The sequence below is a fragment of the Oncorhynchus masou genome, chromosome 3, assembly GCF_036934945.1.
Source record: "Oncorhynchus masou masou isolate Uvic2021 chromosome 3, UVic_Omas_1.1, whole genome shotgun sequence".
NCBI lineage: Eukaryota > Metazoa > Chordata > Actinopteri > Salmoniformes > Salmonidae > Oncorhynchus > Oncorhynchus masou.
In genome coordinates, this window is record NC_088214.1 from 5,683,000 (window position 1) to 5,748,103 (window position 65,104).

Sequence of the window (65,104 nt, forward strand, 5' to 3'; positions counted from 1 at the left end):
GGCTAGATTGAGCGTCGAGCCAAATGCTATGAAGCCGGCTCTACGCATCCGTTCTCCAGTGCGTCTCCTTGGGCCGGTTTTCATGGCACCAGCCTTGCGCTCTGTGTCTCCGGTTCGCCTACATAGCCCAGTGCGGGCTATTTCTCCTCACAGCACTGGCAGGGCAACCGAGAGTATTCAACCAGGTAAGGTTGGGCAGGCTCGGTGCTCAAGAGCTCCAGTGCGCCTGCACGGTCCGGTCTATCCAGAACCACCTCCACACCCCAGCCCTCCAGTAGCAGCTCCCCGCACTAGGCTTCCTGTGCGTGTCCTCGGCCAAATACCACCAGTGCCAGCACCACGCATCAGGCCTACAGTGCGCCTCGCCTGTTCAGCGCAGCCAGCGCTTTCTCCCTCTCCTGCGCTGTCGGAGTCTCCCGTCTGTTCAGCGGTTCTAGAGCCTTCCTCCTCTACAGCGCTGCCGGAGCCTCCTGTCTGTATACAGCAGCCTGAGCTGCTAGTCTGCATGGAGTTGCCAGTCTGCATGGAGCTGCCAATCTGCAAGAAGCCGCCAGAGCTGTCAATCTGCATGGAGCAGCCAGAGCCGATCAGTCAGCATGAAGCAGCCAGATCTTCCAGATCCAGTCAGCCAGACTCTTCCAGATCTGCCAGTCAGTCCAGACCTTCCAGATTCCAGTCAGCCAGACTCTTCTTCCAGATCTGCCAGTCAGACTCTTCCAGACTCTTCCAGATCTGCCAGTCAGCCAGACTCTTCCAGATCTGCTAGTCAGATCCAGGATCCACCCAGTCAGCCAGGATCTGCCAGATCTGCCTGTCAGCCAGGATCCGCCAGTCAGCCAGGATCTGCCAGATCTGCCTGTCAGCCAGGATCAGTCGGCCAGGATCCGCCAGTCGGCCAGGATCCGCCAGTCGGCCAGGATCCGCCAGTCGGCCAGGATCCGCCAGTCGGCCTGGATCTGCCGGATTCTACTTCCTGGCTGGGCTTTTTCTCAGTACTGGGCTTTTTCTCAGTGCTGGGCTGCCTCTCAGTGCTGAGCTGCCCCTCTGTCCCGAGCTGTCCCTCTGTCCCGAGCTGTCCCTCTGTCCCGAGCTGTCCCTCTGTCCCGAGCTGTCCCTCTGTCCCGAGCTGTCCCTCAGTCCCGAGCTGTCCCTCAGTCCCGAGCTGTCCCTCAGTCCCGAGCTGTCCCTCAGTCCCGAGCTGTCCCTCAGTCCCGAGCTGTCCCTCAGTCCCGAGCTGCCCCTCAGTCCCGAGCTGCCCCTCAGTCCCGAGCTGCCCCTCAGTCCCGAGCTGCCCCTCAGTAACGAGCTGCCCCTCAGTAACGAGCTGCTCTTCTATTATGTAGGGTTCTGGGTGAGGACTATTCGGCCATGGTCGGCGGTTAGGGTGGATTATCCATGGACGCGAAGGGGAGGAACATTGACATTTATGAAGTGGGGTCCACGTCCGGAGCCGGAACCGCCACCATGGACAGACGCCCACCCGGACCCTCCCTATGGTTTTGAGGTGCGTTCGGGAGTCCGCACCTTAGGGGGGTTCTGTCACGCCTTGGTCTTAGTATTGTGTGTTTTAGTTTATTAGTTAGTCAGACCAGGGTGTGACATGGGGTTATTATGTATTGTAGTTTCATATTGGGGTTTGTAGTAGTTGGGATTGTAGTTGATTAGGGGTGTGTGTGTGTGTGTGTGTTAATTAGGTTGGCTGCCTGAGGCGGTTCTCAAACGGAGTCAGGTGCTTCTCGTTGTCGCTGATTGGGAACCGTATTTAGGTAGCCTGATTTCGCTTTGCATTTCGTGGGTGATTGTTCCTGTCTCTGTGTAGGTAGCCCCAGTCAGGCTGTATTAGGTTTCGTTCTGTTTGTTGTTTTCTTGTATTTATTTAGTTATTCGTGTATAGTTCGTTCGTTTTGTCTTTATAATAAACATGAGTAACTTACACGCTGCATTTCGGTCCGACTCTCCTTCAACAACAAAAGAACGCCGTTACACTCTACTGCACCTGCTGTCTCTAACTCTGAATGATCAGCTATGAAAAGCCAACTGACATTTACTCCTGAGGTGCTGACTTGTTGCACCCTCTACAACCATTGTGATTATTATTATCTGACCCTGCTGGTCATCTATGAACGTTTGAACATCTTGGCCATGTTCTGTTATAATCTCCTGCGGGGTGAACAGGCAGTGGCTCGGGTACTGACCTCGCAGTCTGGACGGTAGCGGGGTGAACAGGCAGTGGCTCAGGTACTGACCTCGCAGTCTGGGGTGAACAGGCAGTGGCTCAGGTACTGACCTCGCAGTCTGGACGGTCTGGCGGGGTGAACAGGCAGTGGCTCGGGTACTGACCTCGCCGTCTGGACGGTAGCGGGGTGAACAGGCAGTGGCTCGGGTACTGCCTCGCCGTCTGGACGGTAGCGGGGTGAACAGGCAGTGGCTCGGGTACTGACCTCGCCGTCTGGACGGTAGCGGGGTGAACAGGCAGTGGCTCGGGTACTGACCTCGCCGTCTGGACGGTAGCGGGGCGGGGGCTGAACAGGCAGTGGCTCGGGTACTGACCTCGCCGTCTGGACGGTAGCGGGGTGAACAGGCAGTGGCTCGGGTACTGACCTCGCCGTCTGGACGTAGCGGGGTGAACAGGCAGTGGCTCGGGTACGACCTCGCCGTCTGGACGGTAGCGGGGTGAACAGGCAGTGGCTCGGGTACTGACCTCGCCGTCTGGACGGTAGCGGGGTGAACAGGCAGTGGCTCGGGTACTGACCTCGCCGTCTGGACGGTAGCGGGGTGAACAGGCAGTGGCTCGGGTACTGACCTCGCCGTCTGGACGTAGCGGGGTGAACAGGCAGTGGCTCGGGTACTGACCTCGCCGTCTGGACGGTAGCGGGGTGAACAGGCAGTGGCTCGGGTACTGACCTCGCCGTCTGGACGGTAGCGGGGTGAACAGGCAGTGGCTCGGGTACTGACCTCGCCGTCTGGACGGTAGCGGGGTGAACAGGCAGTGGTTCGGGTACTGACCTCGCCGTCTGGACGGTAGCGGGGTGAACAGGCAGTGGCTCGGGTGGTTGTTGTCCTTGAGTTAATACGCCTCACAAAAATACTATCCATGTTACTCATAAATCTAATCCTTATTGTAGCCATCGGCTCAACTTACCTAGGCAAACATTTTGACTATAGCAGCCTGCACAGCTAGAAGGATGCGCGTTCATGTATAACTGTCTCCTTTGGTTTCGATACAAGCATCATGAAACCTATAACACCACGAATGCATTTGAATTTGTGATTAAAAAAAAAAAATACTTATTTGCTTACCACTTTTTCCATGTGGTTTCTTCCTTACGGACGGACTGGTATGCCATAGAAACATGTGACCCCTCGTGGCTTACTACCCACAACCCCCAGGAACGTTGCTGCTCTCCAAGATCCTCTCACTCATAGATCTTGTTTCAAGATCATCCTCATAATATTGTAGGTTTTGAATACTTGGGGAAAACTCAGACTCAAGAGTAATTGGCTCGTCATTTAGGCTTACCCAATGTGTTAAGTGAACTCCTATTTTTAAAATAGGTGTTCTCTCCTACTTCCTCATAAATTAATTTATTCCTACATGAAACTAACAGGAAAAAACACGTTTTACACATTAGGACTTTATGCCACCTGTGAAGTTTTTTCTGAAAGTCTTGTGCTGATGCCTGGGAATATTCTGTTTAGCCAAGTTATCTGTAGTCTTTTCCTTAGAATTAGCATCATGTTTCACCTTGTTGTTGCAGAATTTGGCTTAGCTGTTGTCATGTCAAGTGTTATGCTCTGTTCTGTGTTGAACTGTGATGTTATGCATTTCATAAACACCTGTTATGACTTCACCCTAACACAAGGCCATTGTGTTCTGGAACTGTTGCTTGTATAAAAAGAACTGTTGCATATTGTTTACACAACAACCTCATTAAATTGGACATGAACATAATCACGTTCCACACGGTATTCACTAGTTACCACAGTCACAAAGTCATAATTATGGTTAACCCTCGCATATTTCTAAAATATTTTTTTTTTCTCTCCAGATTTTAAACCTAACCTTAACTCACACTGCTAGCCTTATGCCTAACCCGAACCTTGAATGAAGATCAAAAAGCATATCTTTGTTTCCATAAATTTTCAATTTACTTTGTGGCTGTGGTAACTAGTGAAAACCCCCCTTCCATAGAGCCAGATATTGAGTGCGGTGCGCCCTCTTGTGGGGAAACGTTATAATTTCATGGCCTGGGGGCCACGTTTAGATCCTTAGACCAAAGACCTAACAGTATAAAGACAGAAAGGAGATGCTTCTGTCACACGTGTAACTATAAAAATTAGGAGTTCAACAAGGGTTCTTCTGAGATCCTCAAAGTTCTTTGAAGAACCTTAGGGTTCTTGTCACTGAAAATTGCCCCCAAAAGGTTCTTCCAAGAACCTCATAGGAGGTGGGGTTAATTAAACGAGGAACCTCCTTAGTTGTCAAACATAAAAATAGCAAAGTAAAGTACAGATAACCCAAAAAAACTACTTAAGTAGTACTTTAAAGTATTTTTTACTTTAGTACTTTACACCACTGGTATTATAATGAAACCATCTGTCTTTTCATATTTGGGCAAATCTTTCTAAAAACAGAAAATGGACACAATTCAATGGATATCAATCAACAAAGAGGTAAGAATATGTAGGCTATAAGAACATGTTGAAGGCTTGCTGTATTGGGTGCAGATGACTGAACTGCTCTCTTTTGTCTGTGTCTGCAAATATACTGACCAGGAGGCCGTTGTACTATAATGAAATGTAATGAAAAGTTATACTACCTGCGGACCGAAGTGTAGATGCGACCGCTCGCTCCAACCCGGAAGTAGTGACCAGGAGGCATACAAAGGTATGTCAATTAGTAGTGTATGTTATGCAGAGCACATTTGAGAAACCCTTTTAAAGGGTTCTTCAAATAATTTACAGGGGTTCCCCCACAGTTTCAGTTTGAAGAAACCCGAAAGGATACTCCATTCTTTGTAGAGTGTAGGTGATGTCCTGGCTACATTGGCAAGCTAAACTCATGCGCAGAAATATATAATCAAGTCTAATGGTCATCTCAAGCCGGACTGCGCATGTGTAGGCCGTCAAATGAATGGCACTCCTTCGATATAAAGCAATTTTTTTACGAAAATAAAAAAGTTTCAGTTTGTCACTTTCATGAGTTTGCAGTAATAACATGTTCACCTAATTAAGACATTGTCTCGAATCTAGGTTGTGCCTTTAGATTTCGAGAAAATTAACAACTACGGGAAAAAATTCACCTCTCTCTCTGACTTCTCAAACCCTGGCCTGGCCTGCTTGGTCTGTTTCACAAGTGTTCCCGAAAGTTTTGCGATGTTGCGCCTCTGGGCTTAGAAACTCAATGCATATGTAACGAATGTGAAACAGCTAGCTAGTTAGCGGTGGTGTGCGCTAAATAGTGTTTCAATCGGTGACTTCACTTGCTCTGAGACCTTGAAGTAGTAGTTCCCCTTGCTCTGCAAAGGCCACGGTTTTTGTGGAGCGATGGGTAACAATGCTTCGTGGGTGACTGTTGTTGATGTGTGCAGAGGGTCCCTGGTTCGTGCCCGGGTATGGGCGAGGGGACGGTCCAAAACTATACCTTTACACATAGACCCATAGAAGAGGCCATTTTCAAGAAATATAAATGTTCTGACTCTGGGTCAAGGCTGTATTTTTGATTGCAGAATCCTGAGGGAACATACTTACTGAAAATATACTGGCAAAAATAGCCCGTTTTTCTGACACTTTTGCATTTGACCCCAGACTTAGACCACAGACTTAAAAAAAAAAAATGTTTCATTGACTTCTCTTTGACCTGCAATATTGGAGCTCCGAGTTTAACAATTTCACAGTACCCTGCAATGACATCTGCGACCCTGTGCATGTGACTAATAAATGAATCTATCAATTCAATTCAAGGGCTTTATTGGAATGGCAAACATATGTTTTCATTGCCAAAGCAAGTGAAATTAGATAATAAACAAAAGTGAAATAAACAATCAAAAATTAAGAGTAAACCTTACACTCACAAAAATGTCAAAGGAATGGAGACATTTGAAGTGTGATATTATGGCTATATCCAGTGTTATAATGATGTGCAAATAGTTGTACAAAAGGGTAAATAAACATAAATATGGGTTGTATTTACAATGGCGTTTGTTCTTCACAGGTTGCCTTTTCTTGTGGCAACAGGTCACAAATCTTGCCACTGTGATGGCACACTGTGGAATTTCACCCAGTAGATATGGGAGTTTATCAAAACGGGATGTTTTCTTTGTGGGCTTGTGTAATATGGGTGAAATATGTATCTCTAATATGGGCATAAATCTTGCAGGAGGTTAGGAAGTGCAGCTCAGTTTCCAGCTCATTTTGTGGGGAGTGTGTCTGCCTACGGTGGATTTCTCAATAGCAAGGCTATGCTCACTGAGCCTGTACATAATCAAAGCTTTCCTTAAGTTTAGGTCAGTCACAGTGGTCAGGTATTCTGTTTACGGCCAAATCGCATTCTAGTTTGTTCTGTTTTTTTGTTGGTTCTATCCAATGTGTCAAGTAATTACGTTTTTGTTTTCTCATGATTTGGTTGGGTCTAATTGTGTTGCTGTCCTGGGGCTCTGTGGGGTCTGTTTGTGTTTGTGAACAGAGCCCCAAGACCAGCTTGCTTAGGGGACTCTTAATCTCTCTGTAGGTGATAGTTTTGTTATTGGAGGTTTGGGAATCACTTCCTTTTAGGTGGTTGTAGAATTTAACAGATCTTTTCTGGACTTTGATCATTAGCGGTTATTGGCCTAATTCTGCTCTGCATGCATTATTTGGTGATTTACGTTGTACACTGAGAATGTTTTTGCAGAATTATGTATGCAGAGTCTCAATTTGAAATGAACAAAGAATGAGAAGACTTTTCCTATGTTTTGTTTGTTTGTCAATTACGGTGTGCAGGGTGATTACGTGGTCTGTCATATGGTAATTTGGTTTAAAAAAAGACCATTTGACATTTTCTCAGTACATTGTTTTCACTGAGGAAATGTACGAGTCTGTTGTTAATGATAATTTAGGGGATTTTACTAAGGTTGCTGTTGACCAATATCCCATAGTAGGTATTGGGTCAAATGTATCTTTTGTATTGCGGTGATCAGTCCTTGGTTCCAAATATTGTGGAAGATGCCAGAGCTGAGGATGATGTTAACGAGTTTAAGTTTAGCCAATTGGAATTTGTGGTCCGTATATTTGATCATTTAATTTAGGATACCATCAACACCACATGCCCTTTTTTGGGGTTGGAGGGTTTGTATTTTGTCCTGTAGTTCATTGAATGTAATTCAAATAAAATCACATTTTATCTATGATATGCTAACTTACAAGCCCTTAACCAACAATGCAGTTCAAGAAATAAGAGTTAACTAAATATTAAGTAAATAAAAAAAAAAAAAGTAACACAATAACAATAATGAAGCTATATACAGGGGGTACCGGTACAGAGTCAATGTGGAGGCTATATACAGGGTGTACCGGTACAGAGTCAATGTGGAGGCTATATATAGGTGGTACCGATACTGAGTCAATGTGGAGGCTATATACAGGGGGTACCGATACTGAGTCAATGTGGAGGCTATATACAGGGGGTACCGGTACAGAGTCAACGTGGAGGCTATATACAGGGTGTACCGGTACAGAGTCAATGTGGAGGCTATATATAGGTGGTACCGATACTGAGTCAATGTGGAGGCTATATACAGGGGGTACCGGTACAGAGTCAATGTGGAGGCTATATACAGGGGGTACCGGTACAGAGTCAATGTGGAGGCTATATACAGGGGGTACCGGTACAGAGTCAATGTGGAGGCTATATACAGGGGGTACCGATACTGAGTCAATGTGGAGGCTATATACAGGGGTACCAATACAGAGTCAATGTGGAGGCTATATACAGGGGGTACCGATACTGAGTCAATGTGGAGGCTATATACAGGGGGTACCGGTACAGAGTCAATGTGGAGGCTATATACAGGGGGTACCGATACTGAGTCAATGTGGAGGCTATATACAGGGGGTACCAATACAGAGTCAATGTGGAGGCTATATACAGGGGGTACCGATACTGAGTCAATGTGGAGGCTATATACAGGGGGTACCGATACAGAGTCAATGTGGAGGCTATATACAGGGGGTACCGATACAGAGTCAATGTGGAGGCTATATACAGGGGTACCGGTACAGAGTCAATGTGGAGGCTATATACAGGGGGTACTGGTACAGAGTCAATACTATATACAGAGTCAATGTGGAGGCTATATACAGAGTCAATGTGGAGGCTATATACCGATACTGAGTCAATGTGGAGGCTATATACAGGGGGTACCGGTACAGAGTCAATGTGGAGGCTATATACAGGGGGTACCGGTCAATGTGGAGGCTATATACAGTCAATGGAGGCTATATACAGGGGGTACCGATACTGAGTCAATGTGGAGGCTATATACAGGGGGTACCGATACTGAGTCAATGTGGAGGCTATATACAGGGGGTACCGGTACAGAGTCAATGTGGAGGCTATATACAGGGGGTACTGGTACAGAGTCAATGTGGAGGCAGAGTCAGTCAATGTGGAGGCTATATATAGGGGGTACCGGTACAGAGTCAATGTGGAGGCTATATACAGGGGGTACCGATACTGAGTCAATGTGGAGGCTAGAGTCAGAGTCAATGTGGAGGCTATATACAGGGGGTACCGGTACAGAGTCAATGTGGAGGCTATATACAGGGGGTACCGGTACAGAGTCGGTATCGGTTAGTCGAGGTAATTTGTACATGTAGGTAGGGGTAAAATGACTAAGATAATGGTAGGGGTAAAGTGACTATGCATAGATAATTAACAGTGAGTAGTTGCAGTGTCAATGTAAATAGTCCCTGTGGCCATTTGATTCATTCTTGAGCAGTCTTATGGCTTGGGGTTAGGAGCTGTTAAGGAGCCTTTTTTGACCTAGACTTGGGCTCCGGTACCGCTTGCCGTGCAGTAATCAGAGACCATTTTTTGGGCCTTCCTCTGACACCACCTCGTATATAGGTCTTGGATGGCAGGAAGCTTGGCCCCAGTGATGTACTGGGCTGTACGCACTACCCACTGTAGCGCCTTACGGTCAGATGCCGAGCAGGATTAGCGGAGTGGAGGTGATAGCTGATTCTAATATTTGTAATTGATCATGTATATGTTTTTGGTGTTTGTTCTTTGTTATAGAGCCTAAAAGATTGTAGAAGTAGATTATCTCTGCTTTGGATATTTTACTCATTTTGTTGCTTGCCTAGTGTGTTCCAATTTTCCCAGAAGTGGTTAGATTATATGGATTATTCAATTACATTGAACTGATTTCTGATCTGCTCTTCCTTCTTTTTTTGTGTCTACACAAGCTGCAAAAAACACTCAAACTGGACAGTTTTATCTCAATCTCTTCATTCAAAGACTCAATCATGGACACTCTTACTGATAGTTGTGGCTGCTTTGCATGATGTATTGTTGTCTCTACCTTCTTTCCCTTTGTGCTGTTGTCTATTGCCAATCATGTTTGTACCGTGTTGTGCTGCTACCATGTTGTGTTGCTACCATATTGTGTTGTCATGTGTTGCTGCCATGATATGTTGTTGTGCTAGGTCTCTCTTTTATCCCAGCTCCCATCCCCACATGAAGTCTTTTGGTAGGCCGCCATTGTAAATACGAATTTGATTTGTTCTTAACTGACTTGCCTAGTTAAATAAATGTTAAATACAAATAAATACATAGGTATTGTTTAAGTGCCACACTCAAGATGGCGGCTTTTTCATTCCAATGTTGGCTACGCAAGGACGTGAGGAGCCTCGCAAGTGTCAAAGTTGTGTTGACAGTAGTAGCAGCAGGAACTGTCAGGGCGAGGTAGCTAACATCACGAGCCGAATGGAGTAATTATCTCGTTATATTTCAAGAAAATCAAACCCCCACCACATTCCTTATAACACCGTTAACCTCCAACGAAGCCATGGCAGAGGACTCGAGTGCTCAAACTTGGTCCATCAACAAGGACGACTATGTACTCAACGAGGTGATTGGTGAGTATGTCGTTAGGTTAGCTAGCGTGCTAACCTCTTAGCTAGCTTTTACGCAAGACAGCTATTTAGCTAACCTTAACTTAAAGCTGGTTAACTGACGTTAAACCTAGCTACAGCTAACCAACCTTATTTTTGTCAGCTAACTAGGCTATTATATATAACTAACTTAAGCATCTGTTTCTCTTTTCGTTCATAGGTTGCTAGCTAGCTAATTAGCTACCTTGTTAGCTTATTTTTTTCCCCCACCAGATGCTAACTTGAATCACTAGCCTAGTAGCTAACGTCGTTAGCTACAGTAGCTAGCTAAGTCGAGCAGCATAGTTGAAGTATGGAGGTGGGTGGTGCCTTCGCTGAAAGAAGACATGATGGGGCTTAGTGAGTCACTCATACCTTTGTGGTAGCAAGGAGTTGGTATTATTCAGGCTTTTCTTTTTGTGATATGGACCGCGTTATGTTTGTTATTCTTCCTGTACAATGCATAACACATGTAGCTAGCTAACGTTATATGCATAATAGAGTTTAGTAGTTGACGTTTGAGACCTCACACTTAATACATTTTGTCCTTTTTTAAGACTCACTATCTCAATAGCTAATCACTTTTGATACAAATGGCAAAAAGACACATGTCAAACAACCTTCCAGCAATATTTGTTTGTAGTAAATACAGAAGAATAGTTCATTTTTGTTGTAGTTTTCTGGTATCTTGCCAAGTACCTCAACTCCTCCAGGAATGATCTGCAGACTAGTGGTTTTTGAATGAACCTCCAACTATTTCAGATCATCGTCTCAATACTTTAGAGAGTCCATTCTTAAACTCTTAATGTGTACGCATGTCTTTCTTTGTTTGCTGAAATTCATACTTTTTAATAAAAAAATGTATCTTATTTTGTCTTCCTCTTGGTTCGTCCCTGCAAGTAGTGCCACTGGCTTCCCTTTTGGATGTGTGCTACATTGTAATTCTTCCCCCTTTGTTTCATCTTCAGGGAGTGGTGCCACTGGCTTCCCTTTTGGATGTGTGCTACATTGTAATTCTTCCCCCTTTGTTTCCTCTTCAGGGAGTGGTGCCACGGCCGTGGTGCAGGCGGCCTACTGTGAGCCCAGGAAGGAGAGGGTGGCCATTAAACGCATTAACCTGGAGAAGTGTCAGACCAGCATGGACGAGCTCCTGGTAACCCAACCACAGAGAGCACAATTTATTTCAGGAGTTGACAATATAGCAATCAATACTGTCTAATCAATACTAGCTAATCAGTTGACATAGCCTATTATGGTCTCTGGTAAAGCTTAGCTGTAATGTGGGCCTGTGAAAGATGGGAGTACAGCAGCAGGAACACACATGCACATCCACGTACACACACATCCACGTACACAAACGCACGTACGCAAATGCACGTACACACACAGGCTGTCAGTGTAAATCAGATGAGCTCAGGCCTAGCAGCTGGACAGACACCAACACAGCATTTTTCAGCCCTTTTTGCATAACAGCCAGTAGCCCCCGGATCTACTCTGCCCTGTCTTGGCAACTCAATCAAGTTTGTCTTGGGGATTATGCCAATATTGACATAGCATAACTGGAACGGAAAAAGGCACAGTGATTTGACTTCAGCCATCATGGCACATTGACTTGAATATGTTTGTCCAAGTATTTCTATGGTAGTGACAACCTAGGTCACTCCTCACTCAGTCTTCCCTATTGGGGGGCCTGCTCTGTCATGTGAGCAGTCAGGTTCAGAACAAGCAGAACAGCTGTGGAGCCCCCGGCTAGATTTAGCCTTCCTCTAGAGACTGATATTCAATCAACAAATCAACCCCTTAAACTCTTGTGTAAATTGGACTAGGATTGGTTAAGCACAAGCAATATGGAGAAATTTCCACTTGGCCTGTCCAGAATGGAAATATGTTACTGCGTTGTTGGAGTCAAGACTCAAACTCTTTACTGTACAATGTGCTGAGCCATTGAAGCTCATTCATTCTGTTTCTTTCTCTCTCTCTCTCTCTCTCCTTGCAGAAAGAGATACAGGCCATGTCCCAATGCCACCACCCCAACATTGTGTCCTACTATACGTCTTTTGTAGTGAAGGACGAGCTGTGGCTGGTGATGCGACTCCTCAGTGGTGGTGGGTATTGCTTTAGGGACGGTACCAGGCAAGGAAGTAGTGGAGCATAAATACCACTTATGTAGCTCTTTACTTGGTGGCGGTTGATTAGAGGAAACGCTGCAGTCTGCTTAGCAATACTATAACAGAGGCGGTTGTTGGTTGTCCTCCATCCCTACTGTAATCACCTGATTCAACAAATCATCGAGCAGGGCTAGAGCAAAACCCTGCTCTCCAGGAGCTGGTTGGCCACCCCTGCGCCTGCCCACATCGAAACAGACACTTCAGCCCTACCAGACTCTATAAGCCCCAGCTGTTAGTCCTCCAGCAGTTAATACAGTGCTGAAGCAAAACCCTGCACGTCTAGTAGCTCTCTAGGAGGATGGTTAGCTTGGTTCATCTCCATCCCAGCTTCCTGACTACCAGGCACTATAGGTCCCTGTCTGGAGGAAGCAGGGCCCTGAGCAGCAGCTTCTCTCCAGGTGTGGCCTTGGCTCTCAGCCTGCTGCGGTACTCTCCATCCTCCTGGCATGCATTAACAATGTCAAGAGATCAAGGGATAGGGCTCTAAGCTGTCACAGACATTTCATTACAAGCCAAGGTAAAACATAGCAGTAATAAAGTTCAGAGCCCTAGTTCAAACACCGCTCTATCGCTGCACCGAACTAAAACATGTCACTAACTAATAGTAGCCTGGTCTTCAGCTATCCAAGAGATACTTCAGCTAACTAATAGTAGCCTGGTCTTCAGCTATGCAAGATCTACTTCAGCTAACTAATAGTAGCCTGGTCTTCAGCTATTCAAGAGATACTTCAGCTCATTAATAGTAGCCTTGTGGGCGGCAGGGTAGCCTAGTGGTTAGAGCGTTGGCCTAGTAACCGGAAGGTTGCGAGTTCAAAACCCCTGAGCTGACAAGGTACAAATCTGTCGTTCTGCCCCTGAACAGGCAGTTAACCCACTGTTCCCAGGCCGTCATTGAAAATAAGAATTTGTTCTTAACTGACTTGCCTGGTTAAATAAAGGTAAAATAAAAAAAAAAAAAAATTCAGCTATTCAAGATCTACTTCAGCTAATTAATAGTAGCCTGGTCTTCAGCTATTCAAGATCTAATTCAGCTAATTAATAGTAGCCTGGTCTTCAGCTATTCAAGATCTACTTCAGCTAACTAATAGTTGCCTGGTCCTTTTGTCACTCTGTCAGGCTCAGTACTGGACATCATTAAACACATCATATCTCGTGGGGAACATAAGTCTGGGGTTCTGGATGAGTCGTCCATAGCCACCATCCTCAAAGAGGTTCTAGAAGGACTGGAGTACCTGCATAAGAACGGGCAGATCCACAGGTCAGGACACATTCTGTATGTTTTTTTACCTTCAACTTAAATTCCATTTACATTTTTTTTTTTTTACATTTAAGTCATTTAGCAGACGCTCTTATCCAGAGCGACTTACAAATTGGTGACTTCACCTTCTGACATCCAGTGGAACAGCCACTTTACAATAGTGCATCTAAATCATTTAAGGGGGGGTGAGAAGGATTACTTTATCCTATCCTAGGTATTCCTTGAAGAGGTGGGGTTTCAGGTGTCTCCGGAAGGTGGTGATTCAACTTGTACTTGAAATATTTAGCATTGATTTTTGACCTTTTGACATGTTTTCTTCCACTGACCACAGTCAAATTATAGGTGTGCATGTTGGAGTTGTCAGATTCAAAAATTGGCACACTTTCTTATTTTATCTCTCTCATTCATTCATTGTCATTAATTTATGAACCAAACTACTAACTTTTTTTTTTTTTTGAAGATCTACTCTGGCGAAGCCACATTGTTCGGCTTCGTGGGCTTTCACATTGTCCCATATTGATCAATATTTTATAGAGGGCTTTATGCATTGTTAAAGAGGTTTGTTTTATGTCACAGCCTCACTCCCCAGGAAGCACTACAGTGTTGTACGTCTAAACAACAAGCCACAAACACACAGAATATTGACTCCACTAATATGCGCTGCTCAGCATGTTTGGCTCAGATTTCCAACCGTTAAGTCCTGATAAGTAAAAGGGGTGCTTGGGTTGTTGAAACAGTATGAAACTACAGGGCACTTAATGTGAGCTATTAAAAAGAGCCAACTGTTCACAGCTAAAACAAGCCACATACACACTGGATAATGAGTCCTCTTTGGTCGTGTGACCAACATGCCTGTGTTTGTAGCACTAGCCCTCTACAAGAAAAAACCTTTTACTTACACTAAGCTACTACTTGTCATTCCCTGGCGTTTGAGTTTGGTTTCATTTCCAGGTTACTCCAGATAAATACTGGTTTGTCTGGTTTCTTCCATTCACAGGGATCTAAAGGCCGGAAATATTCTTCTCGGTGACGATGGCTCAGTGCAAATCGCAGGTATAGTCACATGTCCTAAAACCTTAACTGCATTTTTCTTATAGATTTATGCTGTTAAAGTATTAAATGTTTTTTTTTTTGTGTGTGTGTTTTTTTTACCACTGCAAATTCTATAAAATTTGTGCCGGGGTTTCCCCGAACTCGTTCCTCTGGACCCCAAGGGGTGCATGTTTTAGTTTAGTTTCCCCCTAGCACTATACCCCTGATTCAACTAATAATCATCACGCTTCAATTAGCTGTGTAGTGTTAGGGCATAAAACAAAACATGGACCCCTTGAGGTCCCGAGGACTGAGGTCCCAGTCTTCACACCCCCCGTCTGTCTGTCTCTCCTAGACTTTGGTGTGAGTGCCTTCTTAGCGGCTGGAGGAGACATGACCAGGACCAAGGTCAGGAAGACGTTTGTTGGGACACCATGTTGGATGGCCCCAGAGGTCATGGAGCAGGTGGGGGGGGCTATCCTCTTTCTCTCACTTTGTCTCTCTCGGTGTCTCTAAGATATATCTTACCATTATCCTTCATGTCTCCTCAGGTCAGAGGTTATGACTACAAAGCAGATATCTGGAGTTTTGGGATCACAGCCATTGAGCTGGCTACAGGAGCTGCACCATATCACAAATATCCACCCATGAAGGTGATTTTCTACTTGGAGAGATGGAAGGAGTTTGATCTTTATCCTCTGACTTCCTGTCAACCAGTTGCTAAGCAGACTATCCTGGCTAAATAAATAGGCGTTGTAGGTGCTGAGGCTGATAGTAACCTGATGTTGTGTTATCGGTCCTGATACTGATAGTAACCTGATGTTGTGTTGTTGGTGCTGAGGCTGATAGTAACCTGATGTTGTGTTGTTGGTGCTGAGGCTGGTAGTAACCTGATGTTGTGTTGTTGGTCCTGAGGCTGGTAGTAACCTGATGTTGTGTTGTCGGTCCTGAGGCTGGTAGTAACCTGATGTTGTGTTGTCGGTGCTGAGGCTGATGGTAACCTGATGTTGTGTTGTTGGTCCTGAGGCTGGTAGTAACCTGATGTTGTGTTGTCGGTCCTGAGGCTGGTAGTAACCTGATGTTGTCGGTGCTGAGGCTGGTAGTAACCTGATGTTGTGTTGTTGGTCCTGAGGCTGATAGTAACCTGATGTTGTGTTGTTGGTCCTGAGGCTGGTAGTAACCTGATGTTGTGTTGTTGGTCCTGAGGCTGATAGTAACCTGATGTTGTGTTGTTGGTCCTGAGGCTGGTAGTAACCTGATGTTGTGTTGTTGGTCCTGAGGCTGATAGTAACCTGATGTTGTGTTGTTGGTCCTGAGGCTGGTAGTAACCTGATGTTGTGTTGTTGGTCCTGAGGCTGATAGTAACCTGATGTTGTGTTGTTGGTCCTGAGGCTGATAGTAACCTGATGTTGTGTTGTCGGTCCTGAGGCTGGTAGTAACCTGATGTTGTGTTGTTGGTCCTGAGGCTGGTAGTAACCTGATGTTGTCGGTGCTGAGGCTGGTAGTAACCTGATGTTGTGTTGTTGGTCCTGAGGCTGGTAGTAACCTGATGTTGTGTTGTTGGTCCTGAGGCTGATAGTAACCTGATGTTGTGTTGTTGGTCCTGAGGCTGATAGTAACCTGATGTTGTGTTGTTGGTCCTGAGGCTGGTAGTAACCTGATGTTGTCGGTCCTGAGGCTGGTAGTAACCTGATGTTGTGTTGTCGGTCCTGAGGCTGATAGTAACCTGATGTTGTGTTGTCGGTCCTGAGGCTGATAGTAACCTGATGTTGTCGGTCCTGAGGCTGGTAGTAACCTGATGTTGTGTTGTTGGTCCTGAGGCTGATAGTAACCTGATGTTGTCGGTCCTGAGGCTGGTAGTAACCTGATGTTGTGTTGTCGGTCCTGAGGCTGGTAGTAACCTGATGTTGTGTTGTCGGTCCTGAGGCTGGTAGTAACCTGATGTTGTCGGTCCTGAGGCTGGTAGTAACCTGATGTTGTCGGTCCTGAGGCTGGTAGTAACCTGATGTTGTGTTGTCGGTGCTGAGGCTGATGGTAACCTGATGTTGTGTTGTCGGTCCTGAGGCTGGTAGTAACCTGATGTTGTCGGTCCTGAGGCTGGTAGTAACCTGATGTTGTGTTGTCGGTCCTGAGGCTGGTAGTAACCTGATGTTGTGTTGTCGGTGCTGAGGCTGGTAGTAACCTGATGTTGTGTTGTCGGTCCTGAGGCTGGTAGTAACCTGATGTTGTGTTGTCGGTCCTGAGGCTGGTAGTAACCTGATGTTGTGTTGTCGGTGCTGAGGCTGATGGTAACCTGATGTTGTGTTGTCGGTGCTAAGGCTGATGGTAACCTGATGTTGTGTTGTCGGTGCTGAGGCTGGTTGTCATCAAGCTGTTGGTGTGTATGGATGTCTGGGTACTGTTGCTAATAGTAACCTGATGTTGTGTGTCTGTATATCTGTAGGTGCTGATGCTGACCCTGCAGAATGACCCTCCCTGCTTGGAGACGGGCATCCAGGACAAGGAGATGGTGAAGAAGTATGGCAAGTCCTTCAGGAAGATGATCTCACTCTGTCTACAGAAGGAGCCTGAGAAAAGGTGACAATACAATGTATCCCATTTAACAGACGCTTTTATCCAAAGTGACTTACAGAACATGGGGTTCGTACCTGTATACTACGTCATGAAAATCCTGGAAAATTCATGGATTTTTTTAAATGGTGTTCTCCATGCCTGGCAAAATGGAGGCAACATGATCAAATCCTAGAAAAAGTTTAGGAAAACTATTTATTTATTTAATCATTTCTGTTAATGTAATTTATTTATACACCCCAACCAAAATCCACGTATTAGCTAGGATTGGAATGACACTTCTTCACCTGCATGTATGCTAAAGGAGTGGTCTGTTTCTCAAGGAGAGACAGTCAGACATTACAGCGTGATGTAGGCCTAGCCTTTAAACTATGGTAGAGAAGACTGACTAGCCAATTCAAAACATATCTTGTACCCTCCAGGCAACTATTTAGCTATTATTAACATATGAATGTTTTCATCATGTCCCCCAAAAAAACTTTCTACCGACACTTGCGCCAGGTAGTCTAGTGGTTAGGGCGTAGAGGCGCCAGGTAGTCTAGTGGTTAGGGCGTAGAGGCGCCAGGTAGTCTAGTGGTTAGGGCGTAGAGGCGCCAGGTAGTCTAGTGGTTAGGGCGTGGAGGCGCCAGGTAGTCTAGTGGTTAGGGCGTGGAGGCGCCAGGTAGTCTAGTGGTTAGGGCGTAGAGGAGCCAGGTAGTCTAGTGGTTAGGGCGTAGAGGCGCCAGGTAGTCTAGTGGTTAGGGCGTGGAGGCGCCAGGTAGTCTAGTGGTTAGGGCGTGGTGGCGCCAGGTAGTCTAGTGGTTAGGGCGTGGTGGCGCCAGGTAGTCTAGTGGTTAGGGCGTGGTGGCGCCAGGTAGTCTAGTGGTTAGGGCGTAGAGGCGCCAGGTAGTCTAGTGGTTAGGGCGTAGAGGCGCCAGGAACCGAAAGGTTTTTAGATCGAATACCGAGCTGACAATCTGTCGTTCTGCCCCTGATCAGGGCAGTTAACCCACTGTTCCTAGGCTGTCAGTGTCAATAAGAATTTGTTCTTAACTGCCTAGTTTAAATAAAGGTTAAATAAAAATTGCGAATAAGGCTATACAAAGTTGATTAACTTTTTAAAAACAATTGATATGATTCATTTAAAGTATTTTTGACAGAACTAACGATTCACTTCGACATTGAACCAAATCCCAACTAATACATTCACGGTGAATTGAATTTTGTGAATAAAAAAGATTTTTAGGATATTACAAAGATATTACATGAAGCCTTTGGGATTACAAACTTGTTTTGCTTCAGTTTTTGATAGAATGTAGATGCGGTATGCCAGTTGATTTGATAGAATGTAGATGCGGTACTGCCAGTTGATTTGATAGAATGTAGATACGGTACTGCCAGTTGATTTGATGTGGTAGAATGATAGAATGTGAACTGCCAGTTTTGATAGATTAGAGTACTGCCAGTTGATTTGATAGAATGTAGATGCGGTACTGCCAGTTGATTTGATAGAATGTTTAGATAGAATGGAGATGCGGTACTGCCAGTTGATTTGATAGAATTTGATAGAATGGAGATGCGGTACTGCCAGTTGATTTGATAGAATGTAGATGCGGTACTGCCAGTTGATTTGATAGAATGTAGATGCGGTACTGCCAGTTGATTTGATAGAATGTAGATGCGGTACTGCCAGTTGATTTGATAGAATGTAGATGCGGTACTGCCAGTTGATTTGATAGAATGTAGATGCGGTACTGCCAGTTGATTTTGGCATCTAATGTATGGGACATTGCAACCCAATAGATGTTGGTCAGCCTGCAAAGTAAACACTTCCAAGGTAGCAAAGATAAAGGTAGATTTCCTGAAGAAAATTTGTGGTCTTGCTTCAGCTGTCTTAAAAATATTTGTAGCCCGTCATAGCCACTTGATCTTTGATATATTGAATGAGCCAATTATTTCAAAAGGTATAAAACGTATTTGGTTGTAATGTTGAAACGTTTTACATCAAGAGTGGTCAACCATCCTCCTGGAGAGCTAATGGGGGCAGGCTTGTATTCCATTCCCCAGAAATGATCTGCTCAACTGCACCTTGATAAACTGTCTGATGTGTTTGAGCCAGGTTTGACCAAAAGCCTGCACATCCAGTAACTCTCCAGACTGAGGGTTGACCATGTGTTTTATACAGTTGTCTAACAGGTATTCTACCTTTTTTATTTTTTTATTTATTTTTTTACCTTTAACAAGGCAAGTCAGTTAAGAACATATTCTTATTTGGGATGGCAGGGTAGCCTAGTGGTTAGAGTGTAGAGGCGGTAGGGTAGCCTAGTGGTTAGAGTGTAGAGGCGGTAGGGTAGCCTAGTGGTTAGAGTGTAGAGGCGGTAGGGTAGCCTCGTGGTTAGAGTGTAGAGGCGGCAGGGTAGCCTCGTGGTTAGAGCGTTGGACTAGTAACTGGAAGGTTGAAAGTTCAAACCCCCGAGTTGACAAGGTACAAATCTGTCGTTCTGGCCCTGAACAGACAGTTAACCCACTGTTCCTAGGGCGTCATTGAAAATAAGAATTTGTTCTTAACTGTCTTGCCAAGTTAAATAAAGGTTAAATAAATAAAAAACATTTCAATGACGGCTCGGGGACATTGTGGGTGGTTATTAAGTCTCTTGCTCAACAACATGTGATGGATGGTACATGGTATCAGAGAGAAGCCTCCCAGTGTCGATACCACATTACACACATTATTTATATGTTCCTTAGAGATGCCGCCAATTGTTGGTAATGGAAATTTAGTTCAAAATAATGGAAAAGTCATGACCTTGCACAGTCAGTTTATACAAAAAAATTGTATGTAACCCCAGTGGGAATTAAACCCACAAAACCCGACGTTGCTGGCTCAAGTCTAACCAACTGAGCCCACAAAGGACCACTGACTTGGGAAGGGTATAGTACAGAGGGTATTCCTGGAGAGCTTTCCCAGTTCAGACTTTTGCTCCAAAGCTAATCTAACCAATGTGATTCTACTAATCAGATGTGTTAACAGGTTTGGTGGCTCCTGCTATTAGTAAACTAATTCCACCGTGACACCATTTCTCCCAAGTTGCCATTTGTCCTTTTGTGTAGTGCACCAGAAAGACGATACTCCTATTAGTCATGCAGTCTTATTCTGGGTCTCAGCCATTCTCAATCCCATTTTCTAGTTGAGTGGGTTCTCTTACCTAATCTGATTTCCTTCCTGTCCTGCAGTAGTAAAGCACGTTGTGTGCTGTTAAAAGTCCTGCAGTATTAAAGCACATTGTGTGCTGTTTATGTCCTGCAGTATTAAAGCACATTGTGTGCTGTCTTTCAGACCAACCGCTGCTGAGCTGCTGAAACACAAATTCTTCACGAAAGCAAAGGTAAAGGCCAAAGTATATATCTGTAGGGGACAGGAACATTTACAAGACGCATGCTGTTAACAGAGAGGGAGGGGGGGGGGGGGTAATACAAACCATGTTGTTGTCCATGTGCTTTTTAACCTCTGTCTGCCTCTGTCTGGCAGAATAATGAATACTTGGAAGAGAAGCTGCTTCAGAAGGGTCCATCGATAGGAGACAGATCCAAACGGGTACGACAATAACTCCTTGATGCGTACAGTGGACTCCACATGACGCTCAGATCTGCTGTACTCTATTGCTGTTCTATATTAACGTCGTGTCATTTTTGCATCCCCCTGGACAGCCCCCCCCCTCCCCCCCCGTTATGTCACTAGTGGAGGTAGTGGTATGCATAGAGGAATTTGTACATACAGTACCAGTCACACCTACCCATTCCAGGGTTTTTATTTTATTTTTTACTATTTTCTACCTTGTAGAATAATAGTGTTGACGTCAAAACTATGAAATAACACATATGGAATTATGTAGTTGTCATCAAGGCAAAAAGTAGCTACTTTGAAGAATCTAAAATATATTTTTATATATTTGTTTAATACTTTTTTTTTTGGTTACAATATGATTCCATACGTGTTAATTCATAGTTTTGATGTCTTCACTATTTTTCTACAATGTAGAAAATAGTTTTTTTTTTATTAAGATAATGCCTTGAATGAGTAGGTGTGTCTAAAACTTTGACGGGCACTGAAGCTTCAGTGTGAAACATCAAGCTCTGTTGCCATATACACTACATAGACACTATCAAACACTATATAGACACTAGACACTATCAAACACTACATAGACACTATCAAACACTACATAGACACTATCAAACACTACATAGACACTATCAAACACTACATAGACACTATCAAACACTACATAGACACTATCAAACACTACATAGACACTACAGGGGGAAATATATTAGTTATTCAAGTTTCCAGGGATTAATATTAGTGTGAGCTAAAAGATACATGTTTACGTTTTAGATGGATTTTAAAAAATGTTTTTATTTAACCTTTTATTTAACTAGGCAAGTCAGTTCACAATGACAGCCTAGGAACAGTGGGTTGTTCAGGAGCAGAACAACAGATTATGACCTTGTCAGCTCGGGGATTCGATCCAGGAACCTTTCGGTTACTGGCCCAACGCTCTAACCACTAGACTACCTGCCGCCCCATGTATAATGTATCTATATAGTGTTTGTTTCACTGTATGATCCTAACCAGAAAGACAGTTTGTCAGCTGAGTACTTAGCCATTTATAATATCCTTGTAGCCTATAATGTATCTAAAAAGCATTAGTCTCTGTGTGCAGGAGCTTAACCCGACAACCAGTCTGTGTCCAATCTGCTCAGTGCTTGTGCTGCGGCTGGGCAGGCCTGTGTAGTTTCAGAATAAGGAAGTGTGTGCTGTAACGTAGAGCCCATCTTAATGTTTCAGCAGCACTAGCTAACCCACGGGACCTGAAACATGGGCAGTCATGCAAACGGTGAGCATTACATCACAAACTAAGACTAGGGTTTGCGTTAGTAGTCTCGGCTTTTATATTTTATTTCACCTTTATTTAACCAGGTAGGCTAGTTGAGAACAAGTTTCTTATTTACAACCGCGACCTGGCCAAGATAAAGCAAAGCAGTGCGACACAAACAACAACATCAACAAGAGTTACACATTGGAATAAACAAACATACAGTCAATAATATAGTAGACTTTTTTTTTCTCTCCTATGTGCAGTGTGTGCAAATGAGGCTTACTGTATAGGAGGAGGGAAATGGTCCACAATGGGTTTGTTTGGTTTGCCTGTTTTTATGTGGTGAGGTCGAGGGAATGGTCACCTGTTTTGTTTTTTTCCTCAAAATGCCATGCTGAAGACTTAGTGTGTTACTGTGCGTGTGTGGTGACATTAATTCAGGTGCGTCGCGTGCCTGGGTCCAGTGGTCGTCTCCATAAGACCGAGGACGGGGAGTGGGAGTGGAGTGATGACGAGTTGGACATGGAGAGTGAAGAGGGCCAGGCTGCTGTGGCAGCTCTACGGGTGAGACTACCTTACCCCTCGCTAGCCTGACCTGGCTTTAAATACTAGCTCAAATACTTACAGGGATGTTTACCCCCGGACACGGATTGTTCAGCCTAGTCCTCGGCTACAAAGTTTCTTCAATGGAGATTCTTTCCCTGAAGTGTTTTTTTTTTTTAAATCTAGGACTAGGGTTAATCTGTGTCCGGGGAACCGGCCCTTAGGGTTTTCTCTAGCCTGCCCAGAGTGGATTGTGCTTTTGATACTGTTCTATTGGTGTCATTGTTCCTTGGCAAGCTCAATCAAGCCCAGGCAAAGTATTTCAAAATGATTTGAAGTCGTATTTGAACCCAGGTCTCCTAGCTGTAGCCTTACTATAGCCCTGTAGTGGTTCAATACCACCTTGGGCTCAATCAACTAAATCAATCAATCAGATGTTCAATCAAACCTGTTACTGTATGTGTGTGTGGGGGAGGGGGGGATATAATGAACTGTGTGTGTGTGTGTGTGGGGGGGGGGGGGGAGGGGGGATATAAGAACTGTGTGTTCTTCTGATGTCTGTTAATCATTGTTGTATTCCATTCTAGTCTCCCAGAGTGAAAGATGGCTGCATCGAGGTAAGCCCTGGTGTTGGTATGAAATCAGAACACCTCAAACTTGTTACCTATTCATTGCTGAAACAATAGGGGCTTTTAGTTGTGCATGAAATTTGCATGAAATTTGAATTAGAAGAATTATTGCCTTGATCGAAGTCTCTCTTTTATCTGCCCCCCCCCAAAAAACAAAAACAACAACAACATGTGTATGTTAAATGTAGTTGATGACGTAACACTTTACTGAAGGCTTACAGGTATAATGCACTATGGCGCGTTCATAATGCATTATAAGACTTGTCATAAGTATCTACAGCCACATTCGCACTGCACTGAGCTGACAGTCTCCTTACTCCTTGGGTTAAGTAAATGCAGTGTGAAAAGGCCTTTTCCATTTTAAATGATTTAGCTGACGCTCTTATCCAGAGCATTCATCTTAAGGTAACTAGGTAAGACAACCACATTCGCATTTAAATGTTTATTGACTCTCTTCCTGATACAGTAGGAGTTTATCTTTCTCTGGTTCTCCTCAGATTTTCCCTCCAGAGGATGGTTCGCCCAGTCTGCTCCGTCCAGGAGGGGCAGGGCAGGACAAGCCAGACGAGGCCACCCTGATCCAGGGGGACGTTCCAGCCCAGGACCCCGCTGCTGCCGCCTCCACCACCAAAGTCCCCATCAGCCTGGTGTTGAGGTTGAGGTATGTATCATTTGGTGCAGGGGTCTTCAACCCCTGGTCTATGGACCGATGCTGGTCCATGGCGATGTTTACTGACCAGTTCCTCCGATGCTTCACTGATATGACAGTGATTCAGTCCGGTCCCCAAGTGCTAGTTTTAATTTGTGGTCCTCCAGGGTGTCTGTCCCTGGAACACATTGGAGGGAGGGCCTTAGCTTGTCTGTCCCTGGAACACATTGTTTTTAGAAAAACGGACCTAGTGGATGTTTCCCATGCTTTTTCTATTATATCACGCAGTTATGTCACATACCTTAACGTTCTAATAACCAGTTCTAACTTTCCTCTCCCAGAAACTTGAAGAAAGAACTGAATGACATCCGGTTTGAGTTTATGCCTGGAAGAGGTAGGTGTTTTGTTTTTTTGTGTGTTTTTTTTAACATCACCAGGTTGTATTCTGCTCTTATGTTGAACCAGAGTCAAGAGGGGGACATTGTCTTTTTTTTATTGTACGCTTGTGTCAACAATCCTCTCTCTTGCTTCTGTCTCTCTCGATTCTATTCTAGGTGCTTTATTGGCATGGGAAACATATGTTTACATTGCCAAAGCAAATAAAATAGATAATAAAACCAAAGTTAAATAAACAAAAAATGAACTGTAAACATTACACACTCTCTCTCTCTCTCTCTCTCAGACTCAGCTGATGGAGTTTCTCAGGAGTTAGTTTCAGCAGGACTGGTGGATGGGAAAGACTTAGTGGTCGGTGAGTGAGAAACCTAGGATAAGTCATACAAAGGCCACCATTGTTCAGAGTTTCTGGCTGAAATGATGGCGTTTTCTCAATGACTCCTCAGTAACTCCTGCTTTCATTTCTGGGTTCTTTCCAGTTGCTGCCAATTTGCAGAAGATTGTTGATGATCCTCTCAACAATAAAAATGTCACTTTCAAACTTGTAAGTTTGCTAAACCCTCCATTGTCCTATTGAAATAACTCTATGCCCTGTGCAACAGCCTATAAGGACAGATGCACTGAGAATAAAATGTTTGTTTTTTTCTGTTCTCCTTTTCTCTCAGGCATCTGGCATAGATGAGTCCGAGATCCCTGATGATGTCAAGCTGATGGGTTTCGCTCAGCTCAGCATCAGTTAACTCAAAGGTCTTTCATCAAAGAACAACAAAACAGTATTGTGGAGCAGCGTAGTTCTAATTTCTAAGACGCCACTACTGCCAAGGAGAAGAGCTGCATTTGTCAACCTGTAGGGTTCTTTTCTTTACTGAACTCTGCTGTGTTAGTTAAAATGGACGGGCTATGAGAACGGGACCAGCGCAACAGTAAAACAACAACAAGTTAGAACAGGAAATCACATTATGAAAGAGTTTATAGCAGGACCGATCCACAACGTGTATCTGGGAGGGAGGACGACGTCGCAATCAACGATGTCATCATCGACTTATCATTTTTTTTATTTTTGTTTAATTAATAAACAAACAACAAACCATTTTCTTAGTTAGTGTTGTACAATCCAAAAGCATTATATAATACAATGTAACTGCTGCCAGTTCTGGAAGTGGTAACAACAACATAAATGCCTTTTTATCGACCGTGCCACTGAACCAACTGAGTGTTGTGTGTGTGTGTGTAGAGGCCTCCACTATTGGATGACATACTGTATACTGCCTCTCAAATGGACACCTATTACCTACATCGTGCACTATTTATGGGCTTCGGTCAAAAGTAGTGCACTATGTAGGGAGCCGGGGGGGGGGCATTTGGGACGTGTGCATGGTATATTAGGCAGTGTAAAGGAGCAGGGGGGGGTCTTAGTAAGGATCTATTACAGTGTGGATCTATGTCGTAGAGGGATTGAATGGCTTGAGTTCACTTGTGAATATGATTGATATTAAACTGTAGGGGCCCTTAGTCACACACAGTTTAACCCCCTTATTACACCATGACTAGCCAGTTTTCTCATGGCATTTCTCTTCGTGTATATCATAACATAAGTTGACGTAAGCTGTCTCATATGCTTTCTTGAGTGTATCTGTTGGTTATAACCTCTCATAGGGGTATCATAAGTTGACATTAGCTGTCATAACCTCTCATTGCTGTATCATTAGTTCAGGTTACCCCAGACAGACAGGACAGACAGACCTTGTTGCTCTAACGTGGAAGGGGGTCTGTTCAGGAGGGAGAAATGTTACAGGGCATAGTGAAACGTTCAGATGTAAAAAAAAAAAATGATAGTGTAGAACAGATATGATTGCCTGTCATACAGATTCAGGAGTCGGTGTCTGCTCTATTCATTACATTTATATGTGTAAACCTTCTGGACCATGAATTCAGTGTTTTAATACGTGAAGGTAAAACAATACCTTACTGAGACCTTGATTATTATGGTCTTGGGAGTGACTATGCAACTTTGTCTCTGTAATGTCCAGTACCAGCGGTTCACTAGCCACTGGACCGCTGTTCTCTCGCTAGCTAGCTGCCATCACTATGGCAACTGGACCGCTGTTCTCTCGCTAGCTAGCTGCCATCACTATGGCAACTGGACCGCTGTTCCCTCGCTAGCTAGCTGCCATCACTGGGCCGCTGTTCTCTCGCTAGCTAGCTGCCATCACTATGGCAACTGGACCGCTGTTCCCTCGCTAGCTAGCTGCCATCACTATGGCAACTGGACCGCTGTTCCCTCGCTAGCTAGCTGCCATCACTATGGCAACTGGACCGCTGTTCCCTCGCTAGCTAGCTGCCATCACTATGGCCACTGGACCGCTGTTCTCTCGCTAGCTAGCTGCCATCACTATGGCAACTGGACCGCTGTTCCCTCGCTAGCTAGCTGTCATTATTATGTCTCTTCTATCAATAGCTAGCTATTTGTCATTATGTCTCTTATCAATAGCTAACTATTTGTCATCATTATGTCTCTTATCTCACTAGCTAGCTGTCATCATTAAGGCCACTGGACCTCTGTACTCTCACTAGCTAGCCGTCATCATTATGTCTCTATAGACATTAATGTCCGTTCCGTCATCGTAAATGGACAAAATAATTTGTGTCGTCCAATCCATCCACTCACCTGAAAGTCACAGACTGTAGCCACTCCCACTTTACATTGTATGTTGGTTGGTTGGCAGTGTTGGACAAGCTACTATGAAAATATAGTTTACCAATTACTTCACGCTGGAAGAAGTTGAGCTATACTAAAGTTACCCTTAAGGAAAACACAGCTTAACAAAAGTTACTTAGGAGAAAGTAGTTTACTACAAACTTTATGAAAAATATCTAAATCTGAAATGGCAAACTACAAATTAAACAAAAAGTTTAAGAATTAGGTAGGTCTGATTCTGAAACAGAAAGCATATTCATGCTTACTTAACACATTTAACTTGTTGCAAAAAAAAAACGTAGTGTGTAGTTCCAGTAGTTAGCTACAACGCTACTGAAAACACTACCGAGATTTGAATTTAATTAAACTACCGGCAAGCTACTGCAAAATGTAATTAAATGACTAGATGAACTAAAATTTGAAATGTAGTTCACAACTCCTTAACACGGTTTGGTTGGTGTGTGATGTGCGTTTGCTGGTTCAGGTACTGTTTGTAATGTGGTCTATTTAGCAGATGATGTATTTCAAAAAGGTACGTACATTTTTATAATGGGAACTGATGATGCATGCCACACCATGCACTGTCAGTCACACACCCTCCCAAAGGTATGTTTGTGAGTAGGAGCAAAGCAAAACATTGACTGTTTCTGGAGTACATTTCTAAGACGGAAGAAAGGCTCTTATTGTACATATGATTACGTCAGAAAAATAACTGGTATACTTGATCAGCTCACCCAGTCTATAAGTTAAAATAAACTACAGCGAGTTTTTTGTTTTCCTTTTGTATTGAGTTTTCCCACTGTTGGCCTTCTGTTAGATATTCATCACTAATTCCAAGTTATGTTGCTAATCATGCCACATTTGATTTGCTAAATTGGCACCTTTAAAAAAAATATATATTATTATTAACATAGCTGCGTATTTTATTTCAAAAGGCTTGTGATCTGGCTGACATTCTATGATTTTGTTGTCATGGTGATATTTTAATATGCAATTTGTATTTTTCGAATCACTGAAACCGTTCCAATTTAGAGTTGGTTTCCTGTAGTAAGTCTCACAAACTGGAAGGATGTTCCTCAACAAATGTAAATGTAGGTCTAGCTAACAAACACAACAAAATGACAACTGACACCTTTCCCACGAGTGTGTGATATGCTGCTTTCAGACTGAGCAATAATGTTGAAGAAAGTTAGCCTGGGTGCCAGTTTCTTTGTGCCATCATCCCAAATCCCTGTCACTCATTGTCATGGAAAACAATGCAATTGGCAAGAGAATAAACAGATTTGCGACACCCAGGCTAGAAGAAAGTGTGAGCTGATAGCGAAATGTCTCTTTCCCCTCTGTATTGTGATACCAATTGGAAAGCCACTGTTGTCAGGTAGATATCTGTCACAAGGCAAACTCTTTTGAATGATGAGTATTTATTATAACACTCTCTTGGAAATTAATGAACTTTATGATTTTTTTTTTGTATTTTTTTTAAGTTGGTTTTACTTGAAACCAATGCATATATTTTCAATGTTGTGTATCGTCACAAAACGTGCACGTGATCAAAATCAAGTGTGTTGATTATTTGACGAATGTTATTTGTGTGACCTTTTAGAAATTAAATTCCAAAACTTGATGTCATGAATTAAAAGCCCTTTGCAGAATCAATGTTGTAAATGTGTGTTTAAAAGAATTGCCATCACACACAAACATGAAAAAAAAAAAATATTGTCAACTATTAATTCTCAACTGGTGAATAGGCAAATAAAATCACATTATTTGAATCAAGTCCCAAGAGTTTTTTATTTTATTTTTTAAATATAAATGCATTGCCAAGAACCTGCATAAAACAATGTGACTCTGGGTCAAGGCACAACGGTAGCCTGCGTCCCTCTGTTGCTAACCTAACTTTTCCTACCCTGCACTTTCCTTTGCGCTATAAACACGTGACCGCCCGCTTGACCCCATATATCAACCTCTTTGCGCAAAGGATCCAATTAATTGCCAACATTTCAAACTGTGGCTGAGTTTGTACCAGAATCTCAATCCGTTACACTTTTTTTTCTTCTTTTTCTTGATCATGTGACCTGACCCGAAACCAGTTACATGCTGTAACTGGTTTTCAGTCTGGACACAAGGGCAGGAAGATCTGCTGGCCCTTGCAAGCATAGCCAGATAACAGTTTCAGTTACATTGATGCTACAGAGGTTTTGTAAAGTTTCAGCCAGTAGTTTTGAAAGTAGTCTAGCTAAACCACAATTGTGTAGAATGTCATCCATTTTGTATCATGTGTTACGTCCTGCAATTTGTATAGTATGTTACAAATTTTTAAGTGCTTTCACTATGAAAGGGACGAACACGCAACTTGCATGAACGCAATATTTGAAGCGTTAAATGTAAGGATTTGTGTGTCTTTCTTGACCAGGAGAAGACTCAGATGGTGTACTACGCAGGTCAGGAGGGGAAAGGATCATTTGATGGTATGAGTCAAACTGTTGGAGAGGAGACTTAGTACACTAGTTAACGACTTGTTCCTCAAACAGAATGATACACAATGACAATTATATTTCTAACAAACAAAAAGGAATGAGAAGTGAGATTTGAAACCATAAGATGTTATTATGCTTTCAATTCATTGTTGGTGTTCTTATGTGTTCGTATCTATTTCCCTGTAGGAATGTGGTCATCTTGAACAATGCAAGCAATCTGAAAGTGGTTGAACTCCCACAGTATCATCCAAACTTCAAACTGTGTGGAGGCTTTTGTATAAAAAAAAATGTTTTGTGTGCAAATGTATTAAAAATAATATCACAAAATCACAACTTTGGCAGCGATTATAGCCTCGAGTCTTCTTGGGTATGACACTACATGCTTGGCACACCTGTATTTGGGGAGTTTCTCCCAGTCTTTTCTGCAGAGCCTCAAGTTAGATGGGGAGCGTCGCTGAACCCGATGTTCAAGTCCGGACTCAAGGACATTCGGGTTCAAGTCTGGGCTCTGGCTGTGCCACTCAAGGACATTGAGAGACTTGTTCCTAAGACACTCCTGCATTGTCTTGGCGGTGTGCCTAATGTCATTGTCCTGTTGGAAGGTGAACCTTCTCCCCAGTCTGAGGTCTTCAGCTCTCTGGAGCAGGTTTTCATCAAGGATCTCTCTGTACTTTGCTCTGTTCTTCTTTCCCTCGATCCTTACTAGTCTCCTAGTCCCTGCCGCTGAAGAACTGCCACAGCATGATGCTGCCACCACCATGCTTCACCGTAGCGATTGTGTCAGGTTTCTTCCAGACGTGACACTTGGCATTCAGGACAAAGAGTTCCATCTTGGTTTCATCAGACCAGACAATCTTGTTTCTCATGGTCAGAGTCCTTTAGGTGCCTTTTGGCAAACTCCAAGTGGGCTATCGTGTCTTAATGAGGAGGGGCTTCCATCTGGCCACTTTACCATAAAGGCCTGATTGGTGGAGTGCTGCAGAGATGGTTGTCCTTGTGGAAGGTTCTCCCATCTCCACAGAGGAACTCTGGAGAACTGTTAGAGTGACCACTAGGTTCATGTTCACCTCCCTGACCAACGCCCTTCTCCCCCACTTGCTCAGTTTTGCCGGGCAGCCAGCTCTAGGAAGAGTCTTGGACATTCTAAACTTCTTCCATTTAAGAATGATGGAGGCCACTGTGTTCTTCGGGACCTTCAATGCTACAGAAATATTTCGGTACCATTCCCCAGTTCTGTGCCTCGACACAATCCTGTCTCAGAGCTCTAAGGACAATTCCTTTTGACCTCAAGGCTTGGTTTTTGCTCTGACATGCAATGTCAACTGTGGGAATTTACAGAACCAGTCAAGAATTTGGACAGACCTACTCAATGTTTTTTCTTTATTTTTTTCCCTGTTTTCTACATTGTAGAATAGTTGTGAAGACATCAAAACTATGAAATAACACATGGAATCATGTAGTAACCAAAAAAGTGTTAGACGGGTCTATCTGTGTTCAATACAGGAATGAAAACAAACCAGCGCTACTTTTCATGTCTTGCGCAACTCTTAACAGTGTTACCCAGTTCCTAGTTGGCCTACTTCTTCATTGCACAAAGGAATGACCTCAACCAAATTCCAAAGACTGGTGACATCCAGTGGAAGCGGTAGGAACTGAAAACCAGTTCCTGAACAGACAGAGACGTCCCCAAAAAAAAATCTGAACGGTTAGTCCTCGGGGTTTTGCCTGCTACATAAATTCTGTTATACTCACAGACATTATTTGAACAGTTTTAGAAATGTCAGAGTGTTTTCTATCCAAATATATGAATAATATGCATATCTTATATTCTTGGCATGAGTAGCAGGAAGTTGAAATTGGGCACGCTATTTATCCAAAAGTGAAAATTCTGCCCCCTAGCCCCAAGAGGTACTCCACCAACGAAACTAGATCATCAAATTTTAAAATGTTCAAGAGAGATTTCCAAGACCACGGAGTTAATTAACTAAACTATTTATACCATGACCTGTTCTAATTTTTGGTACTGTCAGAAGCAAAGGAAAATGGGACCGTAATTGATTTTTATTTACTGACCTGACTAAAAAGAACAGAGATAAAATGGCATTTGACCCAATATGGCCTTATAAATCAGTGTATATCCGTGTTTAAGCTTTATGCAAGGTCAATGACGACCAGCCAACAGCGCTGTAGAGATCACAATGATATGTTAGACGTTTTTGAAAATAAACGGTGTGTAGCAGCAGTGTAAATATAAAGGTGGGGGGTTATAAATGCAAATAATCCAGGTTTGATTAATTGTTCAGCAGTCTTATGGTTTGGATGTAAAAGCTGTTAATTAAGGAGCCTTTTGGACCTAGACCTGGTGCTTGGTACCACTTCCTGTGAGGTAGCAGAGAGAACAGTCTATGACTTTGGTGACTGGAGTCTTTGACAATTTCATAGGCGTTCCTCTGACATCGCCTAGTATAGAGGTCCTGGATGGCAGGAAGCTTGACCCCAGTGATGTACAATACCCTCTGTAGTGCCTTGCGGTGGCCGAGCAGTTGCCATACCAGGCTGTGATGCCACCCGTCAGGATGCTCTCGATGGTGCAGCTGTAGAAGATTTTGAGGATCTGAGGACCCATGCCACATCTCTTCAGTCACCTGATGGGGAATAGGTTTTGTCGTGCCCTCTTCACGACTGTCTTGGTGTGCTTGTACCATGTTAGTTTGTTGGTGTTGAGGACGCCAAGGAACTTGAAGCTCTCATCCTGTTCCACTACAGCCACGTCGATGAGAATGGGGGCACGCTCAGTCCTCCTTTTCCTGTAGTCAACAATCATCTCCTTTGTCTTGATCACATTGAGGGAAAGGTTGTTGTCCTTGCAACACACGGTCAGGACTCTGACCTCCTCTCTATAGGCTGTCTCGTCGTTGTCGCAGATCAGGCCTACCATTGTTGTGTCATCAGCAAAACTTAATGATGGTGTTGGAGTCATGCTTGGCTACACAGTCATGAGTGAACAGGGAGTACAGGAGGGGACTGAGCAAGCACTCCTGAGGGACCCCTGTGTTGAGGATCAGCGTGGCGGATGTGTTGCTACCTACCCTTACTACCTGGGAGCGGCCCGCCAGGAAGTCCAGGATCCAGTTGCAGAGGGAGATGTTTAGTCCCAGAGTCCTTAGCTTAGTGATTAGCTTTGAGGGCACTATAGTGTTGAACGCTGAGCTCAGTGGTGATAAGTTAACCTCTTGAAACTCCCCATCCCGGATCCGGGATTGTGACTAAGCCTCAGGCTCATTAGCATAACGCAACGTTAACGATTTCTGAAAATCCCAAATAAAATTAAAATAATGCGTTTGCTCTCAAGCTTAGCCTTTTCTTAACAACACTGTCATCTCAGATTTTCAAAATATGCTTTTGAACCATAGAAATTGACTAATTTGTGTAAGAGTATGCTAAGCTAGCATAGCATTTTGTGTAGCATGTAGCACGCAACATTTTCACAAAAGCCAGATAACCAAATAAATAAAATCATTTACCTTTGAAGAGCTTCTGATGTTTTCAATGAGGAGACTCCCAGCCACATACCAAATGCGCAGTGTTTCCTGAAAGCGTCTGTGTGTAGGAGAAATCGTTCCGTTTTCTACATTGCGCCTGGCTACCGAAACGAACCGAAAATGCAGTCACCTACAACGTGAAACTTTTTCCGGATTAACTACATAATATCGACCAAAACATGGCAAACGTTGTTTGGAATCAATCCTCAAGGTGTTTTTTCACATATCTCTTCATTGACATGCAGTTCTTGGAAGCTTGTTTCTCTCTCTCTGCCCCATGGAAAAATACTGGCAGGTGACTTTTGCGCACCAATTTCGGCGCAGGACACCGGGCGGACACGTGGTAAATGTGGTCTCTTATGGTCAATCTTCCAACGATCTGCCTACAAATACGTCACAATGCTGCAGACACCTTGGGGAAACGACAGAAAGGGCAGACTCATTCCTCTTGCGTTCACAGCCATATAAGGAGATCATGAAAGACAGAGCCTCAAAAATCCTTGTCATTTCCTGGATGCCAAGTCATCTTGGTTTTGCCTGAAGCTCACGTTCTAGGGCACGCACAGAGAAGATATTTGTATTTCTGGACACGTCAGAGTGTTTTCTTTCGAACAGTAGCAATTATATGCATAGTCGAGCATCTTTTTGTGACAAAATATCTTGTTTAAAACGGGAACGTTTTTCTTCCAAAAATGAAATAGCGCCACCATAAGTGTAAGAGGTTAATACCTTAATGTCTCAAATTGGCAAACTTTAAATCATAACAAAGAAATGTCACAACTTCCTGTGGTAAATTGTACAATGATTTATTTGCGTCATTTTGAAACTCCCAAGCGGGATTACAGTGTAACTAAAATATTTTGGGGCACAACATTTAGATATAAAAAAAAGAAGTTGTATAACTAGGGAACGGACAGTGCAGAATGGTTATATGCCTTCTAACTGTTCTTCTTAAAAATCCTGTTTCTACACGTGCTGAATCATGCTTGCTGAATGACTGTGGGATAGTAGAGTTAAACATTAATTTATCTTGCATAAAGGCTTCTCTGACAAAGCACCTTCTTTCTGAAGCTCCTCAAGCAGATAATTTCTTTGATTCTTGAACATGGCTGATTTTGGCGAGATCCTGAGGTCCATTGGAGACTTTGGATTATTCCAGAAGCTCATACTATTGGGACTATGCTTCCCGAATCTTGTCCTGCCTTTCCACCTGGCCAGTTCGATTTTCATCCAGTCAGACCCTGAGCGCCACTGTAACACTGACTGGATACTTAGAGCTGGATCCAATCTGAGCAGTGAGGAACAGCTGAATCTGACCGTGCCCCGGCAGGAGGATGGAACCTTCAGTAGGTGCCTGATGTTTACCCCTGTAGACTGGGACATTGATATCATCAGGGAGCATGGACTCAATCAGACCACTGACTGCCAGAATGGATGGGTGTACAACAATAGAGTGTATGAAGCCACCATAGTCACTGATGTAAGTAGGAATAGATGAGTGTTTTTTTACTAAACATAAGACTATATATTGTCATGTCATTAATGAGCTTGTATGTTATCTGATTTTATTTTGTTGCAGTTTGATCTTGTCTGTGGCAAAGCTAACGTTGTCGGACTTGCACAAACTGTGTTCATGGCTGGCATTCTTCTTGGTTCACTCTTGTTTGGACCTTTTGCTGAATCGTAAGCACACTGGAAGTTGTGAATTACATGTCCTATACTTCTTGGTTTCTTTCTTTCTCTTTGTAAAAAAAACACCACAAAACATAAACAAGTAAATCAAGAGGAACATTCATCAAACCTTCAAAAGGAGGTTTCAAACAGTTTTAACCAACACAGTTTTCTCACCTTTTCTCTTCCAGATTTGGTCGCCAACGAGCAACTCAGATACCCATGGTTATTATGTTCATTTTTACTGTAACGACAGGCTTGTCTCCAAACTTTCATTTGTATATGGCATCCCAGTTTTTAGTAGGGATCGCATATGGTGGATTTCGAATCAACTGCATTGTATTAGGTAAAGTGCTGTCCATTTCAAATAGACTATACTCTATAATAAAATGTAAAAAAGAACATGAGATAACAGAACTCAGTCAATGATTTGTCAGTCAGCCGGTCATATTAAGTTGTTTAACATTACTACATGTTCCTTCCATACAGCAACTGAATGGGTCGGAGTGACAAAACGTTCTTATGCCTCTTGTTTGAGTCAGACGTTCGATGGAGTTGGCCAGTGCATCCTTGCTGGGATGATCTTCTTCAACCGAGACTGGAGACTTGCCCAGTTTGTCATGGCTGTACCAATAGCAGTGGTCGCAGTGTACATATGGTGTGTCCACGTGTCGTCTTGGACCAATATTAAAACTGTTGAAACTGATGAAGACCTTAGGGGCATTACAAAGCCAATCGGAAGCACCACAAATTGACACAATTCTTGCGAGCATTAGAGCACCCAAACTGAATATTAATGATTGTCAGTATTAATTATAATTGTAAAATTGTCTGCCTGTTCTGTGTTTCCAGGTTTATTCCTGAATCAGCCAGGTGGTTATTGGATCAGGGGAAAACAGAGGAAGCTAAGATGTTGATACTCAGGGTAGCAGCCATCAACAAACGCACAGTTCCAGATACCATTCTAGAGAAGGTAATGTGCTTTAGGAATTTGTTTAAAGGCCAGGGAGCTGGCCAGCCATTGTTTGCCAGTGCTGTGAAAAGATAGTGTAAAATCCTGAATTTGAAGAATTTATCTGCACGTGTTAGCTGGCTAGCTAGCCAGACAGTTTTAGAGGAAATAAAACAAACATACAATTTAGTTGCCAATATGCTGCCATTCGGACAATGCAATGAATCCACAGCCAACAAGTACTGATAATTGATCATATAATAGCACTCAGAACCTTCCAAGAAAACAAAAGTGTAGACATTTATGGTCTGTTTATATACAGTGGGGCAAAAACGTTTTTAGTCAGCCACCAGTTGTGCAAGTTCTCCCACTTAAAAAGATGAGAGAGGCCTGTAATTTTCATCATAGGTACACTTCGACTATGACAGACAAAATGAAGAAAAATTGTAGGATTTTTAATGAATTTATTTGCAAATTATGGTGGAAAAATATTTTTTTTCTCATTTTGTCTGTCACAGTTGAACATTTAGCATTAGCATTCAGAAATCAGTGGTGGTAGTCAAAGTCGTTTTAAACTGTAATGCAGTTGTTTGGTAATGATGACATGAACGTGTTGGGGTTGACATGCGTACAAGAAACAATAGTCTAAATGTAGGCACATTTTGCTGGTGGTCAATGAGGCAACTCGGGATGACAATTCCATTGTTTTGCTCAAGTTTGATTGACCTCTTAAGCTCATCTATGACTTCTGTTTTCAACCCATTCTGGAACTTTGAAGGTTTATGACATAGGCCCTCTACTAATTTAATAGGAACTCTATGGCAAAGTGTGACACTTGAATCTTTGGAAGCAGAGATTCAAGTGTCTATACTTATTCATTTCTGTAAAAGATAACTCTATTCCAGATAGCTGAGAAGAAAGTTGTTCAGAGGGGAGGCATACTCATTCTAATCAGATCTCCTGTACTTACGAAATACTTCTTAACTATTACTCTTGCATGGTAAGTTCTTTAATAACTGTCAATAACTTAATATCTCATATTGGTCAACTTTCAGCCCATACTAAGTCTCATCATGACAAACAAATGTGATGTCTGTTTTTGTGTGTCTCTCTGAAATCCCAGGTTCTCGTTAAACCTCTCCTACTGCTGTCTGTCCTTGAACGTTGGAAACTTTGGCCTCGACATCTTCTTGACACAGCTCATGTTCGGACTCACAGAGATACCAGGTCATATACTCTGCATCTTTATACTGGAATATTTGGGGAGGAAGATATCCTTAATGTCCACCCTTCTGACTGGCGGATTCACATGCTTCCTAATCCTGGCTGTTCCACAAGGTAAATAAAGTTCAAACAGGAATAGATTGACATTGTTTTATCATTTAGTAGATGCTCTTATCCCGAGGGAGTTGCAATTCCCTCATCATAGTAATTATCAGAAAAGATAAGTATTTTTATTTGTATTTTAACTCATTAGGAAATTGGGGCACCACGGGAAAGTTTAACCTCTTGGAACTCTAGGGGCAGTATTTCATTTTTGGATAAAAAGACGTGCCCGTTTTAAGCGCAATATTCTGTCACAAAAAGATGCTCGACTATGCATAGAATTGATAGCTTTGGAAAGAAAACACTCTGACGTTTCCAGAACTGCAAAGATATTGTCTGCGAGTGCCCCAGAACAGAAGCTACAGGCAAAACCAAGATGAAACTGCAACCAGGAAATGAGCAGGATTTTTGAGGCTCTGTTTTTCATTGTCTCCTTATATGGCTGTGAATGCGACAGGAATGAGCCTGCCCTATCTATCGTTTCCCCAAGGTGTCTGCAGCATTGTGACGTATTTGTAGGCATATCATTGGAAGATTGACCATAAGAGACTACATTTGCCAGGTGCCCGCCCGGTGTCCTCCGTCGAAATTGGTGCATCATCTTCAGCTGCTGGTATTTTTCCATGGGATTCTGAGACGAAAGCAGGCTTCCACGAACGGCATATCAATGAAGAGATATGTGAAAATACACCTTGAGGATTGATTCTAAACAACGTTTGCCATGTTTCGGTCGATATTATGGAGTTAATTTGGAAAAAGTTTGACGTTTTGGTGACTGAATTTTTGGTTCGTTTCGGTAGCCAAATGTGATGTACAAAACGGAGCGATTTCTCCTACACAAAGAATCTTTCAGGAAAAACTGAACATTTGCTATGTAACTGAGTCTCCTCATTGAAAACATCCGAAGTTCTTCAAAGGTAAATGATTTTATTTGATTGGTTTTCTGGTTTTTGTGAAAATGTTGCGTGCTAAATGATACGCTAAATGCTACGCTAGCTATCAATACTCTTACACAAATGCTTGATTTGCTATGGTTCAAAAGCATATTTTGAAAATCTGAGATGACAGTGTTGTTAAGAAAAGGCTAAGCTTGAGAGCAGGCATATATATTTCATTTCATTTGCGATTTTCAGAAATCGTTAACGTTGCGTTATGGTAATGAGCCTGAGGCTGTATTCACGATACCGGATCCGGGATGGGTAGTATCAAGAGGTTAACGAGTTATTATCTCTCGACTTAAACTCTTAAGATATTCAGATATCTCTGACATCAATAACAGTCACTTATTAATCATTATTACCTCATCAGTCTCATTCTGAACAGTCACTTATGAATTATTATTACCCCATATCAGTCTCGTTCTGAACAGTCAATTATTAATCATTATTACCTCATCAGTCTCATTCTGAACGTCGCAAGAACCCTAGCCCTTATTGATGAAACATAATTATTTATTTACTAACTAACTAACTAACTAAATAATAACACAGAATACACATACATGAGATAAAAGTCCCTAGTGGACTGACACGATATAACGGCTTGTTACACAATGGAAAGGGGGTGGGGAAAGAAAGAGAGGGAGAGACAAGGAGAGTCAACTTATCATATATACATTTGAAACCTACGCTCACAGTAACCATAATACTTAGCACCCTAACCACCGCTCATTCGGATTAGAAATGTAATATATATTTACACGTAGCTGTCTTTCTCTGTCGTCTCTATTGAAACCAATCGATCCATCTACGGATAGTGGCTCGATGTAAGGCTCTGGTTGTACACCAGAGATCACAATGTCCTCATTAGTTGTAGATTTTCTCTGGTCTTCAAGTGTTTGTTCGGTAAATTCTTCAGAAGTACCAACGGTTGTGTCAGAGGGATTCTTCTTTCCCACATCGTGTCTTTTGGACACTTTTCACATGCACAGCTGCAGACTGTGAATGTTTCTGGTCTCCTCGATGAGGTTATCTTCTTCTGTAAAGATTTAGAGCGAGTTTCACCATTTCAAACCTATGGACTACCGTCCCATGTTTCTGGTCTGTAGAGTTTAAATCATTTTGTAACATTCAGCTCACGCTGTACGTCAGGCTGGTCTGTAGAGTTCAAAACCATTTTCAGCCATGTAGCCACCACTCCACGCTGTATGGTCTCAGTACAACGTTTCTAGTCATTTCAAGGTGTGGACCACGGCCTCACATCTTTTAGGTCTATATGTTATTTCTTACAGAGTCCTTTTAAGCACTCTGACCAAAGGGGGCATTCCATCATGCTGACACGAACTCTGAGCTCACTTGGGCGTGGCTACTGACCGGGCACAAGGTTATATGAAAAACAATGATCTAATTTAGAAGGCTAAAATCACATTGCTATCTTCACAAAAGTATTCTCATATTTAATCATGTATTTTATACCACATTTAGATGTAAACTTGATACAAAGGACACATACACTTTCCGAGTTCCAGTTAAGTTGTCATACCATTCTTAATGACATCACAAAATAATAATCCATATGACAGGATTATTCTTTAGATACCCTCAGACCATTCTTAATATTCTTACCTCATGAATATTGTTCCAAAGTTCATTCTTTGGCCATTAGAGTTTTTGATAGCGAAGATCTTCTGTAAACAAAGGAATTTATATTCCAATACTGCAGGGCAAGAAAGAGAAAGTTTCTGTTAACTATTTATGACATGCTGTTAAGTCATTAAACCGGAGTCTGGCTATCTGTCAGCCATGTGCCAAGTTGATCTAGCACTTTTAATCCTAATCAAGGAGAGAGTCATGACACTACATTGTAGAATAATAGTGAAGATATCAAAACTGTGAAATAACACATATGGAATCAAGTAGTAACCAAAACAATTGTTAAACAAATCAAAATACATTTTTGATTTTAGATTCTACACAGTAGCCACCTTTTACCTTTTAGATTTGCACACTCCATGTGACACTACAGTTGATGACCTCATGAAGCTCGTTGAGAGAATGCAAAGCTGTTATCAGGGTAAAGGGTGGCTACTTTAAAGATTCTCAAATATAAAATATATTTTCATTAGTGTAACACTTTTTACTACATGATTCCATAGGCAGTGGACTGATCATACAGAGATGAGAAAACAACATGTTGATGTGCAGTATGTTAACTCGATTTTAGACAACGCCGTTGCTATTACTGCTCTTGCTGCTGCTGGGAGGTTTTTCATGAACAATGCTGCATCCATATGCAACGTCTATGTTCAGGAGCTGTTTCCCACCTCTGTTAGGTAAGATCTATATATTTCTATATACATGTACATGTATACAGACCCCTTCACTTTTTTGTGAAGGGGTCAGCATTACTCTAAACTTGATTTTTTATTTGTGTGTGTGTGTGTGTGTGTGTGTGTGTGTGTGTGTGTGTGTGTGTGTGTGTGTGTGTGTGTGTGTGTGTGTGTGTGTGTGTGTGTGTGTGTGTGTGTGTGTGTGTGTGTGTGTGTGTGTGTGTGTGTGTGTGTGAATAAATATATTTATCTTTTATATACATGTACATATAAGGCCCATGAATATATCTTATTTTACATGGTTTAATAACCCTTAATGTATCACATCCTTTGCTCCTTCATTAATTCAGACAAACGGCCATAGGCTTGGGCTCAATAGTGATCAGAATTGCTGGAATACTGTCACCAATGCTCAATATATTGGCCACATACCATTGGTCTATCCCCACGATCGTGTTCAGCAGCCTGTCATTGGTTGGTGGGGCTCTGGTCTTTCTGCTTCCTGAGACCAGGAGGACAGAACTACCTGACTCTACAGATGAGGCCGAGGGGAAGAGGTAGGTGGTACCAGAGGATATGTGAGGAAAGATGCACATACATAAGACTTGGCTGATCCTTTTTTGCATTTGTAGGAATATTGTGGAACTATAAGAGGGCATTCGTTCATATATGAGGCAGATGGAGAATCTAAATAAGTTACAAAGAAGTTGTTTAAGGATGTATAACTTTTTGTTGTCTTTTGAAGCTTGGTGTCATTGATATCTCCTTTTTCCTGTAGAAATGTGACTATCGCCATGAAGATAGACAAAGGCTTCAAAGTGGATGATTACGACTCTGAACAATCTACCAAACTATAAAGTCATGTTTATGTAAGTCTTTTTTCTGGGTAAATTTATTTTCAAGGCTTAGTTAGTAAGACAGTTGGCTGGTGCATGGTTGTTGTAACACCAAGGTTTTGAATTTGATTCCTGGATGGGCCACATAACTTGCTGTCTTTAACTTTGGCTTATAGAATTTAAAAAATGACTTTACTCTTTTTGTAACTCTTTTCACTAGCTAAATGGATCAGAAACCTACGATAAAGGTGTCTACTAAATGAACCTATTATTAATATTATTATTATATTTGAATTTAAATATATTGGCAATGTATCAAGGAATCTAATGATATATGCACCGTTACTTAAATTTGTATAAATAAAATGGATTATCACCCAATGAATCTGTAAATATTGTTGTGAAACCACCGAGCCAGCCTATTGCTAACTCTTGAGTCGCAGTGTCCAGGGGTCCGACAGGTCTGGCTAAATAATCTGTATCCTGATTGACTTCTTGGTCAGTCAGCCCAAGTAGTTTAGTTATGTTCACAATGGTTGGTGACTTATATAAACATATTAAAAAATAAACAATTTCGAGGTGGGGGGGGGGGGACAAAAGGAAGGAAAAACGAAGTCACTGATTGCCCAGAGCTGATCAACTTATCAAGCGTTGATATTTCAGTCAGCTGTGTAGTGCCATGGTAAAAAAAATCAAAATGTCAACCCCTTTTGGTCCCCAGGACCAGGATTGAGAAACACTACACTAATCTACCCATTTATTATTGAACAAAATTGTTTCAGATAACTTTTTATTTGCTACATGAAATTGCCGTACTGTCTACTTGTCGGGTTGCCAAGATGGTTTACAATAAATAACTTTGCCATCTCAATTTGTTACAATGAGCGAAGGGGGGGGGCGCAAGAGCGGACTCAGAAGAGGAAGCCGGGATGAATGCACAAAAAGGTTTATTGATCACAGAGAAAATGGGAGGCAGAACCAGGGTAGCTCAGATGAGTTGCAAAACCAGGAGTGTAGAGTGAGATTTGAGTTGGCTGAGTAGATAGGGGAACAGGCCCTGAGGGGAATCCAAGGTAATGGTGGTGATATCCAGAGGAAGGTGGTTGGTGGTGAGATGTGGAACAGGAGACAGGAACCAAAGACAGAGCGGTAACTGCAAGCAGAGGACAAAAATGATGTAAGCAAAGAAGAGCAACAGGATCTTGAGAATAGACAAAAGGTTAGAGTGATAACTGACTGAGCAGAGATTACGATCTGGCAGAGTGGAGGTGGCAGGGATGAGTAAATGTAGAGGTCTTGATTTATGGGACGATTTGCAGCTGGTAGGGATCTGCTCAGACTCCGGCACACCTGTCTCCAACCACACAATCAGAGAGAGAGGGCGTACACAGGGGGATAAATTGAAGTTTATGAAGACATCGGATGAACACCATAGTGCGTAGTAGGGTCTCTGAACCTCCTCTCAGTCTTCAGCAAGCAATGGCAGAGTGAGGAGTTCTCTCAGAAACCTCTGCCCTGCACACCAACAACTGGGCCACAACCAATGGACCTTTCTCTTACAGCCCTGGACACTCACAACAGATGCAAGTTCTGGTGTCACTGATTTATGAAAGTGGACTCTGGACAGACACCTTTTGTCTCGTTGTACCATACGCTTGTTCAGGGATTCACATTTCAATTCTCAAAGACACTTGTCCATCTGGCAGATCAGACACAGTTTCTTACTTGCCCGAAGATGATGGTCTCTCGCCCAGAACATTCAATTGGCTGTTTACATTCTCAAATGACAAAAGTGTAATAGTTGTTCACTCCAACATAGTTCCCTTATCCCGGTGGAACCAGATTGATTGGTGTTCACGCAGCTATCAGGTTGGTTTTACCAGGCTATAAATTCTTCAGGTGGATAAAAATCCAAAATAAGTTTTACTGGAATTGGTTGGAGTTGAACGTTTTTTGATAAAAGTCAGGTCTTAAAAGTAAAATGCTGATAGCTAATAGGATATGACACCAGTATCTAAGTCACAGATTTGGACTATAAAAAGGATTTTCCTTAGCAAATGAAGGATTATCTCACTCTTGTAAATTTGAAGTTAGTTAAATTCACAGGAGGCTGCTGAAGGGAGAACGGCTCATAATAATGGCCATACTGGAGCAAATGGAATGGCATCAAACACTTGCAAACCACATGTTTGATGTATTTGATACCATTCCACTGATTCCACTCCAGTCATTACCACGAGCCTGTCCTCCCAAATTAAGGTCCCACCAACCTCCTGTGGTAAATTGTATAATGTTGATTTGCTTGCGTCGTTTTGAAACTCCCAAGCGGATTTATAGTGAAACTAAATTATTTTGGGGCACAACATTTAGATATATATATAAAAAATGTTGTATAACTAGGGAACGGGCAGTGCAGAATGGTTATATTCCTTCTAACTGTTCTTCTTTAAAAATCCTGTTTCTACACGTGCTGAATCATGCTTGCTGAATGACTGTGGTATAGTAGAGTTAAACATTAACTTATCTTGCATAAATGCTTCTCTGACAAAGCACCTTCTTTCTGAAGCTCCTCAAGCAGAGAATTGCTTTGATTCTTGAACATGGCTGATTTTGGCGAGATCCTGAGGTCCATTGGAGACTTTGGATTATTCCAGAAGCTCATACTATTGGGACTATGCTTCCCGAATCTTATTTTGCCTTTCCACCTGGCCAGTTTGATTTTCATCCAGTCAGACCCTGAGCGCCACTGTAACACTGACTGGATACTTAGAGCTGGATCCAATCTGAGCAGTGAGGAACAGCTGAATCTGACCGTGCCCCGGCAGGAGGATGGAACCTTCAGTAGGTGCCTGATGTTTACCCCTGTAGACTGGGACATTGACATAATCAGGGAGCATGGACTCAATCAGACCACTGACTGCCAGAATGGATGGGTGTACAACAATATAGTGTATGAAGCCACCATAGTCACTGATGTAAGTAGGAATAGATGAGTGTTTTTTACTAAACATAAGACTATATATTGTCATGTCATTAATGAGCTTGTATGTTATCAGATTTCATTTTGTTGCAGTTTGATCTTGTCTGTGGCAAAGCTAACGTTGTCGGACTTGCACAAACTGTGTTCATGGCTGCCATTCTTCTTGGTTCACTCTTGTTTGGACCTTTTGCTGAATCGTAAGCACACTGGAAGTTGTGAATAACATATCCTATACTTCTTGGTTTCTTTCTTTCTCTTTGTAAAAAAAACACCACAAAACATAAACAAGTAAATCAAGAGGAACATTCATCAAACCTTCAAAAGGAGGTTTCAAACAGTTTTAACCAATACAGTTTTCTCACCTTTTCTCTTCCAGATTTGGTCGCCAACGAGCAACTCAGATACCCATGGTTATTATGTTCATTTTTACTGTAACGACAGGCTTGTCTCCAAACTTTTATTTGTATATGGCATCCCAGTTTTTAGTAGGCATCGCATATGGTGGATTTCGAATCAACTGCATTGTATTAGGAACATGAGATAACAGAACTCAGTCAATGATTTGTCAGTCAGCCGGTCATATTAAGTAAAGTGCTGTCCATTTCAAATAGACTATACTCTATAATAAAATGTAAAAAAGAACATGAGATAACAGAACTCAGTCAATGATTTGTCAGTCAGCCGGTCATATTAAGTTGTTTAACATTACTACATGTTCCTTCCATACAGCAACTGAATGGGTCGGAGTGACAAAACGTTCTTATGCGTCTTGTTTGAGTCAGACGTTCGGTGCAGTTGGCCAGTGCATCCTTGCTGGGATGATCTTCTTCATCCGAGACTGGAGACTTGCCCAGTTTGTCATGGCTGTACCAATAGCAGTGGTCGCAGTGTACATATGGTGTGTCCACGTGTCGTCTTGGACCAATATTAAAACTATTGAAACTGATGAAGACCTTAGGGGCATTACAAAGCCAATCGGAAGCACCACAAATTGACACAATTCTTGCGAGCATTACAGCACCCAAACTGAATATTAATGATTATCAGTATTAATTATAATTGTAAAATTGCCTGCCTGTTCTGATGTTAAGCCAGCAAACATTATTTTGTTTCCAGGTTTATTCCTGAATCAGCCAGGTGGTTATTGGATCAGGGGAAAACAGAGGAAGCTAGACAGTTTTAGTTTCCAGGATATCACATGCGTGCCTTACGTGCATGTAGAAGTTGGCATCCAGGAAGTGACAAGGATTTTGAGCATAGCTCTGTCTTTCAAAGATCTCCTTAAACTGTAATGCAGTTGTTTGGTAATGATGACATGAACGTGTCTGGGGTTTCATGTCGTTTTATTCCTGAATCAGCCAGGTGGTTATTGGATCAGGGTAGGGCCTGATCAGAAAACAGAGGAAGCTAACGTGAGAAGTTGATGGCACAGGCAGGGAGCCTCAGGGTAGGTAAATGATTTTATTTATTTGGAACGGGCAGCCACCAACAAATGGAGTGTCAACCGTGATGCAGACAGTTCCAGATACCATTCTAGATGAAGGTAATGTGCTTTAGGAATTTGTTTAAAGGCCTGTCAGGGAGGATGCCCAACTCGGATGGAGAGGAGGATCTGATGGTTCCAGCCAGAGGAGATTGTTTGCCAGTGCTGTGAAAAGATAGTGTAAAATACTGAATTTGAAGAATTTATCTGCACGTGTTAGCTGGCTAGCTAGCCAGACAGTTTTAGAGGAAATAAAACAAACATACAATTTAGCTGCCAATATGCCAACATTCCATTCGGACAATGCAGTGAATCCACAGCCAACAAGTACTGATAATTGATCATATAATAGCACTCAGAACCTTCCAAGAAAACAAAAATTTAGACATTTATGGTCTGTTTTATATATGTATTTTTAGAGGCTATTTTTTTGACTTACAGACAATTGGCATAAAACTTGTATAAACTGTGTTTGTAATTATATGGCAATATTTTAGGTTGACAATAGATTAGGTTTAGAACAATTTCTGATATCAGAAATCAGTGGTGGTAGTCAAAGTCATGCCTTACTTGGTGGCTTTCACAAGCTGCTAACATGTAGAAGTTGTCCCTTTTCAGGTTTAGAAGAAGTGACCGCTAAATGCTAACTCCCAGAGGAGGAAAATGTCTCCGGAGAGGAGGAGTGAAAGGATGCCAGGTCATAAGCTGGTTAGCATGGGCTAGCCATCCAGAGATAATCAGGATGGAAAGGGAAGAGAGGAGGGTGGGAGGCAGAATAGTCAGAAAGAGATGATAGGATGGAAGAGGAGAGGAGCGTTTTAAAGTAGGGGCTGTAATGCAGTTGTTTGGTAATCTAGATGACATGATTGCCTGCCTGTTGGGGTTGAGGTCATGTGTACAGGTTAGAAACAATAGTCTAAATGTAGGCACATTTGTGCTGGGGCTGGTCAATGGATGCAACCACTTGGGAGAGATGAGGATCGGGATGACAATTCCATTGTTTTGCTCAAGTTTGATTGACCTCTTAAGCTCATCTATGACTGCTGTTTTCAACCCATTCTGGAACAAGTTGAAGATTTATGACATTGGCCCTCTAGTAATTTAATAGGATCTCTATTCTGGAACAAAGTGTGACACTTGAATCTTTGGAAGCAGAGATTCAAGTGTCCTGTCTATAATTATTCATTTCTGTAAAAGATAACTCTATTCCAGATAGCTGAGAAGAAAGTTGTTCAGAAGGGAGGCATACTCATTCTCATCAGATCTCCTGTACTTAGGAAATACTTCTTAACTATTACTCTTGCATGGTAAGTTCTTTAATAACTCTCAATAACTTAATATCTCATATTGGTCAACTTTCAGCCCATAATAAATCTCATCATGACAAACAAATGTGATGTCTGTTTTTGTGTGTCTCTCTGAAATCCCAGGTTCTCGTTAAACCTCTCCTACTACTGTCTGTCCTTTAACGTTGGAAACTTTGGCCTGGACATCTTCTTGACACAGCTCATGTTCGGACTCACAGAGATACCAGGTCATATACTCTGCATCTTTATACTGGAATATTTGGGGAGGAAGATATCCTTAATGTCAACCCTTCTGACTGGCGGATTCACATGCTTCCTAATCCTGGCTGTTCCACAAGGTAAAGTTTCAACTGGAATAGATTTATATGTTTTTGTCATTTAGTAGATACTCTTATCCCGAGCGAGTTGCAATTCCCTCATCATAGTATTTATCAGAAAAGTCAGTGCTTGAGGGAAAAGAGAAGTATTTTTCATTGTATTTTTAACTTATTGGTGACAGGGGGGCAGTATTGAGTTGCTTGGATGAATAAGGTGCACAGAGTAAACTGCCTGCTACTCTGTTCCAGATGCTAATATATGCATATTATTAGTAGTTTTGGATAGAAAAAACTCTGAAGTTTCTAAAACTGTTTGAATGATGTCTGTGAGTATAACATAACTCATATGACAGGCGAAAACCTTTCAATTTATCCAACCAGGAATTGGGAAACCTGAGGTTTGTAGTTTTTCAATTCTTTGCTATTCCAATATACAGTGTAAATGGGGTCATATTGCACTTCCTACGGCTGCCACTAGATGTCAAAAGTCTTTAGAACTTTGTTTGAGGCTTCTACTGTGAGGTTGGGGTGAATGAGAGGGGATTGAGCCAGGTGTCTGGCAGAGTGCCACAGACAGGTGAAGCGCGGTCATGAGAGAGTTAGCTCTCGTTCCATTGCTTTTCTACAGACATAGGAATTCTCCAGATGGAACATTATTGAAAATGTATGATAACAACATCATAAAGATTGATTCTATACTTAGTTTGACAAGTTTCTACGGGCTGTAAATGAACTTTTTGATCTTTTCGTCCGGCGTTTGGCTGGACCTGAACGCGCGTTTCGATTTGTTTACCAAATGTTTACCAATTGGACATAAGTTATGAACTTTATCGAACAAATCATATTTATTCTGGAACTGGGATTCCTGGGAGTGCATTCTGATGAAGATCATCAAAGGTAAGTCAATATTTATAGTGTTCTTTCTAACTAATGTTGACTCCAAGATGGTGGAGTTGACTTTGGCTGTTTTTGGGTACTGAGCGCCGTTCTCAGATTATGCTTTTTCCGTAAAGTTTTTTTAAAATCTGACACAGCGATTGCATAGAGGATAAGTCTATCTTTAATTATGTGAATAACACTTGCATCTTTTATCAATGTTTATTATGAGTATATCTGGGAAAATCACCAGATGTTTTGGAATCCAAGCATTACTGCACGTAAATCGCCAATGTAAACTGGGATTTTTGGATAAAAATATGCACATTATCAAACAAAACATACATGTGTTGTGTAACATGATGTCCTATGAGTATCATCTGATAAAGATCATCAAAGGTTAGTGATTAATTTCATCTATATTTCTGCTTTTTGTGACTGGTATCTTTGGCTGGAAAAACGGCTGTGTGTTTTTTGACTTGGCTATGAGCTAACATACCTTAAGGGAACATTTTGACATTTGCTGTATGGTTAGTGAGAAAGTCCATAATGCAAATGTACGGTCCCTTACTAGACGTCCGAAAACATTTGTAAAATTTGCGGACGGCGTCGGGCCGAGCGGCAGGGCCGGACCTACCGGGAAGTCATCAAATGAACTTTGTCGGACATTCGGTTTTGGTTTTATAAAATAATCAAATTTTGGTCATTTTTCCGCTGTCCCGGAAAATCCCACCAGAGGGCATAAGCAATCATATTGCAATTGGACAAAACATCACAAATCACGACAGGGCCTTATCACGAAAACGGAAAATATTTCGAATCTGAAACTTGGTGAGCGTTGTTTTGGCATAATGGGCAGTTGGCCCCGAACAAGATGGCGTCTAGGCCTCAACGGTTTTTGAGTTATGGCCATTTCTCTGGGATTAAAGGTCCAAAATGAAAATAGAGAAATTATTTTTCCACTTCACGTCAAAGTCAAGGAGCCTCCGGTGTCAATGAAAGAAGAACCAGCCATTTATCTATCGTCATTTAAAAGAAATTGTACAATGACAGATTGGTGATGTTCAAAGATAGGTGGGTTTTTTTTCAACAGTTCCAGATCCAGTTGCAGGGTGTTCATACGAATATTTTTAAAGTGTGCTGCGGAGATCTGCGAGATTTCTGTGATTTTCTATGATTTTCTGAAATAACACACACTCACTAAACCCTCCGTAAATAACTCAGTTCTTAGACTGACTTCAAGACTTAAAACGCAGGATTCTGTAAATGCATACCCCAATCAGGATATGAGTTTATTTATAGCTTCCTGTGCCTTTAATTGGGTCACGCTGTCTGTTTTGAAGGGTTAAAAAAGTCACATCTTTCCAAAACTTCATATGTGTGACTAGGTAACCCTCCTAAACTGTAAATCAGTGATTTCTCCCAGCAGATATCAAAGAAAAGCTCTCACAGACACACACAGCAAGGATGGAGTGAAAAGGTGTGGTGCTTAAAGACACAGAGAGCAGGCAGTGGCATAAACATGATCTCTAGGCCGTGCCGAGTTCAACGAGATATCCCGCTTGACCGTAGCTCGCTCGGTCTGAGCGCAGCGACCATGAGAAAAGTAGGCCCAAAATGAAGCCTGCCCCACAACATCATTTGCTTTTGGGTGACAGCGGCGGAACCGTTAGGTTTAGAAGGACAATTCAACCATAGGAATGTTCCTAAGATCCTCCTGATCTGTGCAAGCCTAACCTTGACCGTGTGGCATTAACCCTTAATGTTTAAAATAAGGTGTTTACTTCAAAGAGTTTGCATTGACTTCTCTCACCATAGGAATACATTGCCTGCACCCTTAAATTCAACCTGAAGCCTATATGGGTTATGAATGCCGTATGAACCTGTCTTTGGTACCAGTCCATCAGGCCACTATGAGGTCTACCTGTGTTGATTCTAAGCTTCCTGGACCAACCGGAAGTGGTTAAAATCACCCTAAAAGTGTATATCCATTCTCTGCCTGCAGTTTGATAGACATAGTGCATTCAACCCTGTGTAAATCAGTCAGTTCTTAACGTAAGGACTTAACACTCAGGATTCTGTAAAAGCATACCCCAATGAGGATATGTGTTGACTTATAGCTTCCTGTGCCAACCGGAAGTGCCATAGTTAAAAAAGTCAGATCTGTCCAAAATTTCATATGTGTGATTAGGCAGCCCCCATGAACTGTAAATCAGTCATTTTTCCGATAAAATTTCAAAGCAAAACTAAATCACACACACACACAGCTTGGAAGGAGGGACCCATTGGGGTGCGTAGAGACATACACTGCCTGCATTAGTTAACTTTGTTGGAACTTTTAAAGAACCGTCAGACCTAGAGTTCCCAAACTTTAGAATCCTGTTCCTGACCTCAGGTCGATAGTGCGTGGTGAGTTACGTGCGCTCTAGAAGGTTCTCGGACCGAGAAACAGCCTCGTACATTTGCAATGACTTCAATTCAATTAATTTTGTACATCACGAAAATGACGACATTTAGAAATGTCCCAGAGTCGCAAGACTAGGTGCATTGCGACCGTCTCGGCCCATATAGACAGACCCCAACGTTTCTGTCCGATAGCCCATTCAAGGACCCCGTAGCAAGTCATGGAAAAAAGTGGATTTACAGCACCAATTAGGGTTTTGCTCGGACACCAAATGACCTATCTAGCCGAAACTTGGGATTCGGGGTTGCCTCAGCTAGGCCTACACATAACATAAGAAATGGACCTGCAGCTAAAACGTAACTACGTGTTTTATGTTTTTTTAATGGTTTGAACCGAAGGCGTTGTGAATTTTGGGCCAGCTCTGAAGTATGTGATAGTTGGCTACTAAACGATTTGGAAAAAGTGGGTTTGGTGTCAGTTTGTATCAGTTTGGTGTCAGAATGATATCTAATTGACTGATGGACGGTGACTTGCTGGTGACTCTTGTCCATTTGCAATATGTTTAAACAGTGAGGTACCATCATCAAAGTGACATTCTGAAATCAACCCTAACGAGCGATTGAGATGAACCAGAATCAATACCCAGCCATCCCGAGTTCATCGGGCCAGTCAATTTCGCATTCCAGCAGGATTTTTATAGCATGACAAATTCGTGATGGTAAATGCCCATTGAACCATATTGCAAATCTACAGTGACTTATCAAAAGTGAGAAAACATAAACAAATGGACATAATGAAATCAACACAACGAGACCCACTATCAATGAACGGCCATCCTGTGTTCATCAGGCCAGTTAATTTTGCATTTCTGCATGATTTTTGAGCATGCCAAATTCGTGATGGTAAATTCCCATTGAAACATATTGCAAATGCACGTGCACTTGCAATATGATTCTATAGTGAAAAAACATCACCAAATGGACATGATGAAATCAACACAACGAGTGATGGAAAGGAACAACTATCACTGCCAGGCCATCCTGTGTTCCCATAGCGGGCATTAATATCAGAATGATCGGTAAATGCATTGACAACCATATTTTTATTTTTGAGTTACCAGGTGCCTATTTTCAATCACCAGTTGCACAACAATGCGTATCCATCAGAATATTTTAAACAGTCCATAAAGCACTCAGGACGGCCCCCATGGATAGAGGGCCGTAGTAGGGTACTCCCATAGCGGGCATGGACAAGAGGAGTCCAGGTAAATGCATTTACAACCATATTTTTATTTTTGGGTTACCAGGTGCCTATTTTCAATCACCAGTTGCACAACAATGCGTATCCATCAGAATATTTTAAACTGTCCATAAAGCACTCAGGAAGGGCCCCCGTGGATAGTGGGCCGTAGTAGGGTGCTCACATAGCGGGCATGGACAATAGGAGTACCGGTAAATGCATTTACAACCATAATTTTATTTTTGGGTTACCAGGTGCCTATTTTCAATCACCAGTTGCACAACAATGCACTTGCATTTGCAATATGATTCTATAGTGAAAAAACATCACCAAATGGACATGATGAAATCAACACAACGAGTGATGGAAAGGAACAACTATCACTGCCAGGCCATCCTGTGTTCATCAGGCCAGTCAATTTTGCATGTCTGCATGATTTTTGAGCATGAAAAATTTGTGATGGTAAATGCCCATTGAAACATATTGCAAATGCACGTGCATTTTTTGAAACCGCCTCATGCCAATGACTCCTTATATGGCTGTGAATTGGCCAAGAATGAGCTTTGGCTTTCTGTCGCTTCCCCAAGGTGTCGACAGCATTGTGACGTATTTACATTGGAAGATTGACCATAAGAGACTACATCTACCAGAGGTGTCCTCTGTTGCAATTATTGCGTAATCTCCAGCTGCAGTATTTTTCCGTTTGCTTCTGATGAGAAACCAACTGTCACGACTGATATATTATCGAATAGATATGTGAAAAACACCTTGAGGATTGATTCTAAACAACGTTTGCCATGTTTCTGTCGATATTATGGAGCTAATTTGGAAAAAAGTTTGGCATTGTAGTGACTGAATTTTCCGGTCTTTTTCTTAGCCAAACGTGATGAAGAAAACGGAGCTATTTCGCGAACACAAATAATCTTTTTAGAAAAAATTAACATTTGCTATCGAACTGAGAGTCTCGTCATTGAAATCATCCGAAGTTCTTCAAAGGTAAATGATTTTATTTGAATGCTTTTCTTGTTTTTGTGAAAATGTTGCCTGCTGAATGCTAGGCTTAATGCTATGCTAGGCTATCAATACTCTTACACAAATGCTTGTGTAGCTTTGGTTGAAAAGCATATTTTGAAAATCTGAGATGACAGTGTTGTTAACAAAAGGCTAAGCTTGTGTTTGAATATATTTATTTCATTTCATTTGCGATTTTCATGAATAGGAAATGTTGCGTTATAGTAATGCGCTTGAGGCTCTGATTATGCTCCCGGATATGGATTTGCTCGTCGCTAGAGGTTAACAAGATGTTTATCTTTCATTTGCTATATTGGACTTCTTAATGTGTGAAAGTTACATATTTCGAAAAAATATTTTTGAATTTCGTGCGCTGCCTTTTCAGCGGAATGTTGTCGTGGGGTTCCGCTAGCGGAACACCTTACCCATCAGGTTAACTCATTAGGAAATTGGGGCACCACGGGAAAAGTTTATTGAGTTCTCTCAACTTAAATTCTTAAGATATTCAGATATATCTGACATCAATAACAGTCACGTATGAATCATTATTACCCCATATCAGTCTCATTCTGAACAGTCACTTATTAATCATCATTACCCCATATCAGTCTCGTTCTGAACAGTCACATATTAATTTTTATTACCTCGTCAGTCTCATTCTGAACGTCGCAAGAACCCTAGCCCTTATTGATGAAACATAATTATTTATTTACTAACTAACTAACTAAATAATAACACAGAATACACATACATGAGATAAAAGTCCCTAGTGGACTGACACGATATGACGGCTTGTTACACAATGGAAAGGGGGTGGGGAAAGAAAGAGAGGGGGAGACAAGGAGAGTCAACGTATCATATATACATTTGGAACCTACGTCCACAGTAACCAAAATACTTAGCACCCTAACCACCGCTCATTCGGATTAGAAATGTAATATATATTTACACGTAGCTGTCTTTCTCTGTCGTCTCTATTGAAACCAATCGATCCATCTACGGGTAGTGGCTCGATGTAAGGCTCTGGTTGTACACCAGAGATCACAATGTCCTCCTTAGTTGTAGATTTTCTCTGGTCTTCAAGTGTTTGTTCGGTAAATTCTTCAGAAGTACCAACGGTTGTGTCAGAGGGATTCTTCTTTCCCACATCGTGTCTTTAGGACAATTTTCACATGCACATCTGCAGACTGTGAATGTTTCTGGTCTCCTCGATGAGGTTATCTTCTTCTGTAGAGATTTAGAGTGAGTTTCACCATTTCAAACCTATGGACTACCGTCCCATGTTTCTGGTCTGTAGAGTTTAAATCATTTTGTAACATTCAGCTCACGCTGTATGTCAGGCTGGTCTGTAGAGTTGAAAACCATTTTCAGCCATGTAGCCACCACTCCACACTGTATGGTCTCAGTACAACGTTTCTAGTCATTTCAAGGTGTGGACCACGGCCTCACATCTTTTAGGTCTATATGTTATTTCTTACAGAGTCCTTTTAAGCACTCTGACCAAAGGGGGCTTTCCATCATGCTGACACGAACTCTGAGCTCACTTGGGCGTGGCTACTGACCGGGCACAAGTTTATATGAAAAACAATGATCTATTTTAGAAGGCTAAAATCACATTGCTATCTTCACAAAAGTATTCTCATATTTAATCATGTATTTTATACCACATTTAGATGTAAACTTGATACAAAGGATGCATACACTTTCCGAGTTCCAGTTAAGTTGTCATACCATTCTTAATGACATCACAAAATAATAATCAGGATTATTGACAGGATGACAGGATGACAGGATTATTCTTTAGATCCCCTCAGACCATTCTTAATATTCTTACCTCATGAATATTGTTCCAAAGTTCATTCTTTGGCCATTAGAGTTTTTGACAGCAAAGATCTTCTGTAAACAAAGGAATTTATATTCCAATACTGCAGGGCAAGAAAGAGAAAGTTTCTGTTAACTATTTATGACCTGCTGTTAAGTCATTAAACCGGAGTCTGGTATCTGTCAGCCATGTGCCAAGTTGATCTGGCACTTTTATTCCTAATCAAGGAGAGAGTCATGACACTACATTGTAGAATAATAGTGAAGATATCAAAACTGTGAAATAACACATATGGAATCAAGTAGTAATCAAAACAATTGTTAAACAAATCAAAATACATTTTTGATTTTAGATTCCACACAGTAGCCACCTTTTACCTTGATGACAGATTTGCACACTCCATGTGACACTACAGTTGACGACCTCATGAAGCTAGTTGAGAGAATGCAAAGCTGTTATCAGGGTAAAGGGTGGCTACTTTAAAGATTCTCAAATATAAAATATATTTTCATTAGTATAACACTTTTTACTACATGATTCCATAGGCAGTGGACTGATCATACAGAGATGAGAAAACAACATGTTGATGTGCAGTATGTTAACTCGATTTCAGACAACGCCGTTGCTATTACTGCTCTTGCTGCTGCTGGGAGGTTTTTCATGAACAATGCTGGATCCATATGCAACGTCTATGTTCAGGAGCTGTTTCCCACCTCTGTTAGGTAAGATCTATATATTTCTATATACATGTACATGTATACAGACCCCTTCACTTTTTGTGAAGGGGTCAGCATTACTCTTAACTTGATTTTTTTTATATCAATCATCTATCTAAACACAATACGTAATAATGACAAAGCAAAAAATTAAAAGAATTGTACGCAGAGCTCCGAGACAGGATGGTGTTGAGGCACAGATCTGGGGAAGGGTACCAAAAGAATGTATGCAGCATTGAAGGTCCACATGAACACAGTGGATTCCATCATTCTTAAATGGAAGAAGTTTGGAACCACCAACACTCTTCCTAGAGCTGGCAGTCCGGGCAAATTTAGCAATAGGGGGAGAAGGGCCTTGGTCAGGGAGGTGACCAAAAACCCGTTGGTCACTCTGACAGAGCTCCAGAGTTCCTCTGTGGAGATGGGAGAACCTTCCAGAAGGATAACCATCTCTGCAGCAGTCTACCAATCAGATGTTTATGGTATTGTGGCCAGATGGAAGACACTCTTCAGTAAAAGGCACATGACAGCCCACTTGGAGTTTGCCAAAAGAAACATAAAGGACTCTCAGACCATGAGAAACAAGATTCAATGATCTGTTGAAACCAAGATTGACCTCTTTGGCCTGAATGTAAAACATGATATCTGGAAGAAACCAGGCACCGCTCATCATCTGGCTGTGGGGATGTTTTTCAGCTGCAGGTACTGGGAGACTAGTAAGGATCGAGGGAAAAAATTAACAGAGCAAAGTACAGTGAGATCCTTGATGAAAACCTGCTCCAGAGCGATCAGGACCACATACTGGTGCAACGGTTCACTTTCCTACAGGACAATGACCCTAAGCACACAGCAAAGACAACGCAGGAGTGGCTTCGTTGCAAGTCTCTGAATGTCCTTGAGTGACCCAGCCAGAGCCCGGACTTGAACCCTATCAAACATCTCTGGAGAGACCTGAAAATAGGTGTGCAGCAACTTTCCCCGTCCTACATTTATTTTATTTTATTTATTTTTATTTCACCTTTATTTAACCAGGTAGGCTAGTTGAGAACAAGTTCTCATTTGCAACTGCAAGCTGGCCAAGATAAAGCATAGCAGTGTGAACAGACAACACAGAGTTACACATGGAGTAAACAATTAACAAGTCAATAACACAGTAGAAAAAAGGGGAGTCTATATACATTGTGTGCAAAAGGCATGAGGAGGTAGGCAAATAATTACTATTTTGCAGATTAACACTGGAGTGATAAATGATCAGATGGTCATGTACAGGTAGAGATATTGGTGTGCAAAAGAGCAGAAAAGTAAATAAATAAAAACAGTATGGGGATGAGGTAGGTGAAAATGGGTGGGCTATTTACCAATAGACTATGTACAGCTGCAGCGATCGGTTAGCTGCTCAGATAGCAGATGCTTGAAGTTGGTGAGGGAGATAAAAGTCTCCAACTTCAGGGATTTTTGCAATTCGTTCCAGTCACAGGCAGCAGAGTACTGGAACGAAAGGCGGCAAAATGAGGTGTTGGCTTTAGGGATGATCAGTGAGATACACCTGCTGGAGCGCGTGCTACGGATGGGTGTTGCCATCGTGACCAGTGAACTGAGATAAGGCGGAGCTTTACCTAGCATGGACTTGTAGATGACCTGGAGCCAGTGGGTCTGGTGACGAATATGTAGCGAGGGCCAGCCAACTAGAGCATACAAGTCGCAGTGGTGGGTGGTATAAGGTGCTTTAGTGACAAAACGGATGGCACTGTGATAAACTGCATCCAGTTTGCTGAGTAGAGTGTTGGAAGCAATTTTGTAGATGACATCGCCGAAGTCGAGGATCGGTAGGATAGTCAGTTTTACTAGGGTAAGTTTGGCGGCGTGAGTGAAGGAGGCTTTGTTGCGGAATAGAAAGCCGACTCTTGATTTGATTTTCGATTGGAGATGTTTGATATGAGTCTGGAAGGAGAGTTTACAGTCTAGCCAGACACCTAGGTACTTATAGATGTCCACATATTCAAGGTCGGAACCATCCAGGGTGGTGATGCTAGTCGGGCGTGCGGGTGCAGGCAGCGATCGGTTGAAAAGCACGCATTTGGTTTTACTAGCGTTTAAGAGCAGTTGGAGGCCACGGAAGGAGTGTTGTATGGCATTGAAGCTCGTTTGGAGGTTAGATAGCACAGTGTCAAAGGACGGGCCGGAAGTATATAGAATGGTGTCGTCTGCGTAGAGGTGGATCAGGGAATCGCCCGCAGCAAGAGCAACATCATTGATATATACAGAGAAAAGAGTCGGCCGAGAATTGAACCCTGTGGCACCCCCATAGAGACTGCCAGAGGACCGGACAGCATGCCCTCCGATTTGACACACTGAACTCTGTCTTGGTGAACCAGGCAAGGCAGTCATCCGAAAAACCGAGGCTACTGAGTCTGCCGATAAGAATATGGTGATTGACAGAGTCGAAAGCCTTGGCAAGGTTGATGAAGACGGCTGCACAGTACTGTCTTTTATCGATGGCGGTTATGATATCGTTTAGTACCTTGAGTGTGGCTGAGGTGCACCCGTTACCGGCTCGGAAACCAGATTGCACAGCGCAGAAGGTACGGTGGGATTCGAGATGATCAGTGACCTGTTTGTTGACTTGGCTTTCGAAGACCTTAGATAGGCAGGGCAGGATGGATATAGGTCTGTAACAGTTTGGGTCCAGGGTGTCTCCCCTTTGAAGAGAGGGATGACTGCGGCAGCTTTCCAATCCTTGGCGATCTCAGACGATATGAAAGAGAGGTTGAACAGGCTGGTAATAGGGGTTGCGACAATGGCGGCGGATAGTTTCAGAAATAGAAGGTCCAGATTGTCAAGCCCAGCTGATTTGTACGAGTCCAGGTTTTGCAGCTCTTTCAGAACATCTGCTATCTGGATTTGGGTAAAGGAGAACCTGGAGAGGCTTGGGCGAGGAGCTGCGGGGGGGGGGCTGTTGGCCGAGGTTGGAGTAGCCAGGCGGAAGGCATGGCCAGCCGTTGAGAAATGCTTGTTGAAGTTTTCGATAATCATGGATTTATCGGTGGTGACCGTGTTACCTAGCCTCAGTGCAGTGGGCAGCTGGGAGGAGGTGCTCTTGTTCTCCATGGACTTCACAGTGTCCCAGAACTTTTTGGAGTTGGAGCTACAGGATGCAAACTTCTGCCAGAAGAAGCTGGCCTTAGCTTTCCTGACTGACTGCGTGTATTGGTTCCTGACTTCCCTGAACAGTTGCATATCGCAGGGACTATTCGATGCTATTGCAGTCCGCCACAGGATGTTTTTGTGCTGGTCGAGGGCAGTCAGGTCTGGAGTGAACCAAGGGCTGTATCTGTTCTTAGTTCTGCATTTTTTGAATGGGGCATGCTTATCTAAAATGTTGAGGAAGTTACTTTTAAAGAATGACCAGGCATCCTCAACTGACGGGATGAGGTCAATGTCCTTCCAGGATACCCGGGCCAGGTCGATTAGAAAGGCCTGCTCACATAAGTGTTTTAGGGAGCGTTTGACAGTGATGAGGGGTGGTCGTTTGACTGCGGCTCCGTAGCGGATACAGGCAATGAGGCAGTGATCGCTGAGATCCTGGTTGAAGACAGCGGAGGTGTATTTGGAGGGCCAGTTGGTCAGGATGACGTCTATGAGGGTGCCCTTGTTTACAGAGTTAGGGTTGTACCTGGTGGGTTCCTTGATGATTTGTGTGAGATTGAGGGCATCTAGCTTAGATTGTAGGACTGCCGGGGTGTTAAGCATATCCCAGTTTAGGTCACCTAACAGAACAAACTCTGAAGCTAGATGGGGGGCGATCAATTCACAAATGGTGTCCAGGGCACAGCTGGGAGCTGAGGGGGGTCGGTAGCAGGCGGCAACAGTGAGAGACTTACATGACAGAGCTTGAGAGGATTTGTGGAGAAGAATGGGAGACTCTCCCCAAATACTAGCTTTTACTATCATAGCCAAGAAGACTCAAGGCTGTAGCCAAAGTACTGAGTAAAGGGTCTGAATACTTATGTAAATGTGATATTTTCTATTTATTTATTTTTTTGTAAAAACCTTATTTTCCCTTTTTCATTATGAGGTATTGTGTGTAGATTGATTAGGGGAAAAAACTGTTTAATAAATTCTAGAAGAAAGCTGTAACGTATCAACATGTGGAAAAAGTTAAGGTGTCTGAATACTTTCCGAATGCATACACGTGTGTGTGTGTGTGTGTGTGTGTGTGTGTGTGTGTGTGTGTGTGTGTGTGTGTGTGTGTGTGTGTGTGTGTGTGTGTGTGTGTGTGTGTGTGTGTGTGTGTGTGTGTGTGTGTGTGTGTGTATAAATATATTTATCTTATATATACATGTACATATAAGGCCCATGAATATATCTTATTTTACATGGTTTAATAACCCTTAATGTATCACATCCTTTGCTCCTTCATTCATTCAGACAAACGGCCACAGGCTTGGGCTCAATATCGATCAGAATTGCTGGAATACTGTCACCAATGCTCAACATATTGGCCACATACCATTGGTCTATCCCCACGATCGTGTTCAGCAGCCTGTCATTGGTTGGTGGGGCTCTGGTCTTTCTGCTTCCTGAGACCAGGAGGACAGAACTACCTGACTCTACAGATGAGGCCGAGGGGAAGAGGTAGGTGGTACCAGAGGATATGTGAGGAAAGATGCACATACATAAGACTTGGCTGATCCTTTTTTGCATTTGTAGGAATATTGTGGAACTATAAGAGGGCATTCATTCATATATGAGGCAGATGGAGAATCTAAATAAGTTACAAAGAAGTTGTTCAAGGATGTATAACTTTTTGTTGTCTTTTGAAGCTTGGTGTCATTGATATCTCCTTTTTCCTGTAGAAATGTGACTATCGCCATGAAGATTGACAAAGGCTTCAAAGTGGATGATTACGACTCTGAACAATCTACCAAACTATAAAGTCATGTTTATGTAAGTCTTTTTTCTGGGTAAATTTATTTTCAAGGCTTAGTTAGTAAGACAGTTGGCTGGTGCATGGTTGTTGTAACACCAAGGTTTTGAATTTGATTCCTGGATGGGCCACATAACTTGCTGTCTTTAACTTTGGCTTATAGAATTTAAAAAATGACTTTACTCTTTTTGTAACTCTTTTCACTAGCTAAATGGATCAGAAACATATGATAAAGGTGTCTATTAAATGAACCTATTATTAATATTATTATTATATTTGAATTTAAATATATTGGCAGTGTATCAAGGAATCTAATGATATATGCACCGTTACTTAAATTTGTATAAATAAAATGGATTATCACCCAATGAATCTGTAAATATTGTTGTGAAACCACCGAGCAAGCCTATTGCTAACTCTTGAGTCGCAGTGTCCAGGGGTCCGACAGGTCTGGCTAAATAATCTGTATCCTGATTGACTTCTTGGTCAGTCAGCCCAAGTAGTTTAGTTATGTTCACAATGGTTGGTGACCAATATAAACATATTAAAAAATTAACATTTTCGAGGTGGGGGGGATGAAAAGGAAGGAAAAACGAAGTCACTGATTGCCCAGAGCTGATCAACTTATTGTGGGAGAAAGATGTACATATAGGCAGGAATATAATACTGTAACACAAGCGAAGGATACACTTAGAGTGCATTTGCCATTCTGGTAAAATGCATTGTCTATTGTATAGGACAGGAGGCCAGAGTAAGGCCATCAGAGTATAGGACAGCTGAACATTAAACAGACCACACGAAGAGAAGGCGACACATAGGCGCCTAGGGCAACTGGACACACTAAAGATGGAGACACAGTCTGCTGATCCGAGATAAAGACACACATACAAAGGAACACATTGAGCTAAATACAGGGCCAAAGCATAGGCCTATAAAATAGAGGAATGTATAGTGTTTTTAGTATAGCTGGACACGCTAAAAACAGAGGAGACACATAGTCTGCTGATCCTAGATAAAACACATACAAAATAACGTATTAAGCTAAGTGCAGGGATAAAGCAAGGGTCATGTCACCATTATAATCTGACGGAAAGCAGATATGGGCGTTATTGGGCATGAACAAGCAGGATGCACAGATTGGGATATAATGGTGGCAGATGGAATGAGGGAAGTAACTTCATTTGTATGTGGGATGGACTCATATGTTGTATGTGTATAAATCAGAGCGAGTGCTCTGAAAAAGGTGTGTGTTCCGCGGACCATCTAGGCTTCTGATATGTTTGTATTAAAAGCCTATATTTAATTTACAAGTTCTTGTAAGTGTTATATTTTTAAATTATTATCTACGACATAATTTGGCGAGCTTTGCCAGGAGAGACAGGGACCACGGTGTGACGTTCTGGGCTGATGACGGTTTCTTTGGACAATCTTGCAAACAAAGGTGGCCACCTAACTATAAAAAGGTAAGCATGTTCTTACAAAGTTGAAATGTTTGTATAGATTGCTTCAGAGATCCTGTCTCAGCGAGAGGGACGTCACGTAGGTTTCTCTTAAAATTTCCTAACAACCCAGTAAATGTTGAAGAACATTTGAATTCAATGAATTGCATGCATGTGTGATTTTGGGGGTTGTTAAAAATAGATAAATAAACATATATGTGCAGGTGTAAGGACTAAGTGAGTGGGGGCTGTGGACCTTGCTGGTGTCGGGCGTTTAGCGGAGGGGGCTTGCACTCGTTCTGGTCGGACCGTTCGAACGGACCCACGTGTCTGGTTTGATTGGGGGGAGTTGTTCCATCTGATTCTGCTTGACCGGGCTCGACTGTCTCAGGATCTGTTTTGGATGTGCGCAAACACACCTCAATCAACCTGAGCGAGCGACCCGTGTCGGGTGTGTGATTCGGACTGCCCCTCTCGTTGGGCCATTTATGTTGGGGACTTTTGTGTGGGCTGGCTGGTGCGATTGTTCGTACCCTCTGGCAGAGCGGTGGGGCTCGGGCGCAGGGCTACAGCTGCCTGCTTATACGGTTAAAACATAAAAAATCTAGTAAATAAATATTAATGGCTATCTGAACGGGTGAATATCTAGTAATTCATGGATACCGCTCCAAAAAAGGAGGTCTGAACAGGTGAATATCTAGTAATTCATGGCTACCGCTCCAAAAAAGGAGGTCTGAACGGGTGAATATCTAGTAATTCATGGCTACCGCTCCAAAAAGGAGGTCTGAATGGATGAATATTTAGAACGCAGGAAGAACGCTGGCCTGATTGTGCGGCGTTCAACTGCAAAAAGAAATCCTACGAATAAGAAACGCTCCGCCTAGCTAAACGGGGGTTTGTAAATCAGTAGGTCACGCCACGATATTGCTCTAACGTAAAATAAAGATCAGTACGGGGTGGATGGATAGGATATGAAGACAAGCTGATCCGATTAGACAGTAGTCTCGTCATATCATAGAAATCCTATTAGTCTAGGCTTATGTGGAGGAAGTGTATTAACCTCTCTGGGCAACCCGACGCGCTAGCGTCCCACCTTGCCAACAATAATTGCAAATGTGCTACGCCAAATGCTAATAGCAGTCGTTAAAACTCAAACGTTCATTAAAACACACATGCAGGGTACTCAATTCAAGCTACACTCGTTGTGAATCTAGCCAACAAGTCAGATTTTTAAAATGCTTTTCGGCGAAAGCATGAGAAGCTATTGTCTGATGCATGCAACACCCCGAAATAACTGAAGGGGACGTAAACAAAAGAATTAGCGTAGCCGGCCTTACACAAAACGCAGAAATAAAATATAAAACATTCATTACCTTTGATGAGCTTCTTTGCTCGCACTCCTATATGTCCCATAAACATCACAATTGGGTCTTTTTTTCGATTAAATCGGTCCTTGTATACCCAAAATGTCCATTTATGAAGACTGTGTGATCCAGGAAAAACACAGTTTCTAAACGCAACGTTATTTTTTTTAAATGAAAAAACTTGCTTATAAACTTTGACAAAACACTTCAAACTACTTCTGTAATACAACTTTAGGTATTAGTAAACATTAATAAACGATCAAATTGATCACGGAGCGATTTGTATTCAATAGGAGCAAGTTTGGAAAACGTAGTCCACTTTCCCCCTTCCATTTCTTCCTGCTGTGTACCCGACGAGAGGATGTGCCTATTACTCATATGACCAAGAATTTACCTGCATAGAAATCACAACACTGGCGACATCGTGTAGAAGCTGTAGGAACTGTAAGCCGGTCGCTATCTATTATACCTTGCAATAGACAATACAGAGACTGGCGGATTGATTTTTTCTTCGTCGATTTTGTGATCAGGTTTCCTTGCAATTTTGACCACAAAACACGTTCTGTTATAGTCACAGACATCATTTAACCAGTTTTTAGAAAATAAAAAATACAATAGGTGTTAAAAAGAGGTATTAAACAAGGCATGGATAGTATATAACGGATGCGAAGTCGGAAGAAATAACTTAAAAATATACAGATAAACTAAAATATACTGGTTAAAATAAATCTAGGCGGTCTAGAATAAAGTGAGAAAACTGCATGAAAATAGAAGTCTAGAACACATTAAAAATATCACGAGCCCTGTAAACGAAATAGGAGGCTGCAATTTAAACATAGCCTGAAGGACAGGAGAGACTTTGTTTCACTAAAACCATGATTCAGGAATTAAACAGTAAAATAGGCTAAGAGAGAATATAGCAAGCGGATAAATAAAGAGATAAGAAAGTGCAGACATTATAAATAAGCTGAATTAGAAGGAAAATTATATGAAATGGGATTTAATACACTGAATGAAGTTAAAGTAATAGAATAAGCAAACTAATAAATGATGATAGTAATGATATCTGTGAAAGGGGAAACAGTGATATTTGAGGTGCTGTACTAGAATAAGACATTAAGGCTTCTGTAGTATTCAGTAATACAGTTGTAGACATTATAGAGTAGGCTTTTAATAGAAGATATTAAGTGCTGTAACTAATGAATTAGTATCTGGGAAAATGGGTGGCCCTACCTTGGGAAATAGTTAATAAAAGGGAGTGTTTAGGAAAAATAAATAAATAGTGGCATGGAAACAAATGGACTGTTTCTCCCTGGAATATAGAGATAGCGAAATTTAATAAAGCCATAGAGTCGCTGAAAGAAGCGCACGTTAATTCTACCAATTCGGCTTGAATATGAAAGAGCAAACTGGATAATGTAGGGCAACATTACCCGGTAAACAGGATAAATAAAATAATGAATTGGAACAATCACATAAAACCATAACAAGAAGCTTAACTTACCAGCGTTTTGATGTTAATTAACATTCTATCATCAGAAAATACATTACGATGGGGGACAGATATGATTCTGCTTGCCCTCGCAGACGTGCGAGTTGGTTGTAGAGCTGTAGAAAATATTTAAGCGTAAGAAGTGGTAGATCAGGAGCTAACAAGTATGGGGGAAGAATGAGTGTAAGGTGACTCTGGAACTTAGTGCGGTAGCAGAGAATGCCGCTATACAGGAGTTTGCATCCTTTTCAAAAGAGCAACAACTAATCGTTTTGAGGTTAGTAAGAATGGATTTTCACCAAGCGGTGTATAGTCCCTGATTGATCAATAAGTGGTTCAAAGAGATTACAATTTATATGTGATACAATACGTACTAGATCACGTTTTACCAAACTTCTAGAAAGGTACCGATGTGATTTACAAATAGCCCCACTTTGAAATCATTTTGCATTGAAACAACAGTTTCAGTGGTGATAAAATACGTGGAGAAGTTGTTATTAGCGTCAAAAGACGGAAAATAAACATTTATGAGAAATCAGAAACATGGTAAAATTAGTTAGAAGAAAAGCAAATTGTAATATATGGGTGTTTTCAATTTCTAAGGGTAAGATACCGATAACCGACCAGGAAGAAACTATGCGTTCAGTGCATGGCTAAAACTTTTATCGCATGCTAAGGAAAAGTAAGGGGATTTTAGTTTTGTTAGACATTCTATAGC

General features: G+C 42.2%; 3 protein-coding genes and 1 long non-coding RNA gene across 5 annotated transcripts; 3 read left to right on the top strand and 1 right to left on the bottom strand.

Annotated features, from left to right (window-relative positions):
• Positions 1 to 9,892: 9,892 nt before the first annotated feature.
• Positions 9,893 to 28,593, top strand: LOC135509154 (serine/threonine-protein kinase OSR1-like). Of its 2 annotated transcripts, none has more exons than XM_064929568.1 (17): positions 9,893 to 10,119; positions 11,175 to 11,287; positions 12,131 to 12,239; positions 13,419 to 13,575; positions 14,558 to 14,613; positions 14,948 to 15,057; positions 15,144 to 15,245; positions 17,036 to 17,169; positions 20,480 to 20,528; positions 20,672 to 20,737; positions 22,464 to 22,586; positions 23,153 to 23,182; positions 23,692 to 23,855; positions 24,185 to 24,237; positions 24,526 to 24,594; positions 24,719 to 24,783; positions 24,905 to 28,593. In XM_064929568.1, exons 1-17 carry the CDS (start codon positions 10,050 to 10,052, stop codon positions 24,977 to 24,979), a joined length of 1,545 nt encoding a protein of 514 aa, XP_064785640.1. In that variant the 5' UTR covers positions 9,893 to 10,049; the 3' UTR covers positions 24,980 to 28,593. The 2 variants fall into 2 exon arrangements, with proteins under 2 accessions (XP_064785640.1, XP_064785649.1); XM_064929577.1 differs by having other exon boundaries at positions 13,419 to 13,560.
• A 5,148-nt stretch (positions 28,594 to 33,741) lies between these two features.
• On the bottom strand, positions 33,742 to 34,892 carry LOC135509170 (uncharacterized). Its single transcript, XR_010450903.1, has 2 exons — positions 34,805 to 34,892; positions 33,742 to 34,697 (listed from the first exon to the last, which is right to left on the bottom strand). It is a non-coding gene; the product is annotated as an uncharacterized LOC135509170 (long non-coding RNA).
• Positions 34,006 to 41,390, top strand: LOC135509165 (solute carrier family 22 member 13-like). Its single transcript, XM_064929591.1, has 10 exons — positions 34,006 to 34,436; positions 34,536 to 34,639; positions 34,819 to 34,973; positions 35,117 to 35,285; positions 35,480 to 35,600; positions 36,485 to 36,579; positions 36,703 to 36,917; positions 40,068 to 40,176; positions 40,524 to 40,730; positions 40,952 to 41,390. Exons 1-10 carry the CDS (start codon positions 34,062 to 34,064, stop codon positions 41,028 to 41,030), a joined length of 1,629 nt encoding a protein of 542 aa, XP_064785663.1. The 5' UTR covers positions 34,006 to 34,061; the 3' UTR covers positions 41,031 to 41,390.
• Positions 40,971 to 60,459, top strand: LOC135518764 (solute carrier family 22 member 13-like). The gene is made up of 12 exons (XM_064943822.1): positions 40,971 to 41,042; positions 43,576 to 43,984; positions 44,083 to 44,186; positions 44,366 to 44,518; positions 44,717 to 44,887; positions 45,106 to 45,165; positions 46,502 to 46,568; positions 46,685 to 46,779; positions 46,903 to 47,117; positions 55,062 to 55,170; positions 59,593 to 59,799; positions 60,021 to 60,459. Exons 2-12 carry the CDS (start codon positions 43,610 to 43,612, stop codon positions 60,097 to 60,099), a joined length of 1,635 nt encoding a protein of 544 aa, XP_064799894.1. The 5' UTR covers positions 40,971 to 41,042; positions 43,576 to 43,609; the 3' UTR covers positions 60,100 to 60,459.
• Positions 60,460 to 65,104: the final 4,645 nt, after the last annotated feature.

Coding starts and splice junctions, on each gene's coding strand:
- LOC135509154 (XM_064929568.1), top strand. CDS start 10,050: ATGGCAGAGGACTCGAGTGCTCAAACTTGGTCCATCAACAAGGACGAC. Junction 20,738..22,463: donor TAGGAGACAGATCCAAACGG/GTACGACAATAA, acceptor ACATTAATTCAG/GTGCGTCGCGTGCCTGGGTC. Junction 24,595..24,718: donor TGGGAAAGACTTAGTGGTCG/GTGAGTGAGAAA, acceptor GGTTCTTTCCAG/TTGCTGCCAATTTGCAGAAG.
- LOC135509165 (XM_064929591.1), top strand. CDS start 34,062: ATGGCTGATTTTGGCGAGATCCTGAGGTCCATTGGAGACTTTGGATTA. Junction 34,437..34,535: donor AAGCCACCATAGTCACTGAT/GTAAGTAGGAAT, acceptor ATTTTGTTGCAG/TTTGATCTTGTCTGTGGCAA. Junction 34,974..35,116: donor AATCAACTGCATTGTATTAG/GTAAAGTGCTGT, acceptor CCTTCCATACAG/CAACTGAATGGGTCGGAGTG.
- LOC135518764 (XM_064943822.1), top strand. CDS start 43,610: ATGGCTGATTTTGGCGAGATCCTGAGGTCCATTGGAGACTTTGGATTA. Junction 46,780..46,902: donor TTAACTATTACTCTTGCATG/GTAAGTTCTTTA, acceptor CTGAAATCCCAG/GTTCTCGTTAAACCTCTCCT. Junction 59,800..60,020: donor GATGAGGCCGAGGGGAAGAG/GTAGGTGGTACC, acceptor TTTTTCCTGTAG/AAATGTGACTATCGCCATGA.